At 43.3% G+C, this 72089-nt stretch overlaps 1 protein-coding gene and 2 long non-coding RNA genes across 5 annotated transcripts; 1 reads left to right on the plus strand and 2 right to left on the minus strand.

The window, feature by feature from the left end:
- Positions 1-14124: 14124 nt before the first annotated feature.
- On the minus strand, positions 14125-15596 carry LOC116984234. The gene is made up of 3 exons (XR_004414939.1): positions 15456-15596; positions 15086-15148; positions 14125-14423 (listed from the first exon to the last, which is right to left on the minus strand). It is a non-coding gene; the product is annotated as an uncharacterized LOC116984234 (long non-coding RNA).
- A 6605-nt stretch (positions 15597-22201) lies between these two features.
- Positions 22202-39344, plus strand: LOC116984148. The gene is made up of 3 exons (XR_004414896.1): positions 22202-22257; positions 33528-33530; positions 39334-39344. It is a non-coding gene; the product is annotated as an uncharacterized LOC116984148 (long non-coding RNA).
- Positions 29066-59951, minus strand: mdm1 (Mdm1 nuclear protein). 3 transcript variants are annotated; one of them, XM_033038273.1, is made up of 15 exons: positions 59576-59951; positions 55848-55962; positions 53516-53907; positions 51357-51491; positions 46528-46692; positions 41737-41846; positions 41557-41638; positions 41178-41216; positions 40780-40955; positions 40217-40465; positions 39598-39761; positions 38469-38602; positions 35579-35822; positions 32933-33001; positions 29066-29555 (listed from the first exon to the last, which is right to left on the minus strand). In XM_033038273.1, exons 1-15 carry the CDS (start codon positions 59591-59593, stop codon positions 29440-29442), a joined length of 2208 nt encoding a protein of 735 aa, XP_032894164.1. In that variant the 5' UTR covers positions 59594-59951; the 3' UTR covers positions 29066-29439. The 3 variants fall into 3 exon arrangements, with proteins under 3 accessions (XP_032894164.1, XP_032894166.1, XP_032894165.1); XM_033038275.1 differs by lacking the exon at positions 51357-51491 and having other exon boundaries at positions 59576-59737; XM_033038274.1 differs by lacking the exon at positions 41178-41216 and having other exon boundaries at positions 29075-29555.
- Between the last annotated feature and the right edge of the window lie 12138 nt (positions 59952-72089).

Raw genomic sequence — 72089 nt, forward strand, 5'->3', positions numbered from 1 at the left:
ATACATCAGGAGGTGCAACTCCAGAGCCAACAATATCATGAGAGACCCCTTCCACCCCTGCAACGGACTGTTCCAGCTGCTACGGTCAGGCAAATGCCTCCGTTGCCATGCGGTGAGAACAGAGAGGTTGAGAAGGAGTTTCTTCCCAGAGGCCATTCGGACTGTAAATGCCTATCTCACCAGGGACTAACTCTACTGAACGTTTTTCCTTCCATTATTTATTATGTAAAGGTATATGTGTGTTATGATTGTGTTTATAGGTTGTTTGTCTTTTTGCACAAAAGTCCGCGAGCATTGCCACTTTCATTTCACTGCACATCTCGTATATGTATGTGACAAATAAACTTGACTTGACTTGACTTGACTTGAATTTTATTGGACTTTGGTAAGGCTGCATTTGGATTATTGTGTGCAGTTTTGGTCACCCCACCGAGGAAACTACGGAACGAGCCCACGAGAGGTCTACCAGGATGCTGCCTGGATTATAGAATGTCCATATCTTTGGACACCCTGTGCGTAGGGAGAGGGTAGGGCCATAGCTGCCCAAGCTGGCCATCCGCGAGTCACGGCGCCAGGCGGTGCGGGCTCTGCCCGAGCCAGCTGCCTGCCCCTTTTCTGGGTTTGCTTCCGTGCCCGGGTGGTATTAGAGAGGGACTACACAATGTCCACGGGCTCCCTGGGGGATTTCCGGGACCATTGGGCACTGCGGACAGTGGAGTGCATCCTCAATAAGGATGGGGAAATAGAAATTTAATATTCATTATTTAAGAATATTTGCTTTATTTTGTATTATGGTGGTGGGTTTGTTTGTATTTAAGATACTGTACATATAGTTGATTAAAATTACTTTTGGTTAAAATATTTAAATTTTTTTAATTGTTGGTAGCAGAGATTGAAATTATAGTGATGCTTAAGAGGATTTTACATTGTCACACAGATATACAGGGCATGGAGGGAAATGGATCATGCACAGGCAGAAGAGATTAGTTTAACGTGACATCATGTTCGGAACAGATTTCTGGACCAAAGCACCTGTTCCTGTGTAGTACTGTTCTATGTCCTATGTTCTATGTTCTATAACCCTACAAGTGATCTAATGTGAGCTGTGTAGCCATATGTGTCTCTTAGTAATAGGATCAGAAATCTGCTACTGGGACAAAGATCATCAGAAGATTTACAGCTTGTGGCATTGACTTTCTTCTCAATGGTTAATTTGAAATAAAAGAAATACTGCAGTTTCTTTCTGCTTCCCATTGCAGAGCTGAGATGTTTCTTTTAGGACCATTGTTCCTGCTCCGCAAGTACTTCTCTGTGTGGCACTTTTGAACATTTGGTTGCCCTTCCTATAAACGCCAGTACGGCCACTTTATAGCCATATAGCCTCTTTCCTTTTACAGCCACCGCATCACCTGCCCCATCAAAAAAAAATCCACAATTAGCTCTCAGTTCTTGGAAATTGTTGCCACATCTGAAACGTTCATTCATTTACAAAACTCCCAAAATGTTTTCTGTGTTTTTACCAGCTGGGCCTGTTCTCCAGAGTGCTTCAGTTCATGGTTTCTCTACACCCAAGGTGCAGTTATTAAAATATTCTTCCTCAAAGGAAATTTCACTGCAAAGCTTTTCTCAGTTTCCAAAAGTAAATCATTAAATGTATAATCCCTTCAATTTAGTAGGAATTGTTTGGTCAATTTCACACAGCGCAAGATCACATGGCACAGCGAAGATAAAAATTACAAATGTAGTTCATGATAGTTCAATGATATGGTTGTACATTTTTCAACAGGTCTCACAATATATCACAACTTGCCTTTTCTCTTTACAGAGACTAATTAAAATGTTATGTGTTTCCAACATCGCCTTCTTTGCAATACAGACCTACATAATATTATACAACTTAGAGTATGACTGACTATTATAGAAACAATCTATCACAGTATGTAATAGGACACGTTTATAGTGCTTCAGAACAACAGAAAACAGTGGAGAAGTTTGTGACTTTCCCCTCGCCAATCCACACACGAGGTTGTCTATTGCAGTAACTATCTTTCGACTATCTCTGAACACCATCCAACCACTTTGCCACTTGCCACGTGGTGTTTCAGCCTTGGACTATACTATGCCTCTTTACTAGCACAGACTAAATGTTCTGATAGATAGCCAGGCCTCAGCTGACAGAATGCTCTGTGGAGCACAGAGACTTTCAGCGCATAAGTTGCTGGCCCATTCCTGTCCTCCCTTCACAACTGGTGAGTCTCCAGTTGTGCCATCACCACCTGCTGAGACTGCCCTGTGGCAAAATTATCATCTTACTTGCTGGAAGATTGCAAAATACTGAGTATAAAATTGGCTTCCACCCCACAGTTGCATTTATCACTTCTGAATATATTTGTGAATAAAGACTTCCTTTTGTCTATCTCTCATTTCAATCTCTGAAAATGGCTTCATAGCCCACACCAAAACAGCCACAGAAACAGAACATTTTTTTCTGGCTTTCCAAAGAGATCAAATAGTTTCTCTTTAACTATTCAATAAAATTAATTTATTATTGAAACATACCATCTGCACTTCCACAAGAACTCTTTGGAGCATCAAACCAGGGCCAGACCTTCAAAGTGAATGAACTACCTTTATGAGTGTTGTAGAGCAGAAGGATCTTGTACAGAGTTCCCTGAAATCGATATCGAAGGTAGATGGGGTGGTAAAGAAAGCTTTTGCACGGTGGTCTTCATCAGTATAGGAATTGTGGAGCAGTTAGGACATTATGTTATAGTTATACCAGACATTGGTAACACCAAACTTGGTAAATTGTGTTCAGTTTTGGTCACCCTGCTTGAGGAAATAAAACATTAAGCTGGAAAGAGCGCAGAAAAGATTTACGAGAATTGGCCAGACTCAATCACTGAGTGTTGTGCCTCAAGGGCCTTACCATTTATTGCGTATATAATGACTTTTTATGGGGTTGCTCAGGAAAGTGGGACTGAAGGAAAAGATTAACTGTTATTTAATTGAACAGTGAGGCAAACTTGTGGGACTGAATGGGCTACCCCCTGTATGAGGGTTCTTCTTCTTCTTCCTCCTCGTGTCCTGCCATCTTCTATATCACGTCTTTCCGGTCGGTCAGTGACGGTTGACGGTTGGTGGTTGCAGAATTGGCTTCTTCAGTCAGTCACTGTAGTACAGTTTCTGTTGTCAGCATTGCCCGGGATGCGCCACGTGGAGGCTTTTGCTTGCATCCCTGTATGAGGGTTATAGGTATCAGTTCAATGCAACTTGTACTTAACTATTTTCTCTTTATTCTTTCCAAAGGTAAAATATTTTAGCGCACGAAGACTGAAATGGAAGAACCTTGAAGATTCACTAAACTAAAATCATCTTCACAGGTTTTCTTTGCAAGCACAGCAGCCAAATGAGTACTGTACATGTTCATAAGTGCAGTGTCTTTGCAACAAGTATGTTGCATTCCGTTATGGCATGGCCTAAAGACAGGGACCTCCATGACGAATGCAGAATTCAGTAACATTTCACCAAAATGTTTTTAATTTAGTGTCATGTAGCATAAATTAAGTGGTAATTTACATTATATGTGAACATGCAAGTCTAAGTTGGTGAATTGTAAAGAGAATTTAACCAACACCATAAAGCAGAGGATCTGCTCTGGACATGCTGACAGAGTGAGGACCTAGTCAGGGTTGTGCACGCAACCATTATCAGATTGCAAGAACCAGGTTGGAAACTAGGAGGTTTGATAGAGATACAGTTCCACATAATTTTCGAATGTTCAGTAATCATCAGTCACAGTGAATAGACGCAATGTTGAGTTACTGTAAGAAAGCAGTAATGCTCAAAAGAACAAGCTGAGTAAATGCCTATTTACCCCAAACATTGGTGCAGGTGGAAGTCACTTTCAGAAAGTGATGAATTTTTCTTCATCCAACTGTGATGTCAGGCAATCAAGCAGCCATGTTACTCTTTCTGAATATGCTTTGAAGATATCAGCCTAGTAAATGTATGCATACTGAAACCACACTTGAATGTCACATTATGCATGTTGTCATTGATTTCTACACCTTCAAGTGCTGAAAGGTTATCACCCACGTTAAGCAACAGAGCCTTTGCTTTGCATCTCCAGGTATTAGCGTGGGCTTTATTGTAGTGCTTTACCTGCTGAACATAATGAACTCATTGTGCAATTACCAACATCCATAATCCTTCCCATTTCTCAGCCTCCAATTTTACATTTTACTCCTCCTCTCTGTTGTCCTGATCTGACATCCTTTTTGGTAGACAAAAGTGCTGGAGAAACTCGAAGGTACACAAAATTGCTGGAGAAACTCAGCGGGTGCAGCAGCATCTATGGAGCGAAGGAAATAGGCGACGTTTCGGGCCGAAACCCTTCTTCAGACTGATGGGGGGTGGGGGGGAGAAGGAAGGAAAAGGGGAGGAGAAGGAGCCCGAGGGCGGGCGGATGGGAGGGTGGGAGGAGACAGCTAGAGGGTTGAGGAAGGGGAGGAGACAGCAAGGACTAGCAAAATTGGGAGAATTCAATGTTATCACAGAGGGTGTGCAGTTAGAGAGGAGGTTGTGAAACTGTCTCTGGAGAGAGGAGGAGAACTTCTTCAAAGTAGGCATACCTTGAGGAGATATCGCAGTGGAGTAGACAAAGTGTTCAAGAAGGAACTGCAGATGCTGGAAGATCGAAGGTACACAAAATTGCTGGAGAAACTCAGCGGGTGCAGCAGCATCTATGGAGCGAAGGAAATAGGCGACGTTTCGGGCCGAAACCCTTCTTCAGACTGATGGGGGGTGGGGGGGAGAAGGAAGGAAAAGGGGTGGAGGATGAGCCCGAGGGCGGGCGGATGGGAGGGTGGGGGGAGACAGCTAGAGGGTTGAAAAGGGGAGGAGACAGCAAGGACAAGCAAAATTAGGAGAATTCAATGTTATCACAGAGGGTGTGCAGTTAGAGAGGAGGTTGTGAAACTGTCTCTGGAGAGAGGAGGAGAACTTCTTCAAAGTAGGCATACCTTGAGGAGATATCGCAGTGGAGTAGACAAAGTGTTCAAGAAGGAACTGAGAAACTCAGTGGGTGCAGCAGCATCTATGGAGCGAAGGAAATAGGCAGCGTTTCGGGCCGAAACCTTTCTTCAAACGCTTCTTCTTGAGTCTGAAGAAGGGTTTCGGCCCAAAACATTGCCTATTTCCTTCACTCCATAGATGCTGCTGCACCTGCTGAGTTTCTCCCGCACTTTTGTCTACCTTTGATTTTCCAGCATCTGCAGTTCCTTCTTAAACACTGACATCCTTTTGTCTCCTTTTTTCCCCAAGGCTTTGTCACTTACTCCAAAAATTGATGATAAACAAATATGAACAATATTTCATAGGCTCCTGCAAGTTTTGTTGTGTCATTTACTGTTACATGTGAAATTTACCCTGTTTTCCACCGATCAACCACACCTTGCTGTAAGTACAAGCCATACCTAATTGCTGAAGTATTTAGAACAAAGTTATTCTTTTAACTATGAACTTTGGAGATAGAAGCTCACTAAGCCTGGAGATGCGGTGAATCTTCTGTGATTTGCAAATAGCAAAGTAAAAAATTACTCATCATGCAGTTAACACTTTCCTAGAATTGGGGCTCTCTGCTTAGATTTTAACAGCTAAAACCACGAACGTTGGCACATCAGGTTTGCACTTTCATATCACTACAGTTGAGAATGCATATGTATGGCATTATGCAGTTAATTACTGTAGGTCTAAACTGCGAAGGAAATGCCTCAGCTCAAATCAGGGGATCTTTTCACATTTCCACTTTTGGCAAGTCAAAGTACAAGTGTCAAGTGCAGCAGACACCTACACCTCAAGAGGAATACGGAGCCGTTCTTATCTCCACCAAAGATATGACCAGGAATGCAAACCTTGAGAGACATGTATGTGACTCAAACTCAAACCGATCATGATATTTACCTATTAGCAGCCATATATCTGAATTAGTTAACATTTAGTGCATTTTGCAGGTGCCTTTTCTACAACACTTAAAGGCAATACATCAGTGCGCCTATAGTTATGAGTTTAGAAACTAGCATCAAAATTACAACATTGGTATTGAATGCTCAGTTATCCCACATATACTAAAGGCACGACACTTCAAGGGAAAGAGGGACATTTCATATTTCCGCCAAAAGTAATTATCCCTGCATCACTAGGACTCAATTTTTCTTATTACTTCATCTCCAATGAGCTTCCCATTGGAGTGGAGCCGATCTACAAGATCAATGGGAAAATATTGAAACTATTGTCTATTCCAACCTCAGTCATCAAACTGCAGTTCACGATGACACTTGTGTGTGTACGCACTGGGAGGCCAATCTCTAATGCATTATTTATTCATTCTCTAAAATGGACAAAGAATGTGAATTGTAATAAACATCTACAAGGCAAAGGTACACATACCCCGGCATCGCCTTTCCTTGTCTGCGGAAAAGGTGCTTGAACATCAAGACCACAAACAAAATTCATGGTCAAGAAGGTGGCAATGATCCCCATCCTTAGATCCCCTTCAGAGGCATGGACTAATTACAGGAAGCACCTCAAACACCGCACCTGCTAAAGATCCCAAATCCATTGGCAAGTTGACCAAATCAGACCAAAGTCTCTGCAATGAGGTGCTACATTCAGCCTGTTCCACTGGTGGGTCAGATCGTTTGTTTTCCCCAGAACCAATATCCTATTCTGACCTCTAGAACAACCAAAAGAAGCAATTCAAGGATGATCTTGGAATAAACATAACATCCAGGGATCCTGACAGTCCTTTCAGGTTGGACACATGTATCTTCTCTAACATCATCTATTGCGTCCTGATGTGGGCTCCTGTACATCAGCAAGACCAACGTAGACTCCACGATAGTTTCGCTGTGTACTTACGCTTGGTCCACCCGGCCTACACGATCTCCCGGTTGTCAATCATTTCAACTCCCCTTCCCATTCCCATACTGATCTTTCTGCGCTGGGCCTACTCCATTGCCAGAGTTAGGCCACATGCACATTGGAGGAATAGCACCATATATTTCACTTTGGTAGCTTACAGCGCAGCGTAATGAACATTTAATTCTCCAATTTCAAGTAACTTCTAATTACACTCCCCTCTTCTCCCCTCCCCTCCCCTCCCCTCCCACCTTGCCCCCTTCCTCCACCCTAGTCATTTTACCAGTTCCGCATTTCTCCACATTGTTTCTTTCTTGAGATCACACCTTCCTGAATCAACAATGGGCCTACCAGGCACCGTCCAGCCTGAGGTCATTTGTGACTAACCCTGACTGGTCTTGTTCTTTTCACTCCTGCAGTTCTTCACCAACCCACCTTCCCCCACCCCCTACTCTGTCTGAAGAAGGGTCCTGAAACGTCATCTGTATCTATCTATCTATATTACTAAAAGTCTGTTCTTGACCGGTTTTGGCGATCTGTGCTGCGATTTCCGAGAGAACGCCGATGCCTACGGCCGTCATTTTTGGCCACCTCGCTCAGAGCCCCCCTACGCCGCATGTGTGTGGAGGATTTTTCCAGTCGATGAAAAATGACAGAGATATTAATGATTTTACAAAATTCCCCATTCTCTCTGCTGCCCCCGCTGGCGGCAGGGGGGATGGACTACAAAACCAGGAAGTGGTGTGCCTCAATTAGTCTGCAAGCTGGAGGAAGGCAGAGGGTCACGTTTCTCTGAGCTATGAATAACACTGAACACATGTTCACACAACTGTGAGTAAGTACCCTTAATGTGGTTTGAAAATGAAAATATGGTTAAAGTAAAAAAGCACTGCCTGCAAATGGTTATTTGGGGGGTATGGGTTGAAATAAAAAGGCACTCTCTCTCCCCCCCCTCTCCTCTCCCCCCCCCCCCCTGCCCCCCCCTCCTCCCCTGCCCCACCCCCCCTGCCCCCCCCCCCCACCCTGCCCCCCCCACCCCTCTCCTCCCCCCCTCTCTCCTCCCCTCTCCTCTCCCCCCCTCCTCTCCCCCCTCCTCTCCCCCCTCTTCTCCCCCTCTCCTCTCCCCCTCCTCTCCTCTCCACTCCCCCCTCTCTCTCTCCCCTCTCTCTCTCCCCCTCCATCCCCTTCCCCACCGCCCGTCCCCTAAACCCCCCTCCCCTCCACACACCCCTACCCCCTTCCCTCCACCCCCCCTCCCCTCCCTGCTCCCCACCTCTCCCCCTCCCCTCACCTCACCGCCCTCTCAGCACACCCCCTCACTCCCCCCTCTCCCCCCTCTCCTCTCCCTCTCCTCTCCCCCCCTCTCCTCTTCCCCCCTCTCCTCTTCCCCCCCTCTCCTCCCCCCCTGTCCTCAACCCCCTCTCCTCTCCCCCCCTCTCCTCTCCTCCCCCTCTCCTCTCCCCCCCTCTCCTCCCCCCCTCTGTCTTTCTCCCCTCTTTTTCTCCCACTCCTCCCCCACCGTCCCTCCCCTAAACCCCCCTCCCCTTCACACACCCCTACCCCCTTCCCTCCACCCTCCCTGCTCCCCACCTCTCCCCTCCCCTCACCTCTCCCCCTCCCCTCTCCCCCCCCTCCCCTCACCTCTCTCCCCCTCACTCTCACCCTCTCTCTCTCCTCCCCTCCACCCCCACCCTTCCCCTCTCACCCACCCTCCCTCTTCTCCTCCTCGCCACCCCCTCTCCCTCTTGCCCCTCTCCCTGTGTCTCTGCCCCTTCTCACTCTGCCCTCACTCTCTACCCCCCCCCCCCCCCCCCCCCCCCTCTCTAGATGTGACTGCAAGTTGGGGGCTATGCGTCAGTAGATAGGGTGGTTATGGGGTAAAGGGAGCAAATTAATAATATTAATATAATATCAAGGGGGTAATTAGCATGAGTGCGGGGGGGGGGGGATAGTTAGTGTGTGTGACGCTGCATGCCGCCTCCCCCCCCCACAACCGCACGTTGGGTGAACAGACCCAACGGGTCTGCACTTGGTCTAGTACATAACTAAAATTCTGATTGTGTTATCTTCTGGTTTGCGCGGTCTTTCTATTTGCGCAAAAACGCTTTGCGAGAGGGCTACACTTTTTCACCAGTTCACTCACCGTTCTCCTGTGCTGCGAGTGCACCAAGTTTAGATCCGATCGGTTGAATGTCGTAAAAGTTAGCGAGGTTTACAAATCCTAGAAACAACACGTGCGCAGATCGATCTATTCTCCTGTCAGTCAGCGCCGCGTGGATTGGTCTTTTCCCCTGTCACTCCCCGGGACAGTCCACCCCTTCCTGCGCCATTGTGTCTTTACTGGAGTTGAGGATGGCCAGCGGAGGTTTCCAACCGGTCACAATTTTCAGAGGGACCCGAAGCAGCCCAGCCCAGCCCCAAGCAGCCCAGCCCCAAGCAGCTCAGCCCCAAGCAGCTCAGCCCCAAGCAGCCCAGCCCCAAGCAGCCCAGAGTCGGAGACCCAGCCCAGCCCGGAGTCGGAGATGTCGCCGATGTCGCCAAATGGAAAGCGGAGATTCTGATCCCCGCAGAGGAGAATGACCAGCGCCTGCTGTGAGTCCCCATCGCACCGCCAATTCCTGCCACTACCCCTCTGGTCCCCTCTCCCCTGTGATGCCCCCCTCTCCCCCAAAGCTCTTCCCCCGTCTTTTCTCTGAGCTCACTACACCCGCCCCCCGCCCACACACCCCCCTGCCCACACACACACCCCCATCAGACATAACTCTTTGTAAAACCAAGATCTTATCCAGGTGGATCATGCTCAAGGTTACTTCCGGATGCTTTAAATTTTTGCAGAATGGATGTGATTCTGATGGGACATTCCAGTATGAAAGCATTATTTATAATATAATAGCAAAATTTCTGTTATCCCAGCATAACCTCTAGATTACAACGCAATGAATTATACAAAGTCAAAAGCCTGAATTATAATGTTCCCCACCATATGCTCAAATACCATGTTGAGTCCCCTTTCAGGATTTAGGTTGCATTTACACCATAACTGAAACTTTAATGCAGATATCCATAAATATTAGGCTAGAGCAGTGAGATTTGTTTTGCTCATATTTAAATATGATGCAAAATGTTCTCAGTTCATCTAATTATCAACGTGAGTGTTTTCAAATGTGGTTTTGCACCTGAATAGAGTTTTCATGCACTGATAGTTTAATGCAGCGAGTGCCTGCCTTTGTAATACCAGCTATTTCCTGTTTGAGTTGTGCTGTAAGTTTCACAAAGCAGAACTGGCAGTATAACCACACCCCAATGTGGTCACAAAACTAGGATAATTTTACTTTCATTTGTCTCTACCTTTCAAACGTGTGACACACAGGAAGTGTCAGATCCAGGTTACTCAACTCGTTTGAGGGACAATCTACTTCCTTGAAAAAATCTACCCTGGAATAAACGTGACCGACCAGAAGTTTCTGACATTCATCTGTCACATACTGAAATTTGGTCATATTTTGGGATCGGGAAACTACATGTGTTTGTCAATATTTTCATATTCATGAGAAAACCCAGCATATGATGAGTTCTAGCAACATAAACATTGAGGTGATTTCATTCTGCAGCTTCCTGCTACTGTCAAGACAGGTGAGTCATGAGTGTTTAATTGTCATATGTACCAGGAACTGAAAAATGAGATACTTATTTGCTGCAGACTAGCAGGCCCATTAATACTAACAACAAATAAATATACAATCATAAATAGTTTAGCTTTTTAGTTTAGAGATACAGCACGGAAACAGGCTCTTCGGCACACCGAGTCTGCACTGATCAGCGATCCTCTCACACTAACACTATCCTATACACACTAGGGACAGTTTACATTTATACCAAGCCAATTAACCTACAAACCTGTACGTCTTTTAAATGTGGGAGGAAACCGAAGACCTCGGAGAAAACCCACGCAGGTCACGAGGAGAACATGCATACTCCGTACAGACAGCACCCATAGTCAGGATCGAACCTGGGTCTTTGCAACTCTGCAACAAGGCAGCAACTCTACCACTGTGCAACCGTGCACCCAAATAATACAATAAACTATTTGTACTATTATGTAAAAAGGCCATAAATAGTGCAACCAAAACATTGTACATTGATGCTGAGGTAGGGGTGTGGTTAGAGATGTATAGTGTGCTTCAAGATTCCAATGATTAATGGGAAGAATCTGTACTTGAACCTGGAGGTTATGGTTCTCAGGCTCCTGTACCTTCTTTCTTCTGGTACCAGCAAGATGAGAGCAAAACCAGAGTGGTATGGATCTTTGATGAGGCACAGTGCCTCCTGTGGAACTTATTGAAGGTGGGGAGGGCAATAACTGTGATTGACTGAGCAATCACTGGGTTCTGCTTTATAACCAAGGGTTATAAAGACTCATTCATCACAGCTCATCCTTCTGAAATAGAGGAAGATTTAAGCAGAAGATTTTGTTTATTTTAGATTTGCTGCAAAATATGGTTTTCATTAGCTTCCATAAACCAACAAAAAAACTAGTCGTGCTCTGCAAAGACCATTACACTGTAGCCTTTACAAATCTTGTATTTCATACACTTAATCCCCAGAATAGGATAGTTAATTTGGTACATGACCCAATTTCATTCTCATTTTTATACTGGTAGATGACTATAATTTTAAACTGAATATTACCATTTAACTATGTGGTGGAAAACCAGTTTATACAGATGGGTGGGTTCTTCATCATTAAGCAGCAAAATGCTGCAGCTTATGTCAGGAGTATGAGTCAGGAGAGTCATATAACCATATAACCATATAACAATTACAGCACGGAAACAGGCCATCTCGACCCTTCTAGTCCGTGCCGAACTCGTATTCTCCCCTAGTCCCATATACCTGTGCTCAGACCATAACCCTCCATTCCTTTCCCGTCCATATAACTATCCAATTTATTTTTAAATGATAAAAACGAACCTGCCTCCACCACCTTCACTGGAAGCTCATTCCACACAGCCACCACTCTCTGAGTAAAGAAATTCCCCCTTATGTTACCCCTAAAATTCTGTCCCTTAATTCTCAAGTCATGTCCCCTTGTTTGAATCTTCCCTACTCTCAGTGGGAAAAGCTTATCCACGTCAACTCTGTCTATCCCTCTCATCATTTTAAAGACCTCTATCAAGTCCCCCCTTAACCTTCTGCGCTCCAAAGAATAAAGCCCTAACTTGTTCAACCTTTCTCTGTAACTTAGTTGCTGAAACCCAGGCAACATTCTAGTAAATCTCCTCTGTACTCTCTCTATTTTGTTGACGTCCTTCCTATAATTTGCCGACCAAAATTGTACACCATACTCCAGAATTGGCCTCACCAATGCCTTGTACAATTTTAACATTACATCCCAACTTCTATACTCAATGCTCTGATTTATAAAGGCCAGCACACCAAAAGCTTTCTTTACCAACCTATCTACATGAGATTCCATTTTCAGGGAACTGTGCACAGTTATTCCCAGATCCCTCTGTTCACCTGCATTCTTCAATTCCCTACCATTTACCATGTACGTCCTATTTTGATTGTCATCATGAGTGTTTAACTGTTATATGCACCAGGAATGGAACAATGAGATTCTTGTTTGCTGCAGATTAGCAGGACCTTTAATACTAACAGAAAATACATATACAATAATAAATAATACAATAATCTGTTAGTAATAATAGGTAAAAGGAACATAATAGTGTAAACCAAAGTACGTAGTACAACCAAACCAATGTCAATAGTAGATTGTTGCTGAGGTAGGGTTATGGTTGGGGATGTGTAGACCGAGAATCAGCCCATCCGCTCCATGCGCCATCAAACACCCATTTATACTAGCCCCTTTTTAATCTCTTCACATTCCCATCAACTCCAATCCAGATTCTACCACCAGTGGTGAATAGTTTTTCTCTTATAGAGAACGGCGAAACATTTTACATCTTACCCTGGTCAGGTTGACATTACATTAATCGGATAATGTAATTTTAAATGTTTCAAATGCAGGAACTAAAAGGGTGTGGATCACGTACAAACGGGAGATTAATATAATGTGGCATCATGTTCAACATGGACATTGTGGGCCGAAAGGCCTGTTCCTGTGCTGTTCTGTTCTCTGTCTATGTTTTGTGCAACGGACTCCATTACATAATAGCAACAAACTTTCTCCTCAGCATCTTCCCTCTTCCACATAGACCGCCAAGCGAGCTTGACTTTATCCTTTCGGCGACCCTGTCATTTCTGGACGTTGGGTTTATTTATGAGATTGGAGGAATGTTTCAGCTGGTAATGGTTTTTGAGAGGAACTCTCTATCCACATTAGATGTTCCGATATTCTGCCGTTTAAATTCCAAACCGACGGTCCTGTTTCTCCGTGTGAAAAGGCAGTAACTCGGCTTTTAAGTACTTTATTTGACAGAATACGGTTTTAGTTATTTCTGTGTTATTTCTGTGATGGTAAAACAGTATGTGTTCATTGTTCCGACCGGATGTTTACTAATTTACCCGCGGAAAAGTAATTCTTGGCAGATCCCTCTAAAATTAGAAAGAAGAATCAAATCATTCGCCTTCATGTTTGATTTTCTCGGATAACTTCAACGGAAAGTTAATATCCCAACTATTTGTTAACCTGTTCCCACTTAACCGTGTTGTATTGGTGGGTTTTGGTCACAAGTTACCAGCCACTGTTAAAACTATTAAATACAAAATAGATAACTTAAAAAAAAACATTTATGCTATCTAAGCCACCGCGCCAATCAGATTTAAAGGGGAGTCTAGTGTGTTACACGGCACCTAAGTGTTTCCCAGTGACACTCGGTTGGCTGTTTATCATAGCAAGCAGTGCTGAGGTTGCATTAAAACACTAGAAGACTTCGTCGGCTGCTTTGCCAATTACAGAATGGGTTGTACAGAAAACTGTGTAGGAAAGAACTCCAGATATTGGTTCACACCATAGATGGACACAAAGCTGGAGTAACTCAGCGGGACAGGCAGCATCTCTGGAGAGAAAGCATGGGTGACGTTTCGGATCGAGACCCTTCATCAGAATCTTCCGCACGTCATTCACAAAAAAAATGAACGAATAACACGTGGTTTGTTTAATTTCAAATATATGTTTATTTTATAAAAGATAACCTTCAAATTTCTAAATAATAAGATTAAATATAGAATGTTACAAGTGCCCATTAACAATGCAATATAGATTGCTACATAACTTACTGTAAGTAATTACAATGATGTGTATAACGTTATACACAATAAATACATCAGAAATAAATATATTTCATTTGGTAAGTTAACAAAACGTGTTCTTGAGAAACTATTACAGTGTCCTTGTGTCTTGAGCTCTTTCCTCATCCATCGATTCCTGGTTTCCCCTCGTCGCCAGGTTATATTTCAGCAGTTGAGCAGCGGCTCCCTATCTCCTGAAGGAGGATGAAAAGTTCCCCCACAACCTTGGCCTTACTCGCCTCGCCCAGCTGCAATAGATGAGCAGAAATAACAAGAACATCAGTGACATTCATTTACTGCAAGAAAACTAAGAAACTGTTCTGCGCGGAGCATCGAGTCAGAAGTGTAGTTACTGAATGTCGTGCTGCTGAACTCAGCTGAGGTCAATTCTTTTCCTGACTGTTGGTCTTAATTCAATCTGAGCACAAATTTACAGAATAATTAAAGGCATGGACAGAGTGGATGTGGAGAGGATGTTTCCATTTTGGGAGAGTCGAGGACCAGAGGTCAGAGCCTCCGATTTAAAGGGTGCGCTTTTAGAAAGGAAGGGGGAACTTCATCAGTCAGAAGGTAGCCAATCTGTGGAATTTATTGCCACAGAGGGTCGTGGAGGCCAAGTCAGTGGATATTGTTGAGGCAGAGATCGACAAATTCTTGACTAAAACGGGTATGAGGGGTATGGGGTGCCGGCAGGAAAATGGGATTCGAAGGCCGAGATCAGCCATGATTGAATGGCGGAGTAGACTCGATGGGCCGAATGGCCTAATTCTACTCCAATAACTTGTGAATGTTAAGGGCATTGGGGCTTTGATGCATCATATTCGCGTGTGCACAGGTGATCCCTGGCTATCAAGGTGTTTTACGCCTTTAACCCGATATAGAACATGTGCATGACTTATTTGTAAATTACCTGGTCCACTTTCTGCTTCAGTCGCTCAATGTTTGCGTTGGCTTGCGTTTTCTCCTCTGTATCCTGAAAGGAACACAATCAGTTCAATGTGTAGGAAGGAACTGCAAATGCTGGTTTACACCGCAGATAGACACAAAAATGCTGGAGTAACTCAGCGGGACAGGCAGCATCTCTAGAGCGAAAGAACGGGTGACGTTTCGGCTGGAATATACTACACACTATACATAATATAGTCTGAAGGGTATCTACCCGAAACGTCACCCATTCCTTCTCGCCAGAGATGCTGCCTGTCCCGCTGAGTTACTCCAGCATTTTGTGCGGAACTTCTATGTTCTCCCGACTTAGTTCGATCACAACAGGAAACACTTACGCAATCAGACATGTGTCGTTTCATCAGGACGGTGAGAAACTCCTTCACCTCGTCCAGCTGCGGGTACTTGGTCTGCAATTCTTCGGAGTTCAGAACTGTTATAAGATAGAAGTCAATCACCTCTCTGAGCACGTAGCAGCTGCCAGATTCCTGCAAAATAAACCAGGGGTGTCTCAGGTATTATCCAAACAACAACATAATGCTGTGAATTGTTAACTTGTGCTCGGTGACATTAATGATCGTCGCACCAATGCAAGGTTATACCTCTAGCCCTCGGAATAGTTCCTTTCCCACCAGCCTGTTGTCCGTGTCCTCGTCCTGCATTTGAGCCTGTGGAATGATTGGTGTGAATTAATGTCATTCTAAAAGCTCGGAACAGCAAAAACTTCCACACAGAGTGAAAGACAGAAACATGCACTCACATCTCTAGACAACAGGTGGACCATGTGTCTCATTTGTCGCAGTAATCGTTCTTCAACTCGACAAACCGTATTCGTTCTCTTTGAATTCAAGCTCGGGGCACAGTTGCCCAGGACTACAAAGCAACCAAGGACCAACACAGCTACAGTGGTGAACGGATGCATTCTGAGAGCAATGTATCAGACAGATCTGGCCCACTTGCAAATCAAAACCGCCTTACGTCCCTGCACCTCAACTAGATTGAGATAAGGCTGACAACACAAAAGTGAGCAAGATGCGTCTACGGTACAAACTTTACCCGCTCTATCTTCTATTCTGAATGAATCGCTGTTGAACATTGTTTATATATCCTCCATAGTTAGTTCAGAAATCTCCCCGAATGACATAACGACCGCGGCATTTACTCAGTAAATTTCCGCTTTCTCGCAGGTAATTTGCCGATTGTGCAAATTCATGCCTTTCTAATAAAATCACAATGTCAGCGCTATAATCTGAAATATGAACATTCGGGTATCGTATGTAATTATTTTGCAATATTGGTCAATAATGGCAACATCTCTGGTTTCTTATGAAATAACAGCCTTGTTTAATTTTACCCAACGGGAATATCAGGACCATCTATTGTTTTTAAAAAAACGCGCGATGTTGACTGATCGATCGCCCCCGTCTAATCTATAGAACCATCCGGTGGACATTTAAAACAATCATCCTGGGTTATCTAAATTTAGATGTGGATCCTTGAAAATACTAGAATTGTTTGATCATGTAGTTAAAAGTTCACGCGGAAGGGTTTCCTATATTAGATAATAATAATATAATAATAAGAATATAATCGATAATTTAGAGGGATGCTGGACTAGGATTAGCGACAATGCATTTTGCGCCACTACTTTGAAAAATCCTGGTCAAGACATCACAGGGAAGATGTGTTTGGACTGGAGAGGATGCAGATGAGACTTACCAGTAGAAATCTCCTGCTATGGGGAAATAAATGAGCAATATGTTTATTTTTCTTTGATACACAGGAGGCGACGGTGGACTTAAAAAGGGCTCATTACTCAAATTAAATTGATTAAAATTATTAAATTGAGGGGCGTCCTGCATTGAGTAAATGGGAAGATGCTTTTGTCCTGCAGCTGAGGATTTAAATTAGTTTTGTTCAGTTTAGTTTATTGTCACGTGTACCGAGGTACAATGAAAAGTTTTTGTTGTGTGCTGTCCAGTCAAGAGAAAGACAATACATGATTACAATCGATCCATTTACAGTGTATAGAACATGGTAAGGGAATAATGTTTAGTGCAAGGTAGAGACAGCAAAGTTTGATCAAGGATAGTCCGAGGGTCATCAAAGAGGTAGACAGTAGTTCAGCACTGCTCTCTGGTTGTGGCAGGATGATTCAGTTGCCTGATAACAGCTGGGAAGAAACAATCCGTAAATATGGAGGTGTGTGTTTTCACACTTCCATAGCTTTTGCCCGATGGGAGAGGGGAGAAGCGGGAGTGGCCAGGGTGCGACTCGTCCTTGATTATGCTGCTGGCCTTGTGGAGGCAGCGTGAGGTATAAATGGAATCAATAGATAGGTTGGTTTGTGTGATGGGCTGGGGGGGGGGGGGTGTTGGGGGATCTTTCTCGAGCATTAAGTAGTATAAATCAGGGGACATGATGGGATCTATCCAAAATTGTTGACAGATGCTAGAGAGGAGTTTGCAGGGGCATTGATTGATTAAGTTTTTTGTATCTTCTCTAGAGGCATGATCCCCGAGGACTGGGAAGAAGCCAATGTTGTTCCATTGTTTAAGAAGAGAAGGAGAAAATCCAGGAAGTTAAAGGCTGGGGAACCCCACTGCAGTGGTGGCGCAACTATTGGAGAAGATTTAAGGGTAGGATTTACTCCCATTTGGAAGAGAATGGAATAATTAGGGAGAGCAGCATGTCTTGGTCTGCAGGAGGTTATACCTCATCAACTTATTTAAGTTTTTGAGGAGATAACAAAGTTGATCCATGAAGGCAAACATAGAAACAGAAACATAGAAAATGGGTGCAGGAGTAGGCCATTCGGCCCTTCGAGCCTGCACCGCCATTCAATATGATCATGGCTGATCATCCAACTCAGTATCCTGTACCTGCCTTCTCTCCATCCCTTTAGCCACAAGGGCCACATCTAACTCCCTCTTAATTATAGCCAATGAACTGGCCTCAACTACCTTCTGTGGCAGAGAATTCCAGAGATTCACCACTCCCTGTGAAAAAAAATTTTCTCATCTCGGTCCTAAAAGATTTCCCCCTTATCCTTAAACTGTGACCCCTTGTTCTGGACTTCCCCAACATTGGGAACAATCTTCCTGCATCTAGCCTGCCCACCCCCTTAAGGTTGCGATTGTTGTCTACATGGATTTTAGAAAGGCATTTGTTAAAGTCTCTCATGGTAGGCTGATCCAGAAGATTAAGGTGCATGAGATCCATGATGACTTGGCCCGTTTGGATTCATAACTGGCTTTCTCATGGAAGACTGAGGGTTGTGGAGCAAGTGTGTTATTCTGGCTGGAATAGTGTGACCAGTGGAGTTCTGCAGGGATCTGTGCGGGAACCTCTGTTGTTTGTGATATATATAAATGATCTAATGTAAATGTAGAATGGTAAATTAGAAAGTTTGCAGAAGGCATCAACATTTCTGGAGTCGCAGTTAGTGAGGAAGGTGGTCAAACTATAACAGTCGCATCGAGATTAGCTGCAGAAGTGGACAGTGAAATGGCAGCTGGAGTTTAATTCAAACAATTTCTTCTAAAATGTAGGAATTATACATTTAATGATTTATCTTTAGAAACTGAGAAAGGCTTTGCTGAGACATTTCCTTTGACATTTAAATAACATCATCTTGCAATTATATTGCAGCATTGGTGTTTGGAGGCTGTGAATTGAAGCACACTGGAGAACGGGCCATGTTGGTGAAAGCACAGAATGAGGTGTTGCACTTTGGGAGCACGAATTTAAAGAGGAAGTATAAAGTCAAGGGCAAGAGCCTTAACAGCATTGGTGCACAGAGGGATCTGAAAGTGGCAACACAAGTAGATTGAGTGGTAAAGTTGGCATTTGGTATGTTTGCCTTCGTGGGCAGCTAGGTGGCGCTGCAGTAAATTTGCTGGCCTGCAGCACCAGAGGCCTGGGCTTGATACTGGCAATGGGTTTGTGTCTGTACGGAGTTTGTAGTTTCTCCCCGTGACCTCTGTGGGTTTTAGCCGGGATCTCCGATTTCCTCCACACTCCAAAGACGTGCAGGTTTGGAGTCTAATTGGCTTGGTTAAATTGTTAATTGTCCCATGTGTGTGCAGGATAGTGTAAGTGTGCAGGGACCGCTGGTTGGCACAGACTAGGGGTCCGAATGGCCTGTTTCTGCACTGTATCTCCAAACTAAGCTAAACTACATTAAGTATAAGAGTCAGGAAGTCAATTGCTGTTTTTTTTTCCTTTTACAGCCCCTGCTTCACCTGCCTCATAAAAAATAATCCACAATGAGCCACCTGTGCTGGACAATTGCTGCCCCATCTCAAACATCCCTTCATTTTCAAATCGGCATAAATGTATTCTATGCTTTCACCATCTTGGCCCAACACCAACACTGAAATATAATTGCAAGTTGCTGTTATTTATATGTTCTTTTCTCAAAGGAAATATCACTGTAAAGCCTTTCTCAGTTTCCAAAGATAAATCGTTAAATGTATAATTCCTTCATTTCTGAATAAATAGTTTGTTCAAGATCATAGCAGTGAAGGATGCACAGGGCAACAAATAGAGTAAGATAAAAACTCACAAATGTCGGAAACCTGAAATTCAGAGAAATCTAACAAGGCGAAACAGAGGATTATGATGATTTTGCTTCTGTATCTTTCGACACGTCACATAATATATAACTTGTCTTTGTCCTTTGCAGATACTAATTAAAAGGTTACGTATTTCCATCATCCTTTGCTTAATAATGCAGACCTACATAATATTATATGACTATGAGAACCAAACCTTTATTTCATAGGACATATTTTACTGCACATTCTGTAGTGCTTCAGAAATGACAGAAGATTGTATAAATATAGCTCAATTAGTCTACAGTTTGAGGAGAACAAACACAGGGGAGAGAATTGTGACTTTCTCCTCACCAATCCACAGATGAGGTTGTCCCTCGCAGTAACTTTGCAGTAACTGCCGCAGTAACAAAGTAACTTCTGAACACCGTTAAGCCGCCTGAACTCATTAGTGCCTCAGCCTTGGACCATACAATTCCTTCTAGCGCAACCACAATTGGCTTAGAATTGGCTTAATGTACTTGTACTGCTAGTTCCCTCTGCTGTACAACACTCCCCAGGGCCCAGGAAACAGAGATACTAGTGGTGTGCTTCAGGGGTCGGTGTTGGGGCCCATCGCTCCCTGTGCTTTATATCAACGATTTGTAATAACATTTTATAAAGCATGATAAATAAATTTGCAGATGACACTAAAATAGGTGATATCATAGACAGTGAGAATGGTTATTATGTATTACGGAGGGAACTTGATCAACTGGGCATGTGGGCAGAGGAGTGGCTAATGCCCCTGTCCCACTTAGGAAACCTGAACGGAAACCACTGAAGACTTTGCGCCCCACCCAAGGTTTCCGTGTGGTTCCCGGAGGTTGCAGGTGGTTGCCGGAGGTTGCAGGTAGTGGAAGCAGGTAGGGAGACTGACAAAAACCTCCGGGAACCTCCGGGAACGGCACGGAAACCTTGAGTGGGACAGGGGCATTAGGGGTTTAATTCAGATTAGTGTGAGTTTTTGCATTTAGGGAAGTCATACCAGAGTAGGACCTTCACAGTTAATGGTAGGGCAGAGGAAACTATGAGTACAAGTACATAGTTCCTTCAAAGTGGTGTCACAGAAAGATAAGGGGGAGAAGAAAGCTTTTGGTTGCTGGCCTTCATCAGTCAGGTAATTGTGTAAGGAAATTAGGAAATTATGTTATAGTTGTACAAGATGTCAGCAAGGCTGCACTTGTGACATTGTGTCCAGTTTTGGTCACCATGCTGGTCACCTTGTTATGGAATGTCAGGTTTGTCACCGCAGTCAGTCTGGACTTTGAATTTCAAGGGTACATAATAAATGGTGATTTTGTTGTTAAAACCAACCCAAGATCAATTTCTACGTAATATACAAATACACACATTGTGTGATTCCATGTAGATGGATCAAGATGTACTGTTTTGGCTTAGTTCTAGTTTAGTTAGAGAGCGTGGAAACAGGCCCTTTGGCCACCGGGTCCGCACCGACTAGTGATCCCACTACCAACACTACCCAACACACACAAGGGACAATTTTACATTTATACCAAGCCAATTAACCTACAAACCAGTACGTCTTTTGAGTGTGGTCTTGGGGAGAATGTACAAATTCCATACAGACAGCACCGGTAGTCAAGATGAACCCGGGTCTCCGGCGCCGAAAGGCAGTAGATCTACCACTGTGGCACCGTGCAAAAGCTACTGCAACAATTACAACCAATCTCACGCTAAAGTTGCAATCAATAGTTTGTGTCAGATGAGCAACGTTTATACTAATATTAGAAAAAAGTATTCATGTAGTTCCACACCCGTTACTAAAATTCTAGCTTCCAGATGTTTAAATTTGTCATTTACATTTTATTTTGAACTGTCAGTATTTCCTTTCTTCTTTAAAAAAATATTTATTGATCAACTTTTAGGAGAAGAAAGTGGACGTGAGAGTGGATTTGAGGAATGTTAGATCAAACACGATCGTGTTGAAAGGTATGAATTGGTTACTCTTGTTTCTATCTATGTTGGTCTTAAGAACATTGTTAAGATCCCAGGACACTATATGAAGGACAAGGATCCCCTAAAATTGTATATTTTTCAATTGAGATCACCTCTTATTCTTCTAAATTCAAATGTCACCACCTGTTCAATTGGGCAATCAAGATCATGGTTTAATGCTTCAAGCCTTGGAGTTCTATAAATTCCGAATCTTCATATTTACTCAATATTTATCTCTTAATCAATGTTACTAAAACAGATCTACGGTGCCTTGTGGTGCATATTTGCTGCTAACCTTTCCTATATTAACTTTGACTGCAAAGTACTTCAAGAAATTCTGAGATGCAATGTAATTGCATTAGTTTTGCTAACTGCAGAACATTGCAAATATGGCAGCATGTCTCACATATCACAAAGTGCTGGAGGAACTCATTGGGTCAGACAGCAACTGTGGAGGGAATGGATAGGCTACATTTCCGGCAAGGACCATTCTTCTAACTTATTGTGGTAGGGGTGAGAAAGCTGGAAAAGAGAGGTGGGGGCAAGACAAAGCTTGGCTAGTGGTAGCTGGATACAGGTGAGAGGGGTTTACTTGCTAAATGGGTGGAGTAAGTGACAAAGACTAGAGATGAAAAGGGGACAAAAGGGTGTCAGATAAGAAGAGTGAAATGTAAAGCCAAAGGGAGGTATAGAGGTCGAAGGTTATAGGAGGATGGGGGGAGTAAGGGGCACGATAGTGGGTGTGCAGCCGAGTGGAAGGGAGGCACAGGAGAGAATTACTTACAATTAGAGAGTTCAGTGTTGATACTGTTGGATTGTAAGCTATGCCAGCGGAATATGAGGTGACGTTCCTCCGCTTTGCGTATGGCCCATGGCCTCACTGGCAGTGGAGGAGTCCGAGGACAGGATGATTGGAAAGTGTACTATTTGTCTCTAGCCTTTATCACTTACAGTGCTAGACACCCGTGTTCGATCCTGACTATGGACATTCTCTGGATTCTCCAGTTTCCTCCCACACTCCAAAGACGTACATGTTTCTAGGTTAATTGGCTTTGTATAATTGTAAAATTGGCCCTAGAATGTGTAGGATAGTAGTATGCGGGGATCGTTGGTTGGCACAGGCTTGGTGGGACAAAGGGACTGTTACCACCCGTTTACCAATCAAATCCCTTTCAGCTGTATCCACCTATCACTTGCTAGGCTTTTTCCTACCCCCACCTCTCTATTCTAGCTTTGTCCCTCCGGTGCTATCACTCTGGAGGGTCTTGACCAGAAAGATGACCTGTCCATTAACTCCTCAGATACTGCCTGGCCTGCTTTAGAAACAGGCCCTTCGGCCTACTGAGTCCAGGCTGACCAGCATTCCCCGTACACTAGCACTATCCTACACACTAAGTTTTACTTTTACAACTTTTACTGAAGCCATTTAACCGATAAACAGCTGGGGTAACTCAGCGGGTCAGACAGCATCTCTGGAGAAAAGGAATACGTGATGCTTTGGGTCGAGGCCCTTCTCCAGAAACTACCCAAAACATCACACGCTGAGTTACTCCAGCATTTTGTGTCTATCTTCAGTATAAACCAATATCTACAGTACGTTCCTACACATCTAACCTAAAACATTTACGTCATTGGAGTGTGGGAGGAAACCGGAGCACCCGGTGAAAACCCACATGGTCACGGTGAAAATGTATAAAGTCCATACAGACAACACCCATAGTCAGGATCGAACCTGGGCCTCTGACACTGTAAGGCAGATATCTGTGCCACCGTGCAGCCCTTGCTACCCCAGCATTTTGTGTTTTCCTCAAGATTCCAGCATTTCTAGTTCCTTGTGTCAGAATTGACAATAGTTTTCCAAAACCAGATAATGATGATGAGAGCAGGAGTGGGTGGAGTCAGGGCCGGATTTACGTATAAGTTAGACAAGCTTAAGCTTTGGGCCTCGAGATTTAGGGGGGCCTACTCACCTCGCTGCCTCACCGACCATCCGCCCACCGGGACCTCCTACTCTTTGCCCGCTGACCCTGGCCACTGCACCGCCCTCCAGCAGCCCGTAGCCGTCGCCTTAACAGCAGCCTGGACTCAGCACCGGGCCTGAAGCTTCACGCTGCAGACTCCCACTCCCCCGGGTTTGACTGCGCTGAGTCCTAGTTCTAGTCCCCCTAACCCTGTCTCTTCCACTGGGTCTTCCCCTTCCCCTAAAACCATGTGACCCCAGCTCTTCCCCACCCACACTACAGTCCTCATACCCCCCTACCCCCTTGACCATCCACCACCCCTCCACCAGACATCGCCTTGGCCTCAGTCCACTCACCTGCCTTCCTCCGGCCCCAACCCCCATCCCTGCCGTGTGTTCACCAACCCCCCTGACCTCCCCCTCTCTGATACCGAACAGTCTGTCCTCAGCAGAGGCCTCACCCTTGTCCCCCTCCGTCCCCACCTCAATGAGATTCGCGCACGCCGCGATTTGGAGCTCTTCTTCCGTCGCCTCCACCTCACACCATTCTTACTTGGGAAGGAGTCCTCGCCCTCATTGAAGATCCATTTTCCAATCTCCAACGGACCCCCTCCTCTTGGACCCCCCCCCCCCCCCCATGGCCATTGGTACAATGATATTTGGGGTCACCATTCGACGTCGGAATGGGAGAACATTCTCAGCAGCTTGGACTTCCAAATCAGCCACTTCCGACCGGAGACCGCGGCTCCCGAAGTCCACAGGCTGAGCTGGGTGGAGATTCACGCTGGTAGCCCTCGGCAAAGGGATCCCAGGGCTCCGCGATATTAAAATCAGCGCGGCCCGAGGCTGGGAGCTCCGCAAACCACAGCTCCATGATGTTGAAGCAGCAGGCCCAATACTCCAGAGCTTCAAACGGCGATCCTGGTAGGCATCGCTCGCTCCGCGGTGAATCCAATATGTATTTTAAAACCAACTGTTTAATGACAACATATAGTAGGGTCTAAAAGTGTCACACTGTCACTGTCGGGTAGTCATGGTCCTCTAGTCGTGGGGGTGGGGGATTGGGAGGGGTCTCACAAGTGAAATAGCTTAGGGCCTCTCTTCATCTAAATCCGGCCCTGGGTGGAGTGTAAAATTGTGAGTTTAATGTGGTTGTTATTATGGTGTAAATGTCCCAGCAACTTGTGATGATCCTAAGAGTTGCGAAATAACATGAATTCCATGATTAATCACTTTGCTCCTCACTATTCCCACAATACTAGGAACTTACTGTCATCCTAGTCATAATCAAGAACTTGTTTTAATGCTGCTGTTGAAACTAAGTAAAACCTACCCAAAAAGGAAGCACGATATGCAGAGGAGCAACAAGGAACTGCAGATGCTGGAATCTTGAATAAAACACAAAGTGCTCGAGTAACTTAGTGGGCCAGGCAGCATTTCTGGAGGGCAATGATGAGGTGGTGTTTTGAGTTGGAACCCTTCTTGAGACTCAAAGATGTGTAATTATCAGATTTCTGTTCCTGCAGATTGATTCAATAAGTGGAAAGGTAACAATGGAAGGTATATTCACATCTTTAGCAAGGATCTGGTGACTTTACTAACCCAAGCGACAGTCTTGGACCATTCATCCAGATGGAAAATTAAATACATCATTAATTAAAATCTGGAATTTAAAAGGAGTTAGTCTGAGTAGTAATAATCATGAAAACACCAGATTGATATTTAATAAAAAGTCAGATTTCTAAATTTTCTCGATCGCCAACTGCTTCTTCAGTTCGTGGACTTAGGAATGCACAGTAAACAATAACATCGCCAGAGAACGCCACAACCTAATGAGGAATAAACATAAAAGTGATAGAGACATTTAGCAAGCTAAGGGCATAATTTTTATCACTGTCCACCCACAAAGTGCAAACTCCAGGGGGGAACATTATGCTGGATACGGAAAGCAAGTGTACAAAGTAACAAGGCTAAAGGCTCTGTCCCACTTTCCCGAGTTACCCACGAACTCTCCTGAGTTTTCCCCTTGATTCAAACTCGGAGAATTACGGTAATAGCCATTCGTAGATACTCTGGGCTATTTTTTTTTACTCGTGGACATTTTTCAACGTTGAAAAAGCGTCCCGACTTACCTGATGCCCTGAGTTCCTACAGCTGGCATTACGAGCCACTACGAAACATCTACAAACTCCTACGGCCTCCTACGAGCTCGCTACCGACATTCCCCAACATTCCCCGAGTTCGAATCAAGGGGAAAACTTGGGAGAGTTCGTGAGTAACTCGGGAAAGTGGGACAGGGCTTTTACACTTTAAGGCTACTTGGGAACAGCTCCAACCAAGACCCCAAGAAATTGCAGCAAATTGTGATTACAGCCCAGACACTCACACTAACCAACCTCCCTTCCATTGACTCCATTTATACCTCACGCTGCCTCAGCAAGGCCAGCAGCATAATCAAGGATGAGTCACACCCTGGCCACTCTTCTCTTAAATCCATTAGTGGCTTGTGCCATTTCATGTGGTTGACTGTTAGAGATCAGGGCAAGTTGTGTTGGTGGCAGTAACTGACACTTGCAATCACAATTGCAGAATCTGCAAAGCAAATGCCTCTACATGAGGTTTCTTTTGTTGTAACTGATGTGCTCGCAAAAATCAATAGAGTTTTGTGTGACCTCAATCCCATTACATTGTACTAATTTAACTTCTTTGTTTATACTTCAAAGATGAATTCCCTCGTCTCCCCTCTCCCATCAGGCAAAAGGTATAGAAGTGTGAAAACGCACACCTCCAGATTCAGGGACAGTTTCTTCCTAGCTGTTATCAGGCAACTGAATCACTCTACCACAACCAGAGAGCAGTCCTGAACTACTATCTACCTCATTCCTGACCCTCGGACTATCCTTGATTGGACTTTTCTGGCTTGTATCTATACACTAAAATGGCTCGATAGTAATTATGTATAGTCTTTCCGCTGACTGGTTAGCATGCAGCAAAAGTTTTTCACAGTACCTCGGTACACGTGACAATAAACTGAACTAAACCTTATAAACGCAAGCTTTCTTTCTCACTTTATCTCTCAATAACAGCTTCCTACTTGTCACTCTCAACACATTGTGACTTTGCCTATTAGCTGGCACCTACAATTGTTTATAGTTTAATTTAATTTCTGTGCTGGATGTGTGAATATACCTTCCATTGTCTCTTCACCTGAGTGCATGCATGCATACACACGTTAGTATCCAATGCTGAAACCATTGGATATTGCTCTCAACTACACTGGTGGGAACGAAGCCCAGAACCGCGTGCGGAGTTCCCCGGGGTCCTCTGGAAACGCAGCGATTTCAACCGTGGTTGTTCTAGTTTCGCGGAGAGGGAAACGTCTACGAAACCGAAGCACATCGTATTCAACCGCTGCCCGCAGCTGCTAGAGGAAACGCCGAGGACTAGCGCTGCTTTCCTGGAAAGTTCATTCAGTATGCAAATCTGCACGGTCATGTGCACGAAAAAACACACACCTCTTTATTTTGCGATATTTGCAAGTAAGCGAAAGCGTCAGTTCTCGGCATAATGTATGTATGCACCTTTGAATGACTCCCACGTTTCGAATGTAGACCTTGCCTGTAAGCAGCTGCTGCCTGTCTACTTTTGCCAAGAACATCATTCTATTTATTAGAATGATAAAGAATTGGCTGACTATTAAAAAAAAAACAGAACTAGTTACCGTTACAGCTAGTTTATTGTGCAGGAAGGAACTGCAGATGCTGGTTTAAACCGAAGATAGACACAAAAAGCTGGAGTAACTCAGCGGGACAGGCAGCATCTCTGGAGAGAAGGAATGGGTGACGTTTCGAGTCGAGAATCTTCTTCAGACTAGTTTATTGTTGTCATTTCTGAACAGTGGAAATTAACTGCACTGCACATCATCTTGGCACTAATATTGCAACTTCCAAGCAGTGCCATTCCTGGATGTCAGAATGTAGATGGTGATACTTGTCCCTATACCTCTTCCCTCGACTCCGTCCTCCCACAGTCCTTTCAGATGAGGCAGAGCACCTTTTCCAACCTCATCTACTGTATCCGCTGTTCCAGGTGTGGACTCCTATATTTCGGCAAGACCAAGCGCAGGCTCGGCAATCGTTTTGCTGAACATCTCTGCTCAGTCCACCGAAACCTACAACATCTCTACTCAGTCCGGCTAAACTTACAACACTGCTAAACACTTTAACTCTCCCTCCCATTCCCATACTGACCTTTCTTTCCTGGGTCTCCTCCACTGTCAGAGTGAGGTCCAACGGAAATAGGAGCTACAGCACCTCATGTTTCGCTTGGGTAGCTTACAACCAAGCGGTGTGAATATTGGCTTCTCAAACTTCAAGTAACCCTTGCTTTCCCTCTCTCATCATTCCTTCCCCATCCTAGTTCTCTGACCAGTCTGACTGTCCTGATTAAATTTTATCTTTGTATGCTTCATTGTCGCCTTCCCTTAGCTAACAATGATCTATTCTACATTTTCATTGAGCTTCAGCCCCTTGATGCCTCGTTTTCACACCTTACCCTTCCATATCTGTGTCTCCCTCTCCCCTGACTAAGTCTGAAGAACAGTCTCGACCCAAAACATCACCTCCTATCCAGAGATGCTGCCTGTCCCGCTGAGTCACTCCAGCATTTTGTGTCTATCTATGGTGATATGAAGTCTTTGCATTTGTAGAATTGTATGACTCTGGGCTTTGGGATAGCTGGCAACAGTTCAAGAAGATTTCCTCCCAAAAGGTTTCACCATTTTCCTCTAAAGTCAATTCCCACCCCAAGCCATCACACATTAGATTCATTGGGTTGCTACAAGCCAGCAGTCAGTCATATAGTTTCATTTATCCCAATGGCATTTCCTGAACCTGGACAGATCTTACCTTGGTGACATTCCCTGGGTTCTATTCAGGATTTATGAATTTTTGCAAGTTATTGTTATTTGCATATTAAACATGGCTCTCCTCAGGCTTCAAGCAAAACGTAAAAGGCAGGATTATTCCAACTATTGGTACCCTGTGGCAGTATTAATGAAGTGACTTGAATGTAGACATAGTTGTATCAGCAACTTCTAAACAAGTGCAGTGCAATTGTGCTGAAGTAGAATAGCCATTGTTGCCAATGTTTGTAGTAGTGTTGAAACTATAGTAAGCATCAGGTTCATAAAGTGCTTCCATAATTTAAGTGAAGTGACAGCCATGTTCTGCATTGGATTCAATGAGAGTTGACAGGAGTTGCTCTGCACCATGTCGACTGCATTGAGTGTAGCAGCTTTTTCCATCTGGATCAGCAATGGAGTAAATCATGGAAACCATATCTCTGCACAAATGTTCTGTGTAGATTGTTATAGCAGTAGCATCAAGCTAAAAATTAATCTTACATAATAATCCTGACCCATAACACAAATTCATCATTCATGTTTTTATTAAAAAAATAATTTATTAAAATTATCCTGTGGAATTCCATTTTATACAGACATTAAAAGTTAGTAATGTTTTAACTTTATTCTGTGGTGCTGAAATTAGGTTGTATTTTATGAATCTTTTTTATTGTAAAATTTTAGCAAACACCAAAACCTGAAATGTTCTCAGCATCTAAACACACGAAACACAATAAACCAAACGTTTTTAAATAACAAATAGAAGTGAAAAGTGTAACCTTTATCACATCCAAAGCAAAAATGCTAATTCAAATCTGAACAAGATTTAGTTGTCCGATTAGAAAAAATCTCACACCTTACCAAAAGCCACACATCCTTCTTGGTAAGAACCACTATCTGAAAGTTCATAGGTTCTTGCCCCAGAAGTTATCTCTCCTTTTCTGAGCACGTTCAAGAACTTGAGAGGCCAGTGAACTGGATGCTGCTGATCGTGCAGATATTTGTGACATTCGATCATCCTCTGAAAGAGAGAATAAACCAGGCTTGAATCACATGTTAACTTTTTTTTTGTACTGGTGTTGAAGCACCTTTACTATCACAAATTCATGTATGACTGATATTTGGACAAAGTAGCAGAGTCCTAGCTTCAATAAGCACAATGCTGATTTTAAAAACAAAATGTTGGAGGAACTCAGTAGATCAGGCAGCATCTGTGGAGGAGAATGGACAGATGCTGTTTAGGGTTGGGATCCTTCTACAGCCTGATGGAAAAGGAATGTTTGTCTGTCCATTTCCTCGTCCAATTTGCATTGCTTAGCATTTCTGGTAGCATCCTCTTAAATATTCTGCATGATCACCAGTGCATCCACAAGATTTTTTATAATGCAGTGCCCAGAATAGTATGCTGTACACTAATGGTGGACTAATAAAGGTCAAAAATAGAATGATAGCTCAAAATAAAATGCATACAGGAAATATGAAGGAAAATTAGAAACTGCTAGTCAGGCAGCATTTGTGGAAAGAGAAACAAAATTAACATTTTAGGTCAAAGACTTCATCACAACAGCTTGAGGTCTGAAACTGTTTTGGCACAACTTTCTTGCATTTTAATTCTCTTGAAAAATAAATCCTGATGCCTGGTTTAGTTTATATTTGTAATAACTTTTTCCTTCTACGTACACTTTTTAACGATTATTGGATTTCTATTTTGGTTTCTTTATTTCTCTACTCCACCCACACTCGTTCCTTCCGAGTAATAAGCAACCTACTATTTTCCTCACTTACTGTATTTCCCAGCTACTTGTCCATTCTGCAAATGTATTAATGTCTCCCAATAATGTGTTGCATTTCCCCATTAACATCGGCTGATATAATTTGCAATGTGTATGTGATTTCAGTCTATATCATAAATGTAAATTATGATTAGCAGTGGTCTCAGCACTGATCTGAGAAACATTATTATCTATTTTCATCTTGAATGGCCACCCTTTAAGTTCCTCTTTCTATTGTCCATTCCAAAGTTATCTTGCAATTCATTCTGCTAGCAAAAAACAAAGTGTTGGAGGAAATCAGCGAGTCAGGTAGCATCTGTGAACGGACAGATGACGTTACAAGTTGGGACTTTTCTTCAGACTGATTATATAGATATTAGTGACAATCGATCTTCCTCTGCAAGAGAGAATAAAGAGAGCTTGAACCACATTAATATGTTAGATATTGTAAAACCCACTTACTATCACAATTTCATGTATTACTGATCTATGGACAAAATAGCATAAATAGTTTTAATCCTAGTCGCTCGAGTCTGAAGAAAAGCCCGAACCCGAAGCATCACCTGTCCATTTCCTCCAAAGATACTGCTTAACCTGCTGAGTTCCTTCAACACTTAGTTTTTTGCTTAAGATTCCAGCATCTCAAGAACCAAGAGTATTTAATTGTCATTTGTACTGAAACGCATTAATTTTGAACAATAAATGGCAACATGAACAAATGAAATGAGGAATTAATTGCCTAGGAATTGCTCCAGATTCCAACATCTGCAATCTCCACTATAGTAATATGTCCAAAACAGATCTACCATGTCCATGTTTGATAATAAAACACTTTTGTTCACTACCTAAATGCAAATAAAAAATTAAATTTCATATTAATAGTTCTTTGAAGTTTGTTCTTGACTATAATAGTTTTCCCTGGTCTATTTCCTTCTTATGCATATCAATCAATATTTTATAACTAACCTGAAATACACTTGTCAAAATAACGGGAAAACTTTCTTCTAGAGTGTTACGCTAAATTCCAAAAATGCTGTAATGCAACAATGTGTGTGTGAACACCACCACCCTTTCTTCATAAATCCACACTCTCGGAGAGGCGGGCAACCTTCTCCATAGGAGTCGACCCGAGGGCAGCGTGCACTGGTAGTAGGATTCCGACAGTGCAGGAAGGATCTGATTTGCAGGGCCTCCCTCACCACCAGCCAAGCGACATCTTGTTGGTGAGTTTTGGCAATGAAACATTTTGCCAGAGAAGCTGGGCAGTCTAATCAGGGAGCCAAGTCACTGGATCCATCGAGCTCTTTTCCTGCAGTGCTTGCAGGATGTTCCATGCAGATCACTCCCTGATGGACTTGTGGTCTGAAGAAGGGTTTCGGCCCGAAACATTGCCTATTTCCATCGCTCCATAGATGCTGTCTCACCTGCTGAGTTTCTCCAGCATTTTTGTCTACCTTGTGGTCGAAGGTATTGGTCTGGAAGAACCTCTCTACAAACGACAGATGGTGTTAAAGGGGAAGCAAGATTGGTCAGGCCAGTTGCCGAAGATCATGGTCTCAACCTCCTTGAGGATGACTCTGGCTCCCAATACTGATTCAAACTGGTCGTAGATGCTATTCAATCTGCGGACCGACTCTGGATCCGAGCAAACGACAGCAACATCGTCCATGTGCTGGGAGGTTTTGACCTGAATGCTCCCACTGCCTGGCAATGTCACTCCTCTCATGCTCTCATCCTTCCTGATGAATTTTGCAAAGGGTTCCATACAATAGACGAACAAGACAGAGTGGGTAACTGTGCCTAACTGCAGACCTGATGGGGAAGCCATCCCATTCCCATCTGTTGATTTGGACTAACTACAGATATAAGTGTAGAGCAGTTGTACTATTTTCAAGCATCTGTCTATTCAATGAACTCATCTTTAATTATTTTTCATTTCTGTTAATATCCCTTCTACTTCTAGTACTTTTTAGAATATGGTGAGGAATCACTGAAATACTTCAGTGTTGACTCAGTTGTAAAGGGGCTGTCCCACTTGGGCGACCTAATTGGCGAGTTTAGAAGAGTTTAGGAGTGTTCAAAAAAATGTCATGTTGAAGACCTCCTTCGACTATGTAGAAGACCTCCTTCGACTGTGTTGAAGACTAGCTTTGATTAGCTACGACTAACTTCGGGAAAATTGGACACCGAATAGTGGAGAGTGAAGACGACCTACTTCGCCCTCCCTTCGACTATGATGAAGACTATCTATGACTACCTTCGACTACCCTCGATTACCTACGACTAACATGCCGACCTACTACGACTAAACCTACGAGTAAAAAAAGTATCGATTTTTTCCATGGCGACCTTTTTTACTCGCGGGCATTTTTCAACATGTTGAAAAATACGCCGCGACCTAGCCGAGGCCTCGAGTACACGGGGACTACTCTCGAGCATGAAGGAGAGTTACAAAGACCTCCTACGACCTCGTGTCGACCATGATGCAAGTATGAGTCGAGGGCAAACTCACCAGAGCTCGTGGATTAGGTCGCCCTTTACTCTGTTACACCATGGCATAAATAACCCCATCTCAGACGATATATTAAGCGTGGTTTGAATTATGATTGAAAAACTATGCAAATACCATTGTCTGCTCCAGCTGCATCTGTTAACTGTAGCCTCAGCAGTCCGGTCCTTGGTCCTCCAGTATTACCTTCATTTGAGTTACAAAAGGAAGTTAATATTGATTCTCATTACACAATTTTCCCCAGATTTCGAAACACCCATTATTCCCCCCAGATAACTGTATATTTTAAAAATGATATATCTATGCTTATGAGCAACGTTTTTAAATATAGTATTGTTAATGCTAGAACATTACAAGAGAAAACAGTGCTTACAATTAATTATTATTTCCTTCAATAGCATGGACACCTTCAAACCACAACACATCACATTCACTCTCAATGTTCACAAAGAGAACTTTACGGTCCCAACAAAACTCCACATTAAAGGGTAGAAATAACAAAACTGCAACCCGTTTCGTGCTGGGTCAGTAAACTGATAATCTCAATCTGACAAAGAACAAAGGGACACACAAAATCATATGTTAAACCTTTCCAAGCAAATTGCTAGCTGCTGAAGGAACACAGTGGGGTCAAACAGAAAGATGTTTCGAGTCAAGACTATGCTTCGGAACTGAGAGTATAGATGGGAGCTAGACAATATAAAGAGATAAGAGGGTGGGGCGAGGCAGAGGCAGGCAGGCAATAGGTGAACCCAGTGAGATGATATGGAGATGATGGTTGGTGTGCGTCAGATAGAAACATAGAGACAGATGGAGCCAAGTTAGGGGGTGGAGTTGGGAGGCTATAGGTGGAGGCAGGAGCTGGAATATGATAATTAACAACACAAGAGGCTGGAATCTATTAACAAAGATGATACGTGGAACAAGATACTCAATGGTTAATGGCAGATGGAACCAGATAGCTGTGGGGATAGGAGGTTGGGAGTGGGTAATAGACAGAAGGAATAGGAGGGGAGAAGGGGCATAAAACTGGGTTATGGGGTGAGAGAAGCTGGGTGGATCAGGAGAGAAATAAATCTAGGGGGTGCAATTAGAAAATCTAATATTCATGCCATTGGGTGTCAGATCACCCTGTTGGAATATGAGGAGTTGTTTGCATTTGGTGTCCACCAACAGTGGAGAAGGCTGGGAACAGACAGGTAAGTGTGGAGATGGGAAGGGGAGTTGAAAAAGCATGCAACCAGGAGTTCAAGATAGCCTTTGCAGCCAGAGAGCTGGTGCTTTGCAAAATGTTTGCTCAGTCCATGCTTGGTGTCACCGATGTAGAGAAGGCTACATCGTGAGCACTGAATGTGGTAGAGGTTATAGGAGGTGCATATGAGCCATTGCCTTTACCTGGGTGGGCTATTTAGGTTCTTGGATGACACCGTGAAGAGCGGTATGGACAACTGTTTCATCTCCTATGGTTGTAGGGAAGTAAACTAGAGAGTCACAGACAGAGTTTTCCATGTGGAGGGCAGAAAGGGGTAGAGAGGGGATGATGTGACCTGTGTTGGAGATCCTGATGCAGCTGGCGGAAATAATGAAAGATGATATGCTCGATGCAGAGGTTGGTGGGATGAAAGATGAAGACCAAGGGAACTCTACCTCAGTTCTGTCCGGGGGAAGGCAGATAGAGAGCAGAAGTAGAAGAAATCCAGGAAATGTGAGTGAGGGATTCATCAACCATGGTAGAGGGGAAACCATGTTTCATTAAGGAGGATGTTTCAGCTGCCCTGGAATGGAAAGTCTCATCTTGAGAACAGATATCTTTCCATTAGGTCAAACAGCTCGATTGCAGAAAACATTGATCATTTAAAATAGTTACTGCATGTTGCAAATTCAGTCTTAGCTTTCATAGTTACATATTAGTCTCAAATATAAAGACGAATAAGGACCAGGCCATTTGGCTATTCTCATTAAATAAGAAAGCTCAAACTCAATCACTTAAGCAACCAATGAACTTTGAATCCTTTTATATCTTCACAACTTATTTTCCTACCCATCTTTGTACCATCCACAAATTTAACGCACATGCCTTCATCCAAGTTATTCACATAAAAAATTGAGCCCCCATCACATGTCCCTGTAGCACACCATTCATTACATCTTGTCAACCAAAGAAAAATCCAGTTGCTTGACTGCCGGACCCACTGAGTTACTCGAGCACTTTGTGTCATTTTTATGTATAAAAACTAGCATCTGCAGTTCCATTTATGTTCATCCATTTTCGGTTTCCTTTTAGCCAATCAATAATCTATTCACAACATGTTTCCTCCCACACTATGTGTTTTCATTTTCCACAATAACCTTTCATTTTTCACACAGAGGGTGGTATGTATATGGAACAAGCTGCCAGAGGAAGTGATTGAGGCAGGTACAGTAACAGCATCTAAAATACATTTGGACAGGTATATGGATAGGAAAGATTTAGAGGGCTATTGGTCAAACGCAAGCAAATGGGACGAGCATATATGGGTATCTTGATCAGCATGGACGAATTGTGCCAAAGGATAGTTTCAAGCTGTATGACTCCATGTGATTCCCCATCACATGTCTCTGGAAATTCATGTACTGTATATCATTGGTTCCCTTTCAAAAAGCTGTAAATTGCTAATCTTTAATTATATTGCTTCTCCTCTCCTTGCAATTAATTTAATCTACCATGTTTACCCATTTCAATAGTCTGAAGATGTCCCCCTAACAACAAGTTTGACAAGTTACCATTATGCTGAAACTCCGGATGTCTAAGTGTTCCTTGTATTCGATGTGGGAAGCTCCGAGATGGTGAAGTAGTAACTGAAGAATTCTGATCAGAGGCAGGAAGAGACTTCAGTAATGCTTGAATGGAAGGCACAGACTTTACATGGGATGGGCTACTGTAATCTCCAGACATGTATTCTTCCCTCAAAGGAATAGGATCACATGTCTCAACACCAGCTGCTGGAGAATGTCGCAGCAGTTCAGTCTAGATAGTAAAGGAAGATGATTATTAAAATCTTGCATAACATTTTATGACAACAGCAATTACCTCATGCACCACCTTCCTTCAATGACTGAGTGGATATGCTGTGACATACTGAACCCCACAGGCCTGAACGTTCCAGGATTGAATCCAGGATCGTTATCCACCTTCAGCCCAAGAAAGAGCTTTAGCACAACTGGGGTTGAAGCTGGATAAGCAGGAAGACATGGAAATCATCTGGAATTCCCACCTCTAATTGTAATTGTAACTCTTAATTCTTGCTGGAAGACACCAGTATGTGAAGAATAAAGTTATCTTAGTTTTTTTAGTTTAGTTTAGAGATACAGCGTGGAAACAGGCCCTTCAGCCCACTGCATCCGCACCGACCAGCGATTCCCGCACATTAATACTAGATTCAGATTGAGATTCAAACTTTATTGTCATTGTGCAGTGTACAGTACAGAGACAACAAAATGCAGTTAGCATCTCCCCAGAAGAGCGAACATAGAATATGAGCAATAAATATATATACGTACATTCAGTCGTAGTAGTGCAATTTTTCTGGGGGAAGGAGTGGCCGGGGGGGGTGACTGGCAGTCACCGAGGTACAGAGTTAAGTAATGTAACAGCCGCAGGGAAGAAGCTGTTCCTGGACCTGCTGGTCCGGCAACGGAGAGAACTGTAGCGCCTCCCGGATGGTAGGAGGGTGAACAGACTGTGGCTGGGGTGAGAGCAGTCCTTGACGATGCTGCGCGCCCTTCGCAGACATCGCTTGCTTGGACAGACTCAATGGAGGGGAGTGTGGAACCGGTGATGCGTTGGGCAATTTTCACCACCCTCTGCAGTGCTTTCCGGTCGGAGACAGAGCAGTTGCCATACCATACTGTGATACAGTTGTTAAGGATGCACTCAATGGTGCAGCGGTAGAAGTTCACCAGGATCTGAGGAGACAGATGGACCTACTTTAGTCTCCTCAGGAAGGAGAGACGATGGTGAGCCTTCTTGACCAGCATTGAGGTATTGTGGGTCCAAGAGAGGTCATCGGAGATGTTGACCCCCAGAAACCTGAAGCTGGAAACACGTTCCACCTCCGTCCCGTTAATGTGGATGGGGGTGTGCATGCCGCCCCTAGACCTTCTGAAGTCTACAATGAGCTCCTTGGTCTTCTTGGAGTTAAGGGCCAGATTGTTGTCAGCGCACCATGCTGCTAGGAGCTGGACCTCCTCCCTATAGGCCGACTCATCGGTGTTGCTGATGAGGCCAATCACCGTTGTATCATCTGCATACTTGATGATGGTGTTAGTACCATGTACAGGTGTGCAGTCGTAGGTGAAGAGGGAGTAGAGGAGGGGGCTCAGCTCACTGCCCTGTGGAACGCCGGTGTTCAGGGTGAGGGTTGAAGAGGTGTGCTTGTCTAACCTAACAGACTGGGGTCTGTTGGTTAAAGTCCAGTATTCAGTTGCAGAGGGAGGGGTCGATGCCCAGGTCGCCTACACACACTAGGGACAATTTACACTTATACCATGCCAATGTACCTACAAACCTGTACGTCTTTGGAGTCTGGGAGGAAACCAAAGATCTCGAAGTAAAACCACACAGTCACAGGGAGAACATGCAAACTCCGTACAGAGAGCACCTGTAGTGCTATTAAGTATAGTAGACGAAACAGAGTGCTGTAGCAGGCAGCATCTCAGGAGAACAGATAGGTGACGTTTTGGGTCAGGATTCTTCTTCAAACTGAATCAATCTGAAGAAGAGTCCTGACCCAAAACATCACCTATCTGTGTTCTTCTGAGATGCTGCCTGACCCACTTAGCTACTCCAGTACTCTGAGTCTTCAGTATCTGCAGCTCTTTGTTACTATTGAGTATCGAAGTTGGGATGCTATGCTACAGTTGTACAAGACGTTAGTGAGGCCACATTTGGAGTCATGTATTCAGTTTTGGCCACCCTGTTATAGAATGTTATTAAGCTGGAAAGAGTTCAGAGAAGATTTACAAAGATGTTTGCCGGACTTGTGGGCCTGAACAATGGGGAGAGGTTTGGCAGGCTAGGACTTTATTCCTTGGAGCACAGGAGGCTGTGGGTGATCTTTTAGATATGTATAAGATAATGAGGAGGATAGGGTAAATGCACATAGTTTTTTACCCAGAGTAGAGAAATCAAGAACCAGAGGACACAAGTTTAAGGAGAGAGGGGAAAGATTTAATAGGAAAATGAGGGGCAACCTTTTCATACAGAGGGTGGTAGGTGTATGGAATGAGCTGTCAGAGGAGGTAATTGAGGCAGGTACTCTCATAACATTTAATATAAATTTGGACAGGGACACGGATAGGAACGGTTTAGAGGGATATGGGCCAAACATGGGCAGAGGGAACTAGTGTAAATGGGGTTGGCCTGGGAAAGTTACACCTTAGGGTCAGTTTCCATGTTGTGTGGCTCAATGGCTCTATGAGTAAGGCTTTGTAAAGGAAATTCATCCATTACCCAAAAGGGAAAGAAAAGCAAATAAAACTGCAATGTGAAACAGTTCCCAGGGCACTAGATGCCTCTGATTACTTCGATCAAAAGAAAGTAGAAACAGAATTTGTGGCAGATTACTTAAACAAAGATAATTATAGTCTTTCAAATCCCTCACATAGAATGTACCTTTTTCGATATTCTGCCTGGTGATTCTGATAAATACTTATATGGCGAATATGCTTTTCCCAATGGAGGCTGACTTCTTCTACGAACTGGTGATGGTGATCTGACTTGACGAGGAGCAACCAAGACAGCACCCCCTGGTGAGAAAAATTAAAATGAAGACTTAATTATCAAGTGCATGTGGTCTTCTGGGTTTTGCAGGTTGCATTTCAATTATTTTCCTCTATTTTCACCCTGCCACTCATTGCTCCATCCCCCACAACTTCCAGCACACCATTTATAAAAAATATTGACAATTTCAGAAATTATATTTTACACAAAAGCTTTTATAGTTATCTAAAATTCAAGTAAACATTTAACCAACTTCTAGAAGTCATTCCCTCTGCTTGTAATCTCCCATCTCATATCAATTTTAATGTGAGTAAATTTGGAATACTTTAGAAAATCCCTCTCCCTCTTTCCCACATTTCCACTTATTTGGAACCATTTTCTGTATTTTGTTTTAATTTAACCTGATTCTCCATTGGAAAGGGCGTTTAGCAGTGATTGAATTTCGGATAGGACGGTCCCAGCCAGCAAGGATAATCTTACTTGCCATAATATTTTGCTAATTTAGAAAGTAAGATGTTGAAACATGGGGTAAGGAACAGCCACTGTGAGCAAGAAGAAATTAACAAACTGGAACAGGCTCAGAAGCAAGATATAATCCACAGCAGAACAAACTAAAACAAATTTGAGAATAATATACTCCAAAATCATAACCTTTAAATTTATATCGTGCTCTCCGGTCTTCTTTATCCACATGCACATTTCCACAGCTTTTAAAAACGCAATTAAATAAAATATGATAGAATTTTATTTATCCCAGGAGGGAAATTGGTCTGCCAACAGTCATAAAACACAACAAGTTAGATGAAAACATGAAATTAAAGTGATGAGTAGAAAGTCCAGGATTGGGGATGTGCACAGGTTGGGATGGGGGGGGGGGGGGGGGGGGGGGGGGGGGAGTCAGTCTACCCCACGACAGAAGGGGTGGAGTTGTACAGTTTGATAGCAAATGCAAATGATGTAACATGAACGTGTACACATTACTGAAAGAGGGCATTTCATCTACAGCAAGAAATGGTCCTACCAATGGCTGGTGTGGTCAGATCATGATGAGTTCGTAGTGCTCTGTCAATTGTCTTCAGCTTTGGAATCGGCAGCCGCCCACCTGCATCTGATCCAAACTCAGACTGCCCATTGGAGTCTGACTTTCCTGTTACCTCATCCTCTGCATTTACAGGGGCTACTTCTCTGGAAATTTAATAAGGCCAATATTGAATTTTGTAATAAATATCTTTTGATTAACAAGAAGGAAACTTATATATGAAAATAAAACGTTTCAACAATCAGCCCTCCCACATTGTGCAATTAAAAATCATGGAAGTAAATAATTGTTTTAATACTCTGCACTAGCATCACAATTTTCCAGCTAAATTTAATTTTGAAAAGCAGGAATAGTGTAATAGGGATAATTTTTAACTTTGATGACAAAAACAAAGTTCACTTGCATGAAAGTTTTAGATTTTATTGGGATTTGAACGGTCAGGTAAATTTGATTACATAAAAGAATTAACTTGACATATTGGAAGATTTATCCCAAAGTTTAGACTTCATTTAAATAGGACTGTTTTTCTACTTCCCCTGCCAGCCTCTCTCCCACACCCTTTCACTGCTATCTGATACACATTTTCATCAACCAGTACTACCTTTCCATAACTGCTTCCACGTCTGCATTCCCTTCAACCACGTTCTTAGTTTCACAAATTTGGACTTGGTCACCTCCTGCTTCATGTGGTTTCTCTTCCTCATCATTCCATGCCAATTTTCTGCTGACTGGAAGGGTAGGTACATCTGAAATACCACTGTATTTTGTCCTGGCCTTTGGTGATGACATCGCGTTTTGTCTTGTGGATTCGCTTTTTTTTTGCATGCTGGATATGTGCGTACTTCTGGCCCTAAAAATATGAAGACATTTCACTACCAGGGAATATTCTCTGGGTGTTCTCAATAATATGAAATGACTTTATATCTTGCAGATACAACTTCTGCATGTCATGCAAGCCAGATATTTTCTTGAATAAGGCCATGTCTGTGCAATACACAATCAAGAACAAGAAATAAAATCTAGCTACTCGCAAAAACAAATTACTTTTTTTTGTCAAATGCATAATTCAAAAACAAACTCTAAAAAGTTGCCTTTAATTTGATGTAAATATTATTATCATTTTTAATGAAGTTGCCCTGGATCATTCATTTCCTTGAGCCATACCTTGCGAGGTCCAGAGCTTTAACACTTTCACTGACTTCTTCTTCACTATCAGATGTTGAGGACACATCCCACAGCTTATTTTGTTCAGATAGAATTTGGGTGAGGTGATCCCGGGAGAAGTGAGTACCACGCGCTCTCCTCTTATATGCTTCAGCTTTCTCTCGAAGTTCCTTCACCTGTGACATTAAAATTTTGTTCTTCTTGTAATGCACCAATTACAGTGTAGTTTCAAAATGTACTCAAATTAGGACAGGTAATTTTCACTAATATGAGTCCCTTTCTTCACAGAAAATATGTTGGCTACTAACAGAGCATTTTCTGGGTTTTTTTTGGTGTTACGCTAAGTGTGTATTAGTATAAACAAAAATAATCATTCAAAATTTAATCTAAAAACTAACCTCCGCATACCAAGAGGAAATTAGGTTGATTTCAGTTCCCTGTTTAAAAAGAAGTATGGTTTAAAATAATCTGCTAGTGTAAATTCAATGACGAAAATACATTTTAAATTAAAAGCTGTGAAGCAACAAGAATTTGCAGGATACAGTAAGTGAAAAATTGCATGGAAGTGCAATCACAACCTTTACAAATCAGGTTTAAAGGTACATTGAAATTAATTCAAATCTTTACAAAATACATGAATCATTGTCATGAGGGAGGTATTTAAGTGTAACGGCAAGGCAAACTGACTTTTCTAAAGGCACTATTGAATTGCCCATACAGGCATTACAGTAGTGCAAGTGACATTCATGCAGCAAGTCTATGCAAATATTTACTAACCCCTTCAGATCTACATTCTGCTTCTTCATATTTGTACTGAGCAGGAGATCGAAAATTAGTCTTATATTCAGATTTTAAGTTTCTGGAAAAGATACAGCAAAATAATGTTAAATACAGTTTAAACCAATGAATGTGATAAATTAAGTTACACAGGGTATTTTAAATATAAAAGTTGTGTACCTAAGTCTTTTGTTTGAGTGAACAGTTGTTTGTGGATTCTGTTCATTCAGAAGATGTTTGCCCTGGAGCTCCACATCTTGTCTCTGGTCTTTTATGATTGATCCTGTTAACTTAAGAAAAGCAGACCTTAGGTTATTGCTCTTGAGTTTCCATGTATTCAATCAGAGACAGGCAAGAATGGATTCACTGATTTTCTTTTAGGAAACATAAAGTTCTGTTTCTATTATATAATATATTCATATTCTGTACTCTATTATAATCTACATACTGTATCTTCCCCTTTGCTCTACCTATTGCACTTAATTTTTGACTTCATTGTAATTATGTGTAGTATTATCTGGCCTGATTGGACGGCATGCAAAACAAAGCTTTTTATTTTGTACCATGGTCCAATAATAAATCAAAACCTCATACTGTCCTTTATTTTCATATAAAATATAATCTTTGTGGAGAGAGCGTAGGAAGAAGTAAAAACAGTGTTTCGATGAGAGGGATGTTTGTTTTTAGAGAATAAACAAGGAAAATAATATTTGCATGAATTTTGTTGATGTATCATAACTTCCAGGATTTTCATATATCCTTGGTCGAACACAAAAGTCCCAAGCTTACTCAGTGATAGCAGAAACCATAGTTTTAAGTTACTCTGTCACTGCGTTAGGGCCAGAGCTTGGTGAGATTCTCCAGCACTGGAGAAATGTGGCTCTTATACTCTGTGCCAGGTTCAGAGAGCGTCAGGGTGGAACTTCTCAATGATACCATTTGAGGCAATAGCACCACTAAGATCTTACTGATAGAGGTGGGAGCAATTTGGAAGAGCAAAAAAAAGGACTTCCTCATCCAGATACAGAATTGGCTTCATGAAAGGAAGCAGAGGCTGGTGATGGAAGGTTGTTTTTTGGACTGGAAGCCTGTGACTAGTGATGTGCCTGAGTGATCAGTGCTGGGCCCATTGCTGTTTGTGGTTTATATCAACGCTTTGGATAAGAATGTACAAGGCATAATTAGTGAGTCTCCAAATGATTCTAAAGTAGATGGTAACATTGAAAGTGAAGATGGTAATTAAACATTCTAGTAGGATCTTGATCAGCTGGGTAAATAGGCTGAAGAATGGTTAATGAAGTTTAATGCAGATAAGTGCAAGGTGTTGCATTTTGGGGAGACAAACCAGGTTAGAGCCATCATAATGAAAGGTAGGCCCCTGTGGAATACAGTAAAGCAGAGGGATCTATGAGTAGAGGTAGATAGTTCCCTGAAAGTGACATCACAGGTAGATAGGATGGTAAAGAAGGCTTTTAGTACATTGACCTTCATCATAAGACCATAAAACATAGGAGGAGAATTAGGCCATCATGCCCACAGATTCACAGCCCTCTGGCCATAGAAATTCCACCTCATCTCCATTCTAAAGGTATGTTATTTTATTCTGAGGCTGTGCCCTCTGGTTCTGGAGTCTCCCACTATTGGAAACATCCTCTTCACATCCACTCTATCTGGGCCTTTCATTAATCAGTAGGCTGCAATGTGATCCCCCCCCTCGTTCTTCTAAACTCCAGTGAATACAGGCTCAGAGCCATCAAGCACTTCTCATGCGTTAATCAAATCATCCCCGGGATCATTCTCCTAAACCTACTCTGGACCCTCTCCAGGGCCAGCACGCCCTTCTTCAGATAAGGGACCCAAAACGGCTCACAGTATTCCAAATGTGGCCTGACCAGCGCCTTAGAAAGCCTCAGCATTACATCCTTGCTTTTATATTCTAGTCCTCTCTAAATGAATGCTAATATTGCACTTGCCTTCCCTACTACCAACACAACTGCAAATGAACATTTTTTGAAATCCAGAGCTAGTACTCCCAAGTCCCTCAGCATCTCCGATTTCTGAATCATCTCCCCATTTCGAAAATAATCTGTCTTTATTCCTCTCATCAAAGTGCATGATAGTAAACTCTGCAACGCTGTATTCCTTTTTCCCTGCTTCCTCACACTACCTGCCCCTCCACCTATCTTCGTAGCGTCGGCAAACTTAGCCACTAAGCCATCAATTCCATCATCCAGAACATTAACATATAACGAGAAAAGTAGCAGAGCCAATACCAACCCCTACGGAACGCTGGCAGCCACTTGGAAGCGGTCCACTTTATTCCCAATCTTTGGCATCTGCCAGTGAGTCAGTCTTCTATCCATGATGGTACCCTGCCTCTAGTACCATGGTCTTCTACCTTGTTTAGCAGCTTCACATGCGGCACCTTTACAAAGGCTTGAAAATCCAAATAAACAACATCCACTGAAACGCCTTTGTTTATCCTGCTTATCATTTCCTCAAAGAATTCCAACAAATTTGTCAGGCAAGATCTCCCTTTACCAAAACTATGCTGACTTTGGCATATTTTATTATGTGCTTGCTAGCACCCCAAAACCTCATTCTTATTAATGGATTCTAAAATCTTACCAACCACTGAAGTCAGACTAACCAACCTGTTATTCTCTTTATTTAGCCTCACTACTTTCTTAACCAATAGAGTTACATTTGTGTTTTTCCAGTCATCTGGAACCATTCCTGACACTAGAGATTCATGAAAGATTACTACTAATGCCCCCACGATCTCTAGTTACCCCTTTCAGAACCCTGGGGTGTAGTCCATTTGGTCCAAATGAGTTATCCATCTTCAGACCATTCAGCTTCTCAAGCTCCTTCTCCTTAGAAATCACGACTGCACTCACTTCTGCCCCAGACTATCTTGAATTTCTGGCATGTTGCCGGTATCTTCCACTGTGAAGACTACCTCATAAACATATTCAGTTCTTCCACCATTCAGTCAGGATACCGAGTGCAGAAGTTGGGATCTTATGTTACAGTTGGACAAGGCATTGCTGAGGCCACATTTGGAGTCTTGTGTTGTTTTAGTCACCCTGCTAAAGGAAGGATGTCATGAAGCTGGAAAGAGTGCAGAGAAGATTTATGAGGATGTTGCCAGGACTCGAAGCCCTGAGGTGATCTTATAGAGGAGTATAAATTCATCAGGAGAATAAATAGGGTGAATGCAGTCTTTTACACAGGGGAGGTAAATAAAAACCAGAGGACAAAGGTTTAAGGTGAGAGGGGCAAGGAATCTGAGGGGTGATTTTTTTTACTCAGTGGTTATATCGGAGGAGCTGCCAGAGGAGATTGTTGAGATAGGTACCATAACAACATTTAAAATACACAAGGACTGGTTCATAGATAGAAAATGTTTAGAGGGATATAGGCCAAACATGGGCAAATGGAAGTAGCTGGATGGGCATCTTGATTGGCATGGAAGAGTTGGGCCAAGGGCCTGTTTAAGCACAGTATGACCCTATTAATAAACTCAATCATGGGGATGACAACTGGTAATTTTGAACATTCCTTCCATAACCTTGGTTACCACCATCTGATTCACTTTTACCAAATCGTGGACATTGGACTTTGTCTCTGGAACTGGTGTGCTACAATGCTGCAAACTATATTCTGCATTTTATATCTTTCCCTTTACGCTCCTTGTACTTAAGTTTAGCCTGATTGTATTTATGTATAGTATTATCTGATTTTATTGGATAGCATCCAAAACAAAGCTTAGCACTGTACCTCAGTACGCATGACAATAATAAACCTAAATCTAATTATAGCAATTGAGGATCCATACCAAAAAATTCCGGCCCACTAAATAGGGAATTCAAATTCATTTAATAGGTGTGAAGATTCTTTCAAGAATACTAAATTATTAGTTCCACTGTTGTTCAAATAGCACTATGGAAAGATAACATAGTGCATGATTTGCAAAAAGCTTAAATGCAGCTACAGCAAATAATTAAGAAAATCAACAGAAAATTATTATTGACTGAAAAACTGAGCTTACGCTTCAGTTATAAAGGGTGTTGGTGAGGACACTCACGGAGCACGGTGCACAGTATTTGGTCTATAAAAAAAGAATAGTTTTGCTTTAGCATTTTGGAGAAGGTTTACTAGACATATCCTGGGGATTAATTAGTTGTTTTAGGAAAGGCTGGACAGACAAGGTCTTTATCTACCTCAATTGAGAAGAGTAAAAGACGCAGCATCATGAGGAGAATTAACAGGATGAATATGGAGAAAATGTTCCCTCTCATTGGAGAATATATCACTATGGGGATTGTTTAAAAATAAGGGTGTCATCCATTTAAGACAGGGATGAGAGTTGTGTCTTTGGAATTCTCTTCCTGTGGTGGGTGCGGAACCCTTGAATATTTTTAAGAGAAAGATACTGAAAAGGCATGCATGAAACGTTAGAATTTAATGCGTAGTTGAGGTTACACACAAATAGGCCACAATCTTACTGAATTGTGGAGCTGGCTCAAAGTGTCCAGGCCTGCTCCTAATCCATGTCTTTGTATGTTTAACATGCTCGACCAAGGAGTGCAATTCCTGTACCCATGTATTCTTTATTTAAATCAAACTATTTCATCAGGCTTTGCCGAACATCAGCAACCCAAAACAGTCCCGGTATTTCTATACCTGAAATGTTTTTAAACATTTGCAGATGATAGAAGTACAAATAGAAGGGTATTTGGACTGAAATGTTAACTGTTTCTTTCTGCACAGATGCTGCCTGGCCTGCTGAAACGTGCTTGACCAGCTGAAATTTGCCTAACCAAGAACTAGAATTAATTCCGTCAATGTTTCCAGCTGGGGAAGGACATCAGAAGCACAACAAAGTAGACACAAACATGCTGAGAGATTTTCAGATTTTTCTTTTTGTTGACCATTTAAAAAATCAAGCAGGCAATATACAATTACCTTCAGAGGAGAAGGGCTTCCCATTTCACACACTAAAGCTTTCTCTTCAAAATCTTTACGCAAGCGTGGCCCTTTAGGTGGTTGCGTACCTCTAAACTGACTTGAATATTCTGTTTCACAGATCTTCTTACCCTTTTGAAGTGCCTGTGATTTGGTATGAATAATCTGAAGAGGGATAATATTTCTTAATGTTACCAATAATAATTTAGACTGCACCATGTGTCAAGAATTTTTTGAATATATAAACAACATTCATGTGCGTAACTATAAAACTTTTGTGGAGACATGAGATAGACTAACTAATTCAAAAGCTGTTGACATAATATCAAATATTTTTTTCTGTTTGATCTAATTAGAAAGCCTGACAGACTCTTCTTCCCTTGTTAGTGCATATCAAAGTCATCACATTATTCATTTAGATGACACAACATGTGTTCTCTTAAGACATTTGTACAGTAAGTCAAATGAAATGTATTGTCATATGAACAACTAGTTGAGGTACAAGTACAATGAAAATCTGGCTTCCAGCAGCATCTGGCACATAACCCAAAAATAGACAAAACTACTTAACATAAATTCTAGAAAACAATGAATAGAAATACTGCAAAAAAATATTAATGCACAATTGGAAAATAAGGCCACGTTAGGAAGTGGTATGTAGTGCACCTTTGATGAGAGAGGATTAAATTAGAAACAAGGAAATGGCAGAACAGTTAACTGAGTACTTTGGTTCTGTCTTCACTAAGACACAAACAATCCCCAGAAATACTAGGGGACTGAGGATCGAGTGGGAGGGAGGAACTGAAGGGAATTCACATTAGTCAGGAAATGATGTTATGTAAACTTTTGGGACTGAAGGCAGATAACTCCCCAGATCTGGATCCCCGGATAGCTCTGGATCCCAGAGTACTCAATTGAATTGAATTGACTTGAATTTCCTTTATCGTCATTCAGACCTTTCAGTCTGAACAAAATTTCGTGCCTGCAGTCATACATACAATAATACAATAATAGACAACAGAACAGACAGTAAACACAAATTAACATCCACCACAGTGAGTCCACCAAGCACCTCCTCACTGTGATGGAGGCAAAAATCTTAGGGCTGCAGTCTCTTCCCTCCTCTTCTCCCTCTGCGCTGAGGCAATACCCCACCGGGCGATGGTAGATCAGTCCCGCGGCTCACCGAGCTCCGCGAACGGGCCGGTTCAAACACCGGGGTCGGCCCGGGGTGGTCGAAGCTGCTGCCCTCCAGTCCAGCGGACGCAGCTGTTGACGACGTCGTCCACTGGCCCGCAGCCGAACCCCGGACTCAGGCCGCCGCCGCCAGAACGGCGTCTCAGCCACCGGAGCACCGTTCCAGCCCCGAGCCGGGTCGCCCTCACGTGAGCGTCTCAGCCCCACGCCAGGCCGCCCTCACGGGAGCGCCGTTACCCTCGAGCTGGGCCGCCCCGACGGGAACGCCGTTCCACCCTTGAGCTGGGCCGCCCCGACGGGAGCGCCGTTACCCTCGAGCTGGGCCGCCCTCACGGGAGCGCCGTTCTACCCTCGAGCTGGGCCGCCCCGACGGGAGCGCCGTTCCACCCTCGAGCTGGGACGCCCCTACGGGAGCGCCGTTCCACCCTCGAGCTGGGCCGCCCCGACGGGAGCGCCGTTACCCTCGAGCTGGGCCGCCCTCACGGGAGCGCCGTTCTACCCTCGAGCTGGGCCGCCCCGACGGGAGCGCCGTTTCCCTCGGGCTGGGCCGCCCTACGGGAGCGCCGTTCCACCCTCGAGCTGGGCCGCCCCCACGGGAGCGCGTTTCCCTCGGGATGAGCCGCCCTCACGGGAGCGCCGTTTCTCTCGTGCTGGGCCGCCCTCAAGGGAGCGTCACAGCCCCTCACGGGAGCGCCGTTCCAGCCCCGAGCTGGGCCGCCCTCACGGGAGCTAGCCCAGGGCGAGTCCTGACAGGCTGCCTCCGGAGCCTCGAGGTCGCCAGCTCCGCCATTAGGCCTCAGCGCAGACGGAGGCAGAGAAGTGGGATATGACAAAAAAGTCGCATTCCCCCGAAGGGCGAGACAGCAAGCCCTGTTTCAACCCCCCCCCACATAAACACAACCTAAAAAACCAAAAACATAGCTAGACAAAACGAAAAAAACAACACAAAAAAGTAAAGACAAACGGATTGCAGGCGAGCCGCAGCCATTCACCAGCGCCGCCACTTCCGGATTTGTCCAAGGAAGTGGCCCTAGAAATTATGGATGCACTGGTGATCTTTTCCAATGTTTTCTCGACTCTGGATCAGTTCCTGTGGACTGGAGGGTAGGCAAACTCAACTTTTTAAGAAAGGAGGGAGAGAGAAAACGGGGAATTATAGACCAGTTAGCCTTACATCGGTAGTGGGGAAGATGCTCGAGTCGATTGTTAGAGATGTTATAGCAGCGCATTTGGATAGCAATGACAGGTTCAGTCAAAGTCAGCATGGATTTATGAAGGGGAAATCATGCTTGACTAATCTTCCGGAATTTTTGAGGATGTAACAAGCATAATGGATAAGGGAGAGCCAGTGGATGTGGTGTATCTGGACTTTCAAAAAGCCTTTGGCAAGGTTCCACACAAGAGATTAGTGTGCAAAATTAGAGTACGTAGTATTGAGGGTAGGGTATTGACATGGATAGAGAACTGGTTGGCAGACAGGAAGCAAAGAGGAGGAATTAACAGGTTCTTTTCAGAATGGCAGGCAGTGACTAGTGGGGGTACCGCAAGGCTCGGTACCCCAGTTATTTACAATATATATTAACAATTTACACAAGGGAATTAAATGTGACATCTCGAAGTCTGCGAATAACACAAAGCTGGGTGGCAGTGTGGGCTGCGATGAGGATGCTATGAGGCTGAAGGGTGACTTGGATAGGTGGGGTGAGTGGGAAGATGCAGTATAACGTGGATAAATGTGAGGTTATCCACTTTGGTGGCAAGAACAGGAAGGCTGATTATTATCTGAATGGAGTCAGATTAGGAAAAGGGGAGGTGCAACGAGACCCGAGTGTGTTTGTACATCAGTCACTGAAAGTAAGCATGCAGGTACAGCAGGCAACGAAGAAAGCTAATGGCATGTTGGCCTTCATTGCGAGAGGATTTGAGTTTAGGAGCAAGGAGCAAGAACTGCAGTTGTACAGGGCCCTGGTGAGACCGCACCTGGAGTATTGTGTGCAATTTTGGTCTCCTAATTTGAGGAAGGACATTATTGCTATTGAGGGAGTGCAGCGTAGGTTCACCAGGTTAATTCCCAGGATGGCGGGACTGATATATGAAGAAAGAATGGGTCGACTGAGCCTGTATTCACTGGAATTTGGAAGGATGAGAGGCAATCATAGAAACATATGAATATTCTTAAGGGATTGGACAAGCTAGATGCAGGAAAAATGTTCCAGATGTTGGGGGAGTCCAGAACCAGGGGTCTCAGTTTAAGAATAAGGAGTTGGCCAAGAGAGTTAAATTTAGCTCTTATGGCTAAAGGAATCATGGGATATGCGGAAAAAGCAGGAACGGGGTACTGATTTTAGATGATCAGCCATGATCATATTGAATGGCGGTGCTGTCTCGAAGGCCCGAATGGCCTACTACTGCATCTATTTTTCAATGTTTCTATGTGTAGATCAGTTCAAGGAACTTGATAGTTGTAGAAAAGTTGCTGCTCCTGAATCTTTACTTCGTGCCCGAAAGTAACAGCAAGAAGAGGGCATGGGCTGGATGGTGGGGATCCTTGATGACAGATGCTGCCTTATTGAGCCACTGCCTTGTGCAGATGCTTTCGATGGTGGGGAAGACTGTGCCTGTGATGGATCGGGCTGAGTCCACCACTCTCTGCAGACTCTTGCATTCCTGTTGACTTATTTAAGATCTTTATAAAATCTTCTCTTACCACAAGTATTAACAATATCTGCATACTTCCCCCTCCATAACTACCCTTCTCTATCTCTCTGCTTTAATACAGGCTTCACTAATGCTGGCTTCCGTTACTTCCCAGATGGACTATTCACATTCTCACACTCCTATTCCCAAAAATCCCAAATGAGCAGACAATAATTTGCTGCCACATCCCAATTTACACCTCCAATATCTAATCACTAAATATTCTGAGCTCCTAACCCATTGAAACCTTAAATTTAATATTTTCATGTAAAGTCTCTCCATGGCCTTGACCCCAATTTGTAATCTCACAAGTGTCAGATTCACAAAAAAACAATGTTACATTTAACTTCTTAAGTTTAATTTTTTACAATGTCAACTTGAGTCTCCTCTGCATTCTGCACTCAAATTAGTTTGTCATTGATTGTGACCCAGACTTTAACTGTTTGCACAATGCTTTCCTTACATTCTCCATCGTAGGATCATCCGTAAAACCCAAGTCTTGGGTTAGCATTTGTCATCCTTTCTAAAGTTAACTGGTAACTTTGGACTGATTTTTTTTGATTTTTTATTAGGGACAGTGCATATTAATAAACATTTGCATGTAATATGCAAGATTGTAGCCAGTAGCTAATTTCCATCTTTTGTCCCAACACAAGGTAAACACATCCCAAACAAGGTAAAAACAAAAGACAAAAACAAAAACAAAACAAACAATAAAGTAAAAAAATAGCAATTAAAGAGTACCATAGGTTATTTTTAATGTAGATTATGATTGCAATTTTGATTTTGCAGTAACCATATTTTTAGATGTTTGGTAAATGAGGTAAGGGTTGGCAGATCCCGTATGACGCATGGTATCGCGTTCCAGGTCTACTCTTCTAAGGACTTTTATCAAATAGACTGCTCAATGAAATATGAGGTAAGATAGCAAATACCTGCTCTGCAGTCAGTAACGGTGAATTATTTATTTGACTTTTCCAATCAAATTGCCGTTGATACTCAGAGCTTCTCCCTAAACTCTTATGTGGTGCAGTCTTCAATCCTGCTTTCCTCTGGAGTGCATAGCTAACCTATAAATAACAGCAAAACATCTTCAATATTGACAGAACGGTATATAGAAATTCATGAAATTTTATCAGAATTTTATCAGTGAATATGAGTTTCTCATAATTCCTCGGCACTTATGGGGAATCTGCTTACTGACATTGGCCCTGAACTAAGTGGCACAGCAGTGACATGAACTTAATTCATTTCAAAGAGGAGGAAATACTAGGTAATTTATATTTTTGATTTGAATTATTTGTTTTAATTGTTCATAGTATTTTGAATTTATTTTTTTTTTAAATGTTACTTTTGAACTACTTTTTGCTGAAACAATCAGGACCATCCAAAGTTTGTCATTAACTTTGACAACCCTCCCTATCTGTTTAAAAAAAAAGGGAGTGGGGAATGGGGAGAAATGTGCCAACAGATCTGCTGTAAAAATGATGGATACCTCTCCATCTAGGATTTCCGCCCATGTGAGAGTGGTCAACAAGCCCAGTACATCACAGTCTCATCATTTCCTTCCTTGCAGTTCATCTTTACAGTGCATTGCATCAGAAAGGCTGCAAGTATGGTCAAGGATGCCTGCCCAGTTTCCCTTTTCTCTCTTTTACCTTCTGGGACAAGACACAGGAGCTTGAAAGCCTGGACCTTCAGGCTTCTAAGTTCTTTCCCATGGGTATCAGAACCAATTGCCTTTCTCACACTCCCTTCCCGAAGCAGCTGCCGCATACTCTTACTCACAACTCTACATTATTTGGATATTCCATTATTTTGTTTGTGCACTACTTTATATTGCACTTCAAATCTTGCACCATTCTGCTCTTTTGCAATCGTTGTTATATTTATTGCTGTATTTATCTTTATTGTATGTATACCGTTTATTCTGTGAGGTTCAGGTGAACAAAGTATTTCATACACCCTAATATACATGACAATAAACTATTCTAAATCTGGATCTGTACCAAACTGTTCACAACTTCTATCTTATTTTTGGCCCTGGGATGAACTTCAGACTATGTATGGATATTATTAAGATTATTTACTTCCATCTTCATAACATAACCCAACTCCACCAGGTGAGGAGGGGCCAGCAGGACCAAAAACAAGACCTGTCAAAGGGCGGGTGAGCTCCTAGCGAGCCAACGGCCATCCACACTTCAGCAGAAGTTGCGATCACTGTCGTACATAGCATTGTAAGGCACCGTGCCCGTTGATGTTTTCAACTATGATGATGGTGATGATGATGATGATGATGATGATGATGATGATGATGATGATGACTAGGACATCAGCTCATCTGTTGTTGATATTTTTACATCTGTGTTTTGTTTCTTTCAGAATCAATAACCCTAAATCATAGGTGGTTGGCCTTGATTTATTCTAAACTGTGAGACGTTGCCACATGTTTGCAAACACACAAATCCTATTCCCAATCAGATCTCTACTCACTATCCTCTATAGCTCCTGATTAAGCAACCTGTGAACTAGACATTTCACCCAGCTTTTCAAACTATTCCTTAGTTTTGCACCTTCCAATCTTTGTCACCTTCTCCACACTTAAAACCCTCAAAGAAGTTAGTGCCCCTTCAATTCTAGAATTGGATTATTTCAATTTTGTTCACTCTACTCATAACAACCTTGCTTTCTGCATCCACAGCTCTAATATTTGCATTCTTGCTCAAACTACTTTATCTCTCGCTCCTCTTTGTATTAAAATTCTAGACAGAGATATTCCTCTTTGACCAAACTTTTGATTGTTTGCCATAATAATCATTTTAGTATCACATTCACAGCCCGCTCTGTCACTTTTCTAATCTCAAAATATGTCATGAGTATAAGCTATTTTCACAAAGTCAGGGTTCCCGTATCACATAATATATTGAAGATGTGGATAAATAAAACCATTTCATCATAATATTGTAAATTATTTTAAAATATGTATATACGTTCCTAAAATATTTTGAAAAATGTCAAAAGGATCAGAATATGATTACATTTTCATTTTGGCATTCAATGAATCAACTCAATAATCATTGTTTCTACTTACATCAGCACCAACTGCCTTATCCACAACATTCTTCCTACATGATATATTGTTGTCCTTTGTTTTCTGAGCATCTGTAGCCAATTGCTTGTTTGTGGCCGCTGTAGGTTCTAGCACTGAGTGCAAATGACAGTCTGCAGACCACGATCTGGGCACTTTAGGCTTCCGAGGACCATCAGGTGTTTTACATTCTTTATGGCTCACTTGACTCTTCTCAATTACTCTTTCATTGACATCAGAAGATTGCAATTTCACTTGTTCACGGAAATTTGGTATTGGTTTATTAAATGTATTGCTTGTTTCACTATTCCCGTCCCATTGAAAAGATTGTGAAACTTGAGGTCTGTAATATGGCACTCGTTTCTTTGAGATAAAATTTGGTTCCCTAGTATTTCCTAAAATACAAATAAAAAAGGTATTTAAAATCCTTTTTACTGTAACCATTTTAAATTACACTATTTCACGCTATTTCTGAAATGACTGCTTAGGCTAATGTGGGACCTGCAGATTCTGCAACGGGTGGGGCAGGTGATGATTGACCAGTCAGACAGGCAAATAGTTTGGGAACTGGTGTGCTCTTTTGGTGTTTAAATGAACTTATGTCCCAACAATTGCATTCATGTTTCTCAAAGGCTGAATACTACTTCTCCATTGTGTGTGCTTATCGGCCAGGGATTCCTATAAATCGATGTGGTATTATTCATATTCATGGAAGTTTTGAGAACATCCTTGATTTTTTTTCCCCCTGCCTACCTTGCTACGACTAGCTTGGAATAGAGTGCCTGTTCTGGCGGTCTGGTGTCAGTCATGCATATTTCATGGTTTATCCAACAGAGTTGACTAGGCCCTCAACATTGGGGTTACTGGCCCAAGTCTGAATACTGACATTGTTTGATTAATCCTTCTAATCCATTTGTAGGATTTCACACAAACACTATTATTGGTATGTCTCTGCCTACAGTAAGACTATGTTTCAGAAGCATACACGAAGGCCCAATCACTGCTGCCTGGTATACCTTTTGTGACAGGTTTGAAGACTTAATCTTCAAATACTTTGTTCCTCACAATGATCAAGGCCTGCAATGTTACACTGAAGCCAAAGATAAATTTCATTATCAATGGCGGCACCTAAGTTATGGGAAGTGGTCCATGTATTTGGATTAGGTAAATTATTGTCACGTGTACCGAGGCATAGTGAAAAACTATGTTTTGCATGCTATCTAAATAAATCAGATATACCATGCATAAATACAATCAAGTCAAACTCAAGTACAATTTATTCCTGGGTCTCACTGTAGACCTTTTTGTCAGAGTTGTGCAGTGTTATGTAGTGGAAGAAAGGTTACTAAAGACTCTTTGTTTTGCTGATATTAAGTGTAAAGTATATTTCTCACATGTGTCACCATATGTCAATGATGGCTTAGAAAGCGGCCTTCAACCTGCACCAATACAAGTGTCATCTGCAAACTTGAGCTCAATTAACAAAGATGGAGTGATCTTGATTCTGGACAAGGGGTGACGTTGGTTGCAGTTTCCCATGTGTCCTACAAATTCGCTTTACTCCTGAGAAGATTACGGAGAGTCGGTTTGTCAAGGAAGACTCTCTCTAACTTCTACAGGTGCACAGTAGAGAGCATGCTGACCGGTTGCATCGTGGCTTGGTTCGGCAATTTGAGCGCCCTGGAGAGGAAAAGACTACACAAAGTAGTAAACAGTCCATTCCATCATCGGCTCTGACCTTCCTTCCATCGAGGGGATTTATCGTAGTCGCTGCCCCAAAAAGGCTGGCAGTATCATCAAAGACCCACACCATCCCGGCCACACACTCATCTCCCTGCTACCTTTAGGTAGAAGGTACAGGAGCCTGAAGACTGCAACAACCAGGTTCAGGAATAGCTACTTCCCCACAGCCATCAGGCTATTAAACCTGGCTCGGACAAAACTCTGATTATTAATAACCCATTTTCTGTTATTTGCACTTTATCAGTTTATTTATTCATGTGTGTATATATTTATATTATGGTATATGGACACACCTATCTGTTTTGTAGTAAATGCCTACTATATTCTGTGTGCTGAAGCAAAGCAAGAATTTCATTGTCCTATACAGGGACACATGACAATAAACTCACTTGAACTTGAACTTGAACATGGACAGCTTATAAGAGGTAAGGTGCAGCGATCCAAGAGAAGGATTGAGAAAATTGTTGGGACTAAGACATAACCTTGTTTGATACCATAGATTAAGATCAAAGCTTGGACAATAAGGTTGACCTGCAAATTAAACAACTGAATCAAATTGATCCTTGGGAAAAACATCATAGTAAAATCTTACCAAGCAGTTCCGAAGGGACACCTGCCCATGCTATTTTCTGTTTAGAATCAGGACTACTAGAGCGTGATCTCTTTGAATCGTTCCATCTGAAGTTACGCTTGTATTCACTTAAACCCTGAAGGAGTAAGCACAAAACATATCATTTAACTGAAAGATCAAATGTCAGGCAAAGGGAATTCAGTTTCGCTGGACAAAACAAAAATCTCTTTCTCAAATTCAACTAACACAAAGAACCAAACTAAATTAAGTATTGGATTTAAATAACTAAATTAAAAGAGGTAAGTCTTTCAATGACAAACCCTTCAAATATTTGTGCAAGATGTAAAAAACGGAATGAATTTCACGAGTTCCAAAAACGTGGTACAAAAAATTACTACATGGTACAAATAATTAATTTGAAATAAGAGTTAGGATTATTATATCATTCCGCAGCAGCTTTCACTCAGCATTGTCTCTCAAATGTAGTAAGAAAAATAATCATTTACCGTTTTGTTGTACTGCTGAAGAAATGAAGAAAATGTTGGCCAGGCACAGGAGAACAAGGTTGTTTCCTGGGGCTGACCATATTCGTGAAGGGTTGGTAGCACGAAACATGTCACAATTTGCAAACATTATAGCACCTTTAAAGATTTGTTATTTCAAACATAATTCTTTGTGCTATAGTCTGTGGCACCTTCGCAAAAAAAATTATGTCATTTTTAAAAATATCTTAACAGATTTGGCATTGGAAGACTTGCCACTTTTAAATCTATTATTAATAGAGCACAATTGCAGTCCCCATTCAACTTATAAAGACCGCGCTGCTCAGGAAGAAGCACGCCGCCCTTTTTCTCCCACCAACCTTGACAGATGTTATCTTAGTCTCACAGTCATCCTGAGAAATGTCCCTGTACCTCCTACCATGCTTCCATCCAGGGACTTCAGCAGTCCTTCCAGATGAGACAGGTCCATGTGCAGTTTCTCTAACCTCATCTACTGCATCCGATGTTCATATGCAAGGGTGTAACAAAACATCGATGTTACCTCCTATTCATCGGCAAGACCAAGCATAGACTCAACGACCATTTCGTCAAACACTTACGTTCGGTCTGCCAAAACCTACTGATTCTCATAGTGACATTTCTGTCTTGGGCCTCTTCCATTGCCTGAGTGAGGCCACTCACAAACTGGAGGAACAATTTACAAAGTTTCAATTCTTTCTTCTCACATCTTTAGTTCTAATCTCTAGCCTTTGATCCAACCAACACGCTACAACCCCTCCCCCTCATTTTCATCCACCTATTACCTGCCATGATTTGTCCTGCCTCTCCCCTCTCCCAGCTTTCTACTCCTCCCTCCCGCTATCAGTCTGATGAAGGGTCCTGACCTGAAACATTACCTATCCATGTTCTCCAAAGATGCTGCCTGGCCCATTGAGTTACTCCAGCAATTTTTGTCCTTTCATCCGGAGGGATGGTGTTTTTAATTTCCACAATGCCCACGACAGGTGTTTTCAGATTCCCATCCACACCACGGGATGCCTTTCTTATTTTCTACCACTCCCAAAAATCTATCTCCAATTTCTCCACTATCAAAGGAATTGTATTTCTGATATACCTTTTGATCCTGCTACCTCCTCAAGTATGATCTAGACGAATGATGGCTGCACTAAATGCCAATTTTATTTGGTAATCGACATGATCACTCAGTTCCCAAGGAAATACTCTTTACTCCTACTCTTCTTACTGTCCTGAAACTAGTAAAGAGGTCACTCTACTGCATGCCCCTGTTTCTACAGCTCCTGACCTAATTCTCCATTTGATGATGCAGCTTTATGAAAGCCAATTTGACAACCTAAATCTACTGCATTACCATTTGCTATTCTGTTGCCTTGTAAATTGTTTGCTGATAAATTTGCTTCTGCATATGCCAATTTCCTTCCTAATCTGTAGATCAAAACCACCCTGAACCCTCCATAATGCTGATCCACTCATAATCTTGATATCAGTTAGAATAATAACATTTGGTTTTATGGATGATGTTTGTCTTCAAAGCTATCTGTAATAAAACTTTTTGTAAATCTGATGTATTCTTCCACCTTTCAGTCATTACCTGATTTAATTACTTAATATGGTATAATGCAAAGATTAAGTACAATTGACATGAAAAATATTTGAGTATAATCGGTTGCAACAATCCCCTTTGGGACAAAACATCAAATTAAAATTATCATCAGACCTGAAGTAACGCCAGATGGCAAGTATAAATATAGGTCTTACGCTGCATCAACAGCGTTGAATCCTTTCCAGGCCTAAGCGTAATCCTGAGAGGCTATATTGTAATCAGTTTCATCTATTGAAGCAGAGCTTTGCGGGATTATAGGTTATTTTTAAAAGCAACAACTGAAGAGCGGCATAGTGTCTCCCACAGCTTGCGGAGCTGGTGCCTCACAGCGCCAGAGACCCAGGTTCAATCCTGATCTGGAGTGCTGTCTGCGTAGAGTTTGCATTTTCTCCCTGTGACCATGTGGGTTTCCTCCAGGTGCTCCAGTTTCCTCCCACATCCCAAAGACAAGTGGGTTTGTAGGAGACTGGGTATCGACTGACATCTATTACAAACTTACCATCTCCCAGTTATCTGGACCACAGCTTCCCACCCTGCCTCTTGCAAAGATGCCATTGCCAACTCTCAATTCCTCTGTCTCCACTGCATCTGCTCCCAATATGAGGTATTCCATACTAGGACTTCTGAGATGTCCTCATTCTTCTGGGAATGTGGGTTCCTCCCTTCTGTCATAGATGCAGCCCTCACATGAGTCTCCCCTGTGTCCCATGGTTCTGCTCTCGCTCTCCCTCCCCGCAGAAGCAATGACAGTTTTCCTGTTCCTCACCTTTCACCTCACCAGCCTCCGCATCCAACACATAAACCTCCGACATTTCCGTCACGTCACCTCCTACGGGATCCCACCACTAATCACATCATCCCATCCCCAACCTTTTCGCCTTCCGCAGAGACCACTCTCTCCGCAACTCCTTGGTTCACTCAGTCCTTCCCACTCAATCTACCGCTTCCCCAGGTACTCTCCCCTACAACCGCAGGTGATGAAACACCTGTCCTTATACCTCTGCCTTATTTCAGATGAGGCAGAGGTTCACATGTCCCTCCTTTAAAACAGTTTTTTTCCTCCAGAGATGCTGCCTGACCCACTGAGTTACTCCAGCACTTTGGTATAAACCAGCATCTGCGGTTCTTTGTTTGTACACTTTAGGGTGTATAGGTTAACTGGTTTCTGTAAATTGCCCCTAAAGTTCATGGGGTGGACGGGAAAGTGGAAAACTGTTTTTCATTTCCACGTCAAGAACAGAATTTGTTCTTGGTATTAACAAGGGAGTCCTGCCAACGGTTTGCACACCTAATCATAGCAGGCTCTGGAATTCAGCACAGGTATTTTGAACTGGGATTATTGTCACTAGATGAGCAAAGCTCTGGCACAGAGAGCTCCTGTGTTTATGCCAAGAACAAGTTCCGTTCCTCATGCCGTGTATTTCTCCAGAGCAAAACCACGCTGAAATGTCGGTGCCCACAAGTTTAGCAGGGTGTGGAAAGCCGGGCTCCGCTTGGATCACTCCTCGTACCTGCAGAGACCCTCACCGGGGACCAGGGGACAGGGGGGGTCGGGGTCCGGGGGCCCTGCGGCCGCCAGGAGGGTAACGATCACCAATAAACAAATGTAAGAGCGGCGATCTTACCTTGAATTGGACGGGCATTGTGGAGGCAGGCTCGCCGTGGCTGCCGGGGTGCAGTGGGTGCTGCCGGTGCCGGGATCACCTCAGCGCCGTGGCCGCAGCCAAAGATCCTACAGGAGCAGCTACTGTTTCCCCGCCGTTTCCTTGGCGAAGGTTTGGTCGCGTCCCTCGGCGCGCGCATGCGCGAAGGGAGAAGCGCGCGGCGACCTCTCCGACCATCAGCGCCCTGGTTGACGGGCTGGGAGACCCCGCAGAGGCGGCGCCATAGGGTTGGTCAAAGGTTATAGAGGAGCCATAATATAATCTTTGGTCGCGGGAGGCGGCCCTGACAACAGAGTTGTGCCGTACGCTCCTCGCCCGCCACACGTCATGGAAATAACGGCCATTGTCAATGTCAATGTGTGGGGAGCAACTCAACTGCAGATGCCAGTTTAAACCGAAGATAGACACACAATGCTGGAGTAACTCAGCGGGAAAGGCAGTATCTTTGGAGGGTAGGAATGGGTGAAGTTTCGGATCGAGACCCTTCCCCAGCTTTTTGAGTCTATGCTCATAGTCAACCAATGGACTGATGTAAATAACCAATTTTCTGCGAGGTCAGTATAGCATTAAATGTGCGACAACAATTATAGAGGATCAAAGTGAAAGGCACGGTACATCCCAATTGGCTGAACAAACAACATGTGAAAGTTACATAACCCGTGAAGGAGCAAGCTGCTCTTCACAGAGCTCATGCATTAAAATCAGAACTAAACCCTGCAATATGGATACACAAGAGACTGCAGACGCTGGAGAGTAGAGTAAAAAGCATAACACTGTTGAATGAACTTACTTGGTCATTCAACATTTGTGGAGACGAATGAAACATAGAAACAGAAAATAGGTGCAGGAGTAGGCCATTCGGCCCTTCGAACATGCACCGCCATTCAATATGATCATGGCTGATCATCCAACCCAGTATCCTGTACCTGCCTTCTCTCCATACCCCCTGATCCCTTTAGCCACAAGGCCCACATCTAACTCCCTCTTAAATATAGCCAATGAACTGGCCTCAACTACCTTCTGTGGCAGAGAATTCCAGAGATTCACCACTCTGTGTGAAAAATGTTTTCCTCATCTCGGTCCTAAAAGATTTCCCCTTATCCTTAAACTGTGATCCCTTGTTCTGGACTTCCCCAACATCGGGAACAATCTTCCTGCATCTAGCCTGTCCAACCCCTTTTTTGTAATTTTGTAAGTTTCTATAAGATCCCCCCTCAATCTTCTAAATTCTAGCGAGTACAAGCCGATCTAGTGAGTACAAGCCGAGCATTACTATCGGCATTACTTACCCTTCATCTAAATTACGACAGTCAACATCGACTGTCCATTTTTCTCCATCTATGCAGGGTCGGATTTAGATGAAGGGAGGCTCTAAGCTATTTCACTTGTGAGGCCCCAATCCCCCACCCCCACGGCTAGAGGACCATGACTACCCGACAGTGACACTTTTAGATCCTACTGTATGTTGTCATTAAACAGTTGGTTTTAAAATACATATTGGATTCACCTGGATCGCCGTTGGAAGCTCTAGAGTATTGGGCCTGCTGCTTCAACATCAATGAGCTGTGGTTTGCGGAGCTCCCAGCCTCGGGCCACGCAGATTTCAACATCGCGGAGCCCTGGAATCCCTTTGCCGAGGGCCGCCAGTGTGAATCTCCGCCCAGCTCAGCCTGTGGACTTCGGGAGCCGCGGTCTCCAGTAGGAAGTGACCAATTCGTAAGTCCAAGCCGCTGAGAATGTTCTCCCGTTCCGATGTGGGATGGTGACCCCAAATTTCATTGCACCAATTGGTGCATGTGACAATAAGTGTCTCTTAAATTGAATGTGGAATATTAAGAAATAAAGAAACTAGAAATACACTAAGAGCAAAAATGTTTTTTTCTCGCCTTCTTCATAGCAAAATCATCCAGAAGTTCACCAAGATCTGTTTGTCTAAGTTTGTCACTCTCAATGCACAGAATGCTCATTGCAGACAACCTCTCTTGAGACATTGTGGACCTTAATTCATTTTTAATTCTTTTGAGTCTTGAAAAAGACCTCTCTCCCGAGCAGTTGCCGATCATTAAGCTAAGAAACAGCCGCAAGATTGCTTCCACATTAGGGAAGGCCATCTGAATTGTTTCCTTGTATATTATTTGATAACGGTCTGTATGAGACAGAGAGTGCTCTTCTCTATGGCTTTGTCTCACGTACGAGTGAAAGTGCAAAAATTAATCAGTAAGTTTCAAGTCAACATCTTCTGGGTATGTTTCCATCAACAGTTCAACACCTTGAATTTCTTGCTTAGATGCGGTCAGATTAGCAAGAAAGGACAATTGTTGTGCAACTTCACTGTACACAGTACCTCTTCTTTTTAAATTGGTTTCAAGTACATCTAGTATAGGAATAAAGGATTTTATCCTAAACTTATCTCTTGAAGAGAGTTTATCTAAAGCATCAGGACCAGGTGCACTTCCATCATTTCCTTGCCATTTCCTTACTCTTTGTCTCCCTGTGACAGTTCTGTAGTTAACATCTGGCAAGGTGGCATTTGCTTGTTGCTCAAGCTCATTAAAATCTTCTCTAATTTTGCTTACAAAATCCTGAAGTGAACTGTACAAACTTGCACAAGTACTCAATAACAGTTTGGATTTCTGAATGGCTTTGTTGACCTTGTGGAAATGACCTGGCAGACGGGTCCAAAAATGCAGCATAAACACAAATTCCAGTTCTTCCATTTTCTGCAAAAGATTGTTAGCTTGAAGCCTGGTATCACCCTTCACATTAACATCAGAGTACAAATGACCGAGGGCATCAGTGATAGCGCTGTAACTTTCCAAAATAGCTTCTGTGGCTTTTGCATGTGCCTCCCACCTAGTGTCTGACAAATATTTAGGCACTTTTGACTGAGGTTGCAAAAATGATGAAAAGAAGGCATAAATTTCATTGATAATTCCAAAACAATTCACTGCATCAAGGCAGCAATCAACAGCCGAACGGCCCACCAAATTTAATGAGTGAGCAGCGCATGGAATAAATCTTGCAAATTTGTTTTTTTCAAGGATTTTTTGCTGCATACCCTTGTACCTACCAGCCATGTTGGCAGCATTGTTATAAGACTGCCCTCGGAAGAAGAGCTCCAAATCGCGGCGGGCGCGGAACTCATTGAGGTGGGGACGGAGGGGAACAAAGGTGAGGCCTCTGCTGCGGACAGACCGTTCGCAGCAGAGGGGGAGGTCAGAGGGGATGGTGAACACACGGCAGGGATGGGGGTTGGGGCCAGAGGAAGGCAGGTGAGTGGATTGAGGCCGAGGCGATGTCTGGTGGGTGGTCAGGTAGTAGGGGGGTATGAGGTCTGTAGTGTGGGTGGCGAAGAGCTGGGGTCACATGGTTTGAGGGGAATGGGGAAGACCCAGTGGAACAGCCACTGATGTTACCAGGGTTGGGAGGGGGGGGGGCTAGCACTAGGACCCAGCGCAGTCAAACTCAGGGGAGTTGGAGTCTGCAGCGTGGAGACGTCAGGCCCGGTGCTGAGTCCAGGCTGCAGGTAAGGCGACGGCTGCGGGCTGCTGGAGGGCGGTGGAGTGGCAAGGGTCAGCGGGAGGTCCCGGTGGGCGGGAAACCAGCCCCATCAGAGACTGTGCAGGGTTAACTATAGAAATGACCATTCTGCCTATCGTAGCGGGTGGCTGCTCGTTCCCACCCACCCTTTACCCCGCCGGAGCCTTATCTCTTCTCCCCTGAAGCAGGCAGGTCGGGCACAGTCGGTGCTGGTTCTGACATTGTTAAAGTTGCAGCCGCACACCGACTCGAACACTCCTGACTGTTGAAAGGACATGGGTCAGAAAATACGAATATGTCAAAAGTTTTATACACCTTGGTGGAGAGGGCCGAGGCCCCCCTAGATCTCGAGGCCCTAAACTTAAGCTTGTCTAGTTTATACGTAAATCCGGCCCTGCATCTATGACAATGTTCGGCCGAGTTCCTCCAGCGTCTGAAGTGTTGGTGGGATTTGATATGTGAAATGTTTTGATGCAAGGTACGTTTGTTGACCAAATAAAGTTTCACATCCGTGGCATGACAATTGGTTATTTAGCTACTTTGTAAATGTTTATAACATTTGAGTACTGATTGTATTGTGTATGGCCATTCTTTATCCATCCAATCAAATGAATAAATGTGCAGGATTAGACTATTTTAAATATTCACAATATAAACATTGGTTGAAATACAATATAGAGTATTCAATATTTTGTTCATCAGGAATATAAATCTGTATAAACTTTGACAAATTATGTCATTATGCAATAATATAGGAATAATGATAATTCAAACACATGGTACACATTCAAACGTGTACCAAAACAGAAGGAGCAATTAATACCTTAGTATTGGATTATAACAATGAATATTTTAACATTGTACAAACTGGGCTGTTATTAATTTATTATAAATTATCATTTTGCTCCAAGCTGATATTTATATGGGTAATTGCAAATATAATTCAAGAACATTATTGCTATGAATTTTATGCTTCAATATTTAGTAGTTAGAAAATGGCTATGAATAAAATGTTAATATTTACCTATTGTAGATCAATTCTTCAAAGCCTTTGGCATTGGTTGTGTTTTTCAGTGAGACTGCTTCAATCTGGTTGAAGTGCCATGCAATTGTTAGATTTTCTGGAACACTTCATGAGTCCACTATAGTTTGCACCGCATTGGACCTTCTTCTTATGCACACTCGGGTTCAAGGTGATTGTTTTTACTCTGGTTCTGCGGGTTCTGAGGTGACTGATTAAAGCCACATGTAGGATCCAAATCTTTGCCACTAGTAGAGAACAAGGTGTTTCATGAGGTGAATGGTTTATGGAAGAGGTGTCCTCCCTATATCACGTCATCCAAAAAAGGCTTCCCAAAACGTTCTAGGTTCCCAGTGCTATTCGAGATGCACCTTCTTTATTTTGAGCAATTATGGGCCAAGAATTTCCTCAAGTAACATTTTTAAGGCAGCTTTGAGAGTATCCTTGAATTATTTCCTTGCCTTCCTGGTAATCTCTTTTTGTGATAGATCTTGGAATAGATTATCTATTACAGGAGTCCAGTCCCAGGTTTGTAAATAATGTGGTGTGACCATTGGAGCCAGCAGGATGTAATTAGGTTTGGCCTGGGAAGAATGCAGGCATTGCTTCTCTTATCCTACCAGTGAATGTGGTGGATTCTATGGAGATAACATTGGTGCTACTTTCCAGTGGATTACAATGTCTGCTGTAGTTAGTCTTTGTCCTTGAAATGTACAGGCAAGTGGGGATCATTGGTGTTCAGTAGATCATGTACTCTCTGCTGATTCAAGATCTTTTCGTTGGTACACTGGGCATGGTGATTAATTTTGCTCGCGATGCTTGACTCATTGAGAGGAGGCCCCTGGATTACATTTCTTCCAGGATTTCTTCATGGATCTTCTATTGTCTTAGGTTTGTTGGTAGAATATTTCCATTTTGTTGATGTGTGATCCAAGGCCAATTATTTTGCCCACTTCATTGATTGCAGAGCAACGAGTTGGTGCTTGGCCACTGCCAACAGGCAAACCCCACCTGCACACTGAAAATTGGGTAACCATGGCTCTGCAGTGAGACAACATGGGTTGAACAATTTCCCATTCATCTTGTAGTTTAACTCTATTCCAGCAGGTAGCAAAGGATGCAATATTGTAGCACAAAAGATAGTGTAAACAGTTTAAGCAATCACACAGCATTGAACCTGTCATTAACTGGGATTAGAATTGTGTTGGAGTCATGGATTAGAATAATGGTTTGCAAGCCACCAGTTAGCAAAAGTTTAATGCAGGTGAATTTCTAGGAGCAGCTAATATGGAGCAGCATTTTCCAAAATCTCTTCCAATTTAAAGAATGAAAGTTTTATAAAGCCAATAAAGGACATGTCTCGTTCTCGCTGCAATTTTTTTTCCCGATGTTATTTGGCGTCATCATTTATTTCCATATGGACCAAGGCCCCGTGATCGAGATGGAGGAGGGCAAGGGGTGGGAGTTAATCTTTCTCCACTTAGTTTAAAGATAGATGTATTGGGAGTACATAATCAAGGAGGACTTTTGCAATGAATTCCCCTGCAATTACCACAGCCAGATTTACCTCTGTTCTTGAAGTTGGTTATGGCAACAATGTGTCTCTGAGGCTTCCTCTTACATTCTCCACTTCCCAAGTGCAGCTGTGAATTTGTGACCCAAGTTCCTCTCTGTCAAATATGAAAACTCGCGGGTCCGGGGGGAGAGACCGCTTCCCGGAGCTCCCGCAACGCGACTTCTCCAGCCCGTGTCGCGGGGTTGGAACGACCCGGAGCGGGGACGTACATCGCCCCCGGCATGGCTTCATGGCCGTGGGACATTCCAGCGCCCGCCGGGGGCTCCAACATTGTGACTTTTAGACCAGGAGCGGGGCCGTAAATCGTCCGGCACGGCCTAAAATGGCCGTGGGACATCATCGCCCACGTAGGACTTGGACATCGGGAGAGACATGGAGAACAGGGTAGAGAAAAGACTTTGCCTTCCATCACAGTGGGTTCACTGCGATGGATGTTTGTGTGAATTAAATTGTGTGTATGTCTGTAGGAAATTGTCTTTGTATGGCTGTGGAAACGGAATTTTGTTTGAGCTTCACTGAGGCTCAAGTGACAATAAATATTGTATTGTATAACTTCAGCAAGATTAAATGGAATTCTGAAATGTTGATGCATTTCAGGTGACATGTAGACCTTACAATTTATCAGACTGGGATGGCAGCACAACTGGACTAGATTGTGTGGGATGGAATGGAGTCAAGGACACTGGCGTTAAGGACAAAATATTGGATACAAATCTTTTTGATGCTTTGAAGATTCATGAATGTTTCCAAATGTCTGAGCTGTAGGAGGCATTCAAATCAGGTTCAGATTGGCTATGTATGAGTTTTAATTAAAAACCCAAGCAGTTCACTATTGCAGATCCTGTACCAGGTCTAAAGGACACAAAGTGCAGGAGTAACTCAGCGGGTCAGGCGTCATCACTGACGAACATAGATAGGTCTAACCTGGCATTGATTTAATGGGCAGTTTCCTCAGAATAAGTGCTAGAAAATTTAGCACAGTTGCGGCCGTCATACAGAGTCCAGCAACAGATCAAAACTTGGAAATTGGTGACTGAACCTGCCCAGCAAGTTTGGGGGTTTGAATTCAATAAGGAGTTCTGAACCTGATGATGCTTATAAACTGCAGCCAGCAGTTCCAAGAAAGTTCCTGCCTTGTCCTGGACCTGCTAACGTAAGGTGTTTAGCTTAGTTTGGTATGGCTGAGAGTAGAGAAACAGGCACTTCACCACACTGAGTCCAGACTGATTATCAATCACACATTCACACTGGTTCAATGTTATCTCAATTTACCATCCACTCCCTACACATTAAGGGCAATTTTACAGAGTCTAACTAACCCTCAAACCCACACTTCTTTAGGATGTGGGAAGAAATCGGTGCACCTGGAGGAAACGCGCATTCAGAGGGAGACTGTGCAATCTCCACACAGACAGCACCCGAGGTTGTGGTTGAACCTGGGTCTCCATCTGCGAAGCAGCAGTTCAACCAGCTGTCCCACTGTGCCACCCTTCAATGTATTGAGATCAATTACATAATTCGTGCATAAGAGATAATTGCTGCATACTCGGTCCTGATAATGTTTATACCACTGGGGTGTAAACTACCCTCCATAGATGCTGCCTCACCCGCGGAGTTTCTCCAGCATTTTTGTTTACAAGCGAAATATGGAGTGCTGCTCCTCCAATTTGTAGTGGGACTCACTCTGGCCATGGAGGAGGCCCAGGACAGAAAGGTCGGATTCGGAATGGGAGGGGGAGTTGAAGTGCTGAGCCAGTGGAAGATCAGGTTGGTTAATGCGAACTGTGTGGGAGGTGTTGGGCGAAGCGATGTAGAGAAGTTGACACCTACAGCAGCGGATGCAATAGATGAGATTGGAGGAGGTGCAGGTGAACCTCTGCCTCACCTGGAAAGACTGCTTAGGTCCTTGGAGTCGAGGTGGGAGGTAAAGTGACAAGTGTAGCATTTGCTGCGGTTGCAAGGGAGGGGGAGGGGGTGGTTTGGGTGGGGAGGGACGAATTGACCAAGGAGTTACGGAGGGAGCGGCCTCTGCGGAAAACCGAAAGGAGAGGAGATGAGAAGATGTGGCCAGTGGTGGGATCGCGTTGGAGGTGGCGAAAATGTTGGAGGATTATCTGCTGTATGTGGCGATTGGTAGGGTGGAAGCTGAGGACAAGGGCGACTCTGTCTTTGTTACGAGTGGGGGGGATGGAGAGTGAGAGCGGAGCTACGGGATATAGAGGAGACCCTGGTGAGAGGCTCATTTATAGTCGGAGAGGGGAACCCCCATTCCTTAAAGAATGAGGACATCTCCGATGCCCTGGTTTGGAACACCTCATCCTGGGTGCAGATGCAGCGTAGAAGGAGGAATTGGGAGTAGGGGATAGAGTCTTTACAGGAAGCAGTGTCAGGTCTCACGTTTGATCTAGTTTCTGTTTCTTATTGTTTTTATTATTATTGTTTGCATTCTTGTTTTATTTTGGTGTCTCACATCTCCTCTCGTTTCAGGTCCCATTTCCTGTCATGTCGTTTCCCCTCGTGTGATTGGCCCCGCCCTGATGTGATTCACCTGTGTCTCGTTATCCCCTGTTAGTCTGTGTATTTAAGCCCTTTGTGTTTTAGTTTTCATTGCCAGTTCGTTGTGTATGTTACTTCGTATCACCTCGTGCCAGCTCTAGAAATCTTTTGACCTTGTTATCTCGACCATTGCCTGTTTTTCGACCACTGTTTTTGCCTGCTCCTTGATTGTACTGTTGCCTCCGTTTTTGCTTACCTGTGTACCGACTTGGACCGATTAAACTCTGAAAACTGATCTGCCCTGTGTCTGAGCCTGCATTTGAGTCCTCCTCCTCGTTCAGTTCTGATAAGCAGGGTGGGAAGAAGTGTAGTCCAGATAGCCATGGGAGTCAGCCCAACACCTTCTCACAGTTCGCAATAACCGACCTGATCTCCCGGTGGCTCAGCACTTCAACTCCCCCTCCCATTCCGAATATGACCTTTCTGTCCTGGGCCTCCTCCATGGCCAGAGTGAGCCCCACCACAAATTGGAGGAGCAGCACCTCATATTTCGCTTGGGGAGTTTACACCTCAGCGGTATGAACATTGACTTCTCCAATTCCAGGTAGTCCTTGCTTTCTCTCTCCTTCCCCTCCCCTTCCCAGTTCTCCCACAGCGTACTGTCTCCGCCTCTTGCTTTCTTCCCCCCACCCCCACATCAGCCTCTCGACCTGAAACGTCACCTATTCCTTTGCTCCATAGATGCTGCCTCACCCACTGAGCTTATCCAGCATTTGTGTCTACCTTCGATTTTTCCAGCATCTGCAGTTCTTTCTTAAACTGTTCTGATAATCATCTTCCATGGCCATATGTGTGTTATTCATATGCCCCTACAAGTACTTCCAAGTTTGTTGTATATATTTTATTGGGTTGAAACCCATGAACAGAGAACATGCATTGTCTTAGGCTATTCTGAATGAAATTCAAGTGGGATTTAATCTTGAACATTTAGTTTGGGAAAACGCTTTGAATATGTATAAGGCTCATGTCTTCATTTCAAGCACCAGCAATGATACCAATAAACGATTTGGAAAGAAACCCCATGCCAATAGCTGGAAATCCTCCATGGAGTCGATACCCAAAACACCCAACTCTGACTCCTTGATTTCTCATGTATCCGACCCCGACCCCAAGGTATAATAATTCTAAATCTGCTAAAATGACATTACACAAGATGGCATTTCATAAGAATCAGGCTACCTTTTAAACCCATGTCCTTAAAGTTTTGAGTCTATTGGTTGTAGCTATGCTATTGTGGCTTTTTTTATTATTTATTCTTGAAAAAGAAAAACATGGTTCATTATACTAAAACAATATATATATCATAAAATACAGGGTTAAAGTATAGTAAATACCGGCGGAAAAAGTGACATACTTTACTTATCTTTATTAACTCACTTTAGTCTCTATTCATTGGTAATAATTAAATAATTTGAGGAAATTTGTTTTAAGGGATTAGGGGGGTCAAGGGGACACAGCCCCCTGTTAGTTTAGGTTAGCCGGTGTTTACTGTAATTTTACCTAAATAAGCCCTAATCTTTTTTTTTCCGATTTACATAGTCTCTGAAATTTATGTTGAAGCCGGAGTCGAAGTCGGGACTTTTTTACTGACTCCGACTCCGACTACAGCAGCACCAAAGTTGCTCCGACTCTGACTCCACAGCCCTGGTGGACTACAAATTACCTCAGGCAAGGTGCTGCCTTGTTAGGCCAATTATTAGCTAGGGAAGGTGTGATCCAGGTACATGTGTCGGCAAGGTGGGCAGTGCCTACCCTGACTAAAATTATAAAATGGTGATTATTAAATATAAATAGTAAAGCCTACTATAGTAATAGTAATAGTATGCCTACCTAAGAGATCGACCTCTTACGTAGGCAAATTCTCCCATGCCTTTCATCCGCAGTACATGTAATGCGCGTAAGTACGTGCCGTCGACGCTGCTTCAAGCCTTCAATGACAACGATCTATAAAGGCAGCTGAAATTCTGCCTTTGCACCGTGGACTGCGTAATGCGCATGCGCAGCAGCCAACCAAAAAGGTTTCTTGGCGGGTTTTTCCAAACATGGATTGTCATTATCTTAAGAGTATCTTAAGAAACAAAGAGAAGAATGGAGTTCGTGTCCAAATTTGGTAAGTACATTTCTTTGAGCTATAGGGTGATTTCACGAAAGGTCACTGGAGCGTAAATCCCCACGCACGTGACCGAAAATTTTAACTGAGGGACAAGCGTCACTTCCGGTACATGTTAGTGGATGGGAAAACACGCACTTTCACACCCGTTAACAACATCGAAAACGGCCCGGTTTTGAGCTGCAATTAAGTGAGCCGGTTGGGGTGACCGTGAGGAACAGCTACCTAGATTTACAGTCCAAAAAAAAGATAGAAACTTAGGTAAATTCAAGAGTGAACTGAAGGTGTCAAAACAGCGGAAGTTGACAGCGGCCATTTTTCGTGGAGATTTAAAGATCCGAAATATCGGGAATTATCGCGTTTGCTCGCAGCATTTAATCAAAAGTGGCATTATTGACTTTGTTATCCTTATTCATTTGTTAGATGAAAAGTATTAACAGTTAGAAATCCGTCAGTTTCGCTGTTGTTGCCCCTTCAGTTCACTCTTGTATTTACCTTCGTTTTTCTTTCTCTTTGGAACTCTAAAGTAAGATAGCTGTGTCTCACGGTCACCCCGACTTGCACACTTATTTACAGCGCAAAAACTAACCATTTTAGCGGTTCCCTATTTTACTGACGGATTTCTAACTGTTAATACTTTTCATCTAACAAATGAATAAGGATAACAAAGTCAATAATGCCACTTTTGATTAAATGCTGCGAGCAAACGCGATAATTCCCGATATTTCGGATCTTTAAATCTCCACGAAAAATGGCCGCTGTCAACTTCCGCTGTTTTGACACCTTCAGTTCACTCTTGAATTTACCTAAGTTTCTATCTTTTTTTTGGACTGTAAATCTAGGTAGCTGTTCCTCACGGTCACCCCAACCGGCTCACTTAATTGCAGCTCAAAACCGGGCCGTTTTCGATGTTGTTAACGGGTGTGAAAGTGCGTGTTTTCCCATCCACTAACATGTACCGGAAGTGACGCTTGTCCCTCAGTTAAAATTTTCGGTCACGTGCGTGGGGATTTACGCTCCAGTGACCTTTCGTGAAATCACCCTATACGTTTTTAAATATCATATTTCCCGGCAATGAAGATGCTATTTTTTACTCAAAATGAAGGCACAAAAATTTACCTGCGTCTTGAGGCCGAAGGTTAGGTTGTTAGCCAAGAAAGATAGACTTGGCTATCCCTCAGTACAGCAATATCAAGAACGATGTTGCTGTACTGAGGGATAGCCAAGTCTATCCTTCATTGCTGGCAACTGATGGGAAGCAGCTGTAAAAGGACAGCGCCGCTGGGGGGGGAGAGAGTTCCTTTCACAGCGTGTCGGGGAGTCTGGCTAGGGGTAAAGTTGCGGGGACGGCAGGAGCGTTGAGAAGGAGGGGGTCGGGGATCATGCCAGCAACTCACTCACCGCTGCCGCGGCGCTCCTGGCGTGGAGCCACCGCATTGTGGCTGGGCAGGGAAGTGGCTCGGGTGGCTGAGAGCAGCCACCGGGACCGGAAAGCGGAACCGGCCGCCACCTCAGCGCCTTCTGCCAGCCCGCTCACCTCTGGCAGTGCTCTCTGTCTGATCACTTCTCTCCTGCCACTCGCCGGCCTCGCTCATGTCAGCCGCTTCCTGCAAATCCTTAAATTCGGAGCAGCGCTGGGTGACACTGCTTCGCATTCACTGCCCGGTGCGTG

Source organism: Amblyraja radiata, chromosome 19, assembly GCF_010909765.2.
Source record: "Amblyraja radiata isolate CabotCenter1 chromosome 19, sAmbRad1.1.pri, whole genome shotgun sequence".
In the NCBI taxonomy this organism is placed as follows: domain Eukaryota; kingdom Metazoa; phylum Chordata; class Chondrichthyes; order Rajiformes; family Rajidae; genus Amblyraja; species Amblyraja radiata.

What these genes read in the sequence shown, in the direction of transcription:
- mdm1 (XM_033038273.1), bottom strand. An exon ending in ATAAGGCAGTTGGTGCTGAT is followed by an intron (nt 51,492 to 53,515) that starts GTAAGTAGAAAC and finishes TGTTATTTATAG; the next exon opens with GTTAGCTATGCACTCCAGAG. An exon ending in TCCGGAGTTTCAGCATAATG is followed by an intron (nt 33,002 to 35,578) that starts GTAACTTGTCAA and finishes ACTCAAATGAAG; the next exon opens with GTAATACTGGAGGACCAAGG.